General features: G+C 44.5%; 4 protein-coding genes across 5 annotated transcripts in view; 2 read left to right on the forward strand and 2 right to left on the reverse strand.

Annotated features, from left to right (window-relative positions):
• The window catches only part of LOC138950973 (kinesin-like protein KIF23), a 59,390-nt gene extending 48,755 nt beyond the window's left edge, over positions 1-10,635 (reverse strand). The window contains exons 1-5 of the mRNA XM_070322686.1: positions 10,552-10,635; positions 3,139-3,199; positions 2,044-2,136; positions 1,196-1,228; positions 382-487 (exon numbers count right to left, since the gene is read on the reverse strand). Of these exons, the coding sequence (XP_070178787.1) occupies positions 382-487; positions 1,196-1,228; positions 2,044-2,136; positions 3,139-3,199; positions 10,552-10,562 (304 nt within the window). The 5' untranslated portion in view covers positions 10,563-10,635. The remainder of the gene's footprint in view (positions 1-381; positions 488-1,195; positions 1,229-2,043; positions 2,137-3,138; positions 3,200-10,551) is intronic.
• Positions 10,636-11,133: 498 nt separating this feature from the next.
• LOC138950976 (signal peptidase complex catalytic subunit SEC11A) lies at positions 11,134-20,556 on the forward strand. 2 transcript variants are annotated; one of them, XR_011450899.1, is made up of 7 exons: positions 11,134-11,233; positions 14,161-14,270; positions 14,874-15,023; positions 16,925-17,044; positions 17,860-17,917; positions 18,516-18,677; positions 18,936-20,556. XR_011450899.1 is itself a non-coding variant. In XM_070322690.1 (6 exons), the coding sequence occupies exons 1-6, from the start codon at positions 11,174-11,176 to the stop codon at positions 18,564-18,566; spliced, it is 549 nt and encodes a 182-aa protein (XP_070178791.1). In that variant the 5' UTR covers positions 11,134-11,173; the 3' UTR covers positions 18,567-20,556. The 2 variants fall into 2 exon arrangements, 1 of the variants encoding a protein (XP_070178791.1); XM_070322690.1 differs by having other exon boundaries at positions 18,516-20,556.
• A 6,028-nt stretch (positions 20,557-26,584) lies between these two features.
• Positions 26,585-41,917, forward strand: LOC138949976 (zinc finger protein 845-like). Its single transcript, XM_070321758.1, has 8 exons — positions 26,585-26,684; positions 28,578-30,267; positions 30,687-31,016; positions 33,372-33,449; positions 35,585-36,054; positions 38,002-38,127; positions 38,890-39,013; positions 40,770-41,917. Exons 2-8 carry the CDS (start codon positions 29,014-29,016, stop codon positions 41,724-41,726), a joined length of 3,339 nt encoding a protein of 1,112 aa, XP_070177859.1. The 5' UTR covers positions 26,585-26,684; positions 28,578-29,013; the 3' UTR covers positions 41,727-41,917.
• Positions 41,918-42,449: 532 nt separating this feature from the next.
• On the reverse strand, positions 42,450-45,937 carry LOC138950979 (transmembrane protein 267-like). Its single transcript, XM_070322692.1, has 2 exons — positions 44,867-45,937; positions 42,450-44,315 (listed from the first exon to the last, which is right to left on the reverse strand). The coding sequence occupies exons 1-2, from the start codon at positions 45,170-45,172 to the stop codon at positions 43,965-43,967; spliced, it is 657 nt and encodes a 218-aa protein (XP_070178793.1). The 5' UTR covers positions 45,173-45,937; the 3' UTR covers positions 42,450-43,964.
• Positions 45,938-71,686: the final 25,749 nt, after the last annotated feature.

Below are 71,686 nucleotides of genomic sequence, written 5' to 3' on the forward strand. Positions count from 1 at the left end.
ATAATGACCGAGACTTTCAGTACTTCCTTCGCGTGACGTCTAACCCTCTTACGTCATAATGTGACGTCAATGTAATGTGACGTCTTCAAATGTTAGAGTTTCTACCACAGACATACACACACACGCACGCACAAACACACACACACAAACAGACAAAGTTATGATCGCATAGGCTACACTTACGTGAGCCAAAAACGAAATGTCCTAAACCTTTCTGACAGTTTCGGATAAATGTCCCAACATGAAAATGTCTAGCAGCACCCCTGTTGTATGCATTTAAAAAACAAACAAAACAAGAACCCAATCAAAACTGAAGGTGTTATATGCAGGCATGCATCTATCATGATACATAACTGTGTGGAAATGAAGCCAGTCACTCACTATTTCTGCCGAAAATGAGGTCCTCAACCAGCGGCAGAGCGACGCGTTCAAACAGGGCCTTCTGGGATGAAAACTCGTCAAACACATGCTCGAACTTGTACTGGTACTGTGGAAAACACAAAGCACTCAGTCAGAAAAAAAGCATGTCAATACGTAAACTGTTTTAGCGTACTGGGTATGTTTGGTTGACAGACTGACACCATCACAGCAATCTAACATGCAGAGCAGACAGTGCAGGAACAAAATGCTGACTCATCTGATGACTCTATCTCAGGAAATGAAGACTGCAGTGCATACCATTACTACCAATTGCCTTACTAATACTACGACATGCCAATGCAACAATATTACCTTGTTGTTATGTATGTATTACTAACTAACTTCAGAAACATAATAATAGTAATAATAATGAGGATAGTTATTTGGAGCAAATCCTAAAATAGTTTGAAGCACCTCACAAAAAATGTATACACAAAGAAAACATGCATCCAATAACATCACAACTGAACAATTGAACTAACACTAACACTAACAGGCAACTGACACAGCATTGACTGACATACAACAAGGGAACCTGAGCAGTATTATATAAGAACACATGCATAGACCACAAATTTTAAAAAAATTCAAGTACCGGTAATCCTAACTTGTGCAATGCACTTAATGCAACTTCTTGCAATATGAATTAATACCAATCAGTAACTCATTCGGGAGAGCACTTGTGTTACGATTGAGACTGTAAACATTGTGAGGAAAGCAGAGTCACTAACATCACACAGTAAAAGTACCTAGCCACACAGCACAACCACATTACCTCTTTCACTTGTCCGTTTCTATAGACAGCAACCTAAAAGGAAACGAGGAGAAAAACATGCGCGAGATTGAGAACAATGTTTACTGTGGAAAGTATTTCACACCATCCCCAGGTGTCCCCCCCCCCCCCCCCCCAGTACTGTAATGTTACACAGAAAAGTACACAGATGCCACTCCTTTCACAGAATGTCAGTTTTAAACCAGATATTTCCTACATGTTCTCATGCTATCTAATCAGCTTACTATAATATGAAGCAAACTAAAGAGTAAATTGAAACTCAAAGTTTAACACCAGCAGCACTAAACAAAACTGTATGGTCAATCCCTACTACAGCACATCTCACTTAAAAAGCATTGTACCAGAGGCAGCGTATATTATGTCAGTGTCACCCAGTATCATGCACATTATTTTTATACACACATGTATTTCCATTTGATGCATTGTAACCAAATATACCGACAGAAACACTCAGTGAACCAGAAAAAAATGTTGTGTTTCTTCATTTCAAACAATCACTGCCAAAATGTCCCACGCAACAACTAACTACGCATGATGATTGATAAGTCATTGTAAAAACATGCATGAAAAGACAAACTATTAAAAAGAAAAAAATGCATCAAATTAATATTGTAGACAGATTCTTTACACTTACAGTACACATACAAAATATTAACTCAGGAGTATGTGAGACTCATCAGATGCCAATTACCATTAATTTACATAATTATAATGACCAAATCACCACTTGTATAGACTTTGGAGAAGTGAGAAGAAACTAGTGCAAAACAGAATCCATTTTATTATGATAAATAGCATTCCATGTTTACCAAAGCCATGCGTCCACTAACCTCTGGTGCAACCAGCTGCACTGTGGTGGGGTTCAAGGCACGCACGCACACCGCATCGTTAGGACTGTCCAGAGGCCGCAAACGACAGTAAACCTGCATTGTAACAGGAATAAACAAACAGCAAGATCAGTAAATTAATCTTTCTTCGTATCATCCTCATCAAGGGCATGGGAATAGGTTCACCAGCAGCACTGGTCAGACACCAAACACCTCCACTGGCTCCACTTCCAAGTTTGTTTGTTTGTTTGCTTAACGCCCAGCCGACCACGAAGGGCCATATCAGGGCGGTGCTGCTTTGACATTTAACGTGCGCCACACACAAGACAGAAGTCGCAGCACAGGCTTCATTTCTCACCCAGTCACATTATTGTGACACCGGACCAACCAGTCCTAGCACTAACCCCATAATGCCAGACACCAGGCGGAGCAGCCACTAGATTGCCAATTTTAAAGTCTTAGGTATGACCCGGCCGGGGTTCGAACCCACGACCTCCCGATCACGGGGCGGACGCCTTACCACTAGGCCAACCGTGCCAGTCCCACTTCCAAGTTCCAAGTGTGCAATCAGTGTAATTACATACTACAAGCCTGTGTCAAAACACATCAAAGCTGTAGACAATAACTTCTAGTTCCAAAAAACAAGAACAATTGTAAATCATACCAATTATATCCAATACACCAAACATGATGAACACATCTAAATAAAAACAACTATTTATTAGATTAGTACACATATAACAATAACACACAGTCTAACAGTGACAGTATCATCACATATACTGTATAGTATTTTCATTGTACTGATACACGAATCACACATGTATACAAATGTCTGCAAGATGTGTGACAGTAAATGTTTGATGCTTCTCATAAATTGATAAAGGGCTGCTACTGCTAAAAGGCATTGGCATCATACTACTATTGAATAGAACGTGTAGAAGACATTGTCATTGTGGTGCCATTGAATGACCACAGACTACAACTACAAGGCACCATCATCATCCACTAAGCAGACTGCACAGTTAGTTCTTGGCCTTACCTCCACTGGTTCATATTCTAGGCCTTACCTCCACTGGTTCATATTCTAGGCCTTACCTCCACTGGTTCATATTCTCGGCTGATGGTAGTAGTCCTCTTCCGAGGCGTCTTTCCCCTTCTGCCAGACACACACAAAACATTAAGTAACAGTGTTCAAACATTTGCTCACGGAGAACAAGCAATGAGGAAGCAATGGCAGGATTATTATAGTGTTAATTGTTAGGCCAAAAAAAAAAAAATGTCTGTTTAGGGTAACATGACCAAAAAAAGTAGGGTCGGTAGGTAGGTAAATTTTTTTTTTTGTTTTTGTTTTTTTTGTTTTTTGTGGGTGTAAATGCTATGTTGGCTGAACATTCACTTCTTATATTTGATGAATACATGTTTCAAAACTAACGTATAAATAAAACAGAGAGAAAGGGAGAGAAAGAAACGCCAAATGTCTCTTTTTAGCATTTTTACCTCTTTTTTTTTTTTTTTTTTTTTTGAAATCAAAAAAAAGTTTTTGGGTCGGCGCCAAATCGATAGGGTCGGTCGGGTTACCCTAAACAGACAATTTTTTTTTTTTGGCCTTATAATCCTCTGCCTAAATGGCGGGGTAAAAACGGTCATACACGTAAAATTCCACTCGTGCAAAAACACGAGTGTACGTGGGAGTTTCAGCCCACGAACGCAGAAGAAGAAGAAGTTATAATCCTTGTTGCACTAGCAGAAATGATATTCATCTTCTGAAATTCTAAATTAATAAATCTTTTTTTATTTGGTGTTTAACATCGTTTTATGAACTGTAAAAAGTGTAATGAAGACATAAAACCTTGAAAGGCAATTATAAATTAATAAAACTTACATGATTATTTTTTGGGTGTTTTTTTCTGGTTTTCGCAGAAAATGGGTACCCCAACTTCTTAGACGAGCAGCCAAAAACCAAAACACAGAACATTACATTTATGATTTACAGTACCGCTAAAGTATACACTCAACAAAACACACAACAACAAAACTAAGATTAAGAAAGACACCATGCGTGATGCACATTTATCAATCTTATGTTTTGTTAAAAAAATGTGATCAAATGAAAAAAAAATTTTTTTTGAGAATGTCTAAATGGAAAATTTCCTAAATAAATTATCATTTAATTAATATACTTACCCGAATCACATTAGCATTGAGTCACCTGAGATGCTTATCACTGAAAAACGCTTACCCGGCTAAAGAATTTAAAGGGAAGCAACCCCATCACCAAAACGAAAGTGAAAGTAGCTTTGGTAATGGGCCAGTACACCGGGAGTTACCTCCCATACGGGTGTATGCCACGTCACTTCCTCTAGGAACACGTGCCTATTATCATACGGCTTTAAAAAATCTTAAAACCATAAGCGGGGCAGGTGGGAGGGAATACAGTATGTGATTCGGGTAAGTATATTAATTAAATGATAATTTATTTAGGAAATTTTCCATTTAATATCATATTCTTACTCCGAATCACATTAGCAGATAACATCAACAAGGCGGTGGGCTAGAAATGAATCAAAACTCACCATCAAGTTCTGGACAGGAACTGGCCTGCTGCTATGAGCGCTGGAAGGCCTCTGGAGCCATCCTGTCGAAGAGCTGTGACGTCCCGAAGATAAAAGTTTATGAAAACATCTTCGGAACGCCAATACGCAGTTGTCAGCACCTCCTCTAGACGTCTGGAGCGCAGAACTGCCAGAGAGGATGCCCACGCCCTCGTCTCATGGGCTCGGGCCGAGTCAAGTGGCAAGGAGGGCATAACCCCCCCCCTCTTTGTGCGCCTCCACTCATAAGCCTGCTTGATGAGCGAGGACACCCACCGGGCCAACGTTACCTTCGACAAATCTTTCTCGCGCCTAGTAAGGAGAGAGATAAACAACAACTTCTGAGAACTAGACCGAATCGGCTGAGTCCGGGCTAAGTACAGACGAAGTGCCCTCACAGGGCAATTGACCGAATCGGGGTCACCCGGGGCCAACGCGCTGGTCAGAGCCTTAACTCTAACCAGCGGAGAGGCCTGCCCCGGAGACTGATTCTTGGCCAGGAAATCAGGCCGGAAACGCAAAGATGCGGAACCGTCCGGCTCAAAGGAGATATCTCCAGGCTGACCCGACAGGGCGTGGACCTCGCTACCCCGTCGGGCCGTAGCCAACAAAAGGAGAAACAGCGCTTTGCGAGTGACATTGAACAGACTGGCCTCGCTTAAAGGCTCAAAATCCGCAGAACGAAGGAATTCCAGGATTAAAAACAAGTCCCACTTGGGAGCGGGCAAACGAGCTTTAGCTTCCTTAAGAGCAGCCCCTTTAATGACTGCAGCTATAACGCCCCCGACTCGAACAGAACGACCAATCTGCTGAAGAGTCGCCGAGATAGCGGAGCGCCGGACCCTCAACGAGGAGACTGAGGCGCCCTGTGAAGACATGAAAGAGAGGTGGTTAGCGACCTGAATAGAGCGCGGAGCCACCGAACTCACCCCTCTAGCTGAACACCAGGCAGTCCATGCCTTCCAGTGGGAAGCATAAACTGAAGAGGTGGACGCTCTATGCGAGCGAGCCACCAAGTCCAGAGTCAAAGACGACGCCCCAGAGCGCTTCAGCGAGTCCCGAACAACTTCCACACGTGAAGCTTCAGAAGACTGGGCTCCTCGTGTGGAATGCCTGTTCGGGGCTGCACTAGTTCCCCTCGCACGAGTGCGAGAGGAATGGGGGGCCCTTGGGCAAGCCGAAGAAGATCTGGAAACCAGACCTGCGACGGCCACAGAGGAGCGACCAGAAGAAGAAGGGCCGGCTCCTCCATCTCCGCTTTCCGGATTACTCGGCTGAGTAACGGAAAGGGAGGAGTCTGAAGATCTGTATGTGCCCCCCAACCCTCCCTGGACGCATCTGTAAAGAGGTCCAGGTCGGGGAGGGGCACGACGATCGGAACACCTCTGCAGACCCACTCCGTGTGCAACCACGGAAGGGTCGCAGACTGGAACCATCCCTGCAAAGGGATGAGGGCGTCCCAGTCCACCAGAGGAGAGTCCACAAACGGCTTCAGCGCGAACTGAAGCGGACATTTGTGGACCCGGCCCAGTGAAACCAGAAGAGCCATAGACTCCATCTGCCCCAAGATGGAGGCGAGCGAGCGGATGGAAGCCATCAGGAGAGGTAAAGTGGAGCGAATCTGAGCTTGGAGCTTGTCCACCCTTCTCTGAGAAGGCTGGACAGTCCAAGCGACCGTGTCGAAAGACATCCCCAGATAAGTGAATGTCTGTGACGGGGTCAGCTCCGACTTTACCCGGTTGATCGAGAACCCCAACCAGTTGGATTCTCGAAGAACCGTCAGGGTATCCTGCGAACAGCCGCTCTGGGACTGGTTCATGATGAGCCAGTCGTCCAGATAAGCCCGCAGACGGATACCCTGGGACCTCACCAGTGCACAGACCTGTCTCACCACCATGGTAAAAATCCACAGTGCGAGAGACAGCCCGAAAGGGAGTGCGCGAAACTGGTAGATCTGATCTCCCCACCGGAAATGAAGCCATTTCTGGTCGGTCGGATGCATAAGAATGTGAAAGTATGCGTCCGTGAGATCGATCGAGGTCACCCAGTCTCCTGGGCGGAGAGAGTCTCGGACAGAGGCTGGCGTCTCCATCTTGAATTTTATCTCCCTCAAGAAAGTATTGAGGAGAGATAAATCCAACACGGGACGCCATCCTCCTGATGCTTTGGGAACAGCGACCAGACGCCCGTAAAATCCCAGGGAGCTGTGGACCCGAACTCTCTCCACCGCGCCCTTCTGCTCCAGGGAGGCAATTTCCGACTGCAAGACGGAACGTGCTTCCTGCGAGAAGGGGGGCTTGAACCGCGGAGGCACTCGGGTAAGAGGCGCCTTTTCCTCCCGCCAGAGTAGACGGAAGCCCGAACTCACCACTCCCACAATCCATTGGCTGTCTACTACCGACATCCAACGAGAAAGTGCCCGGGAGGGGCCTCCCGCCATCACCAAGGTGGAGGGCGGGAGGGAGGTGAGATCGGGAGCGCTTCATTGGGGGTGTGGCTTACTTCCAGAGCCGCCACGCCCCCTCCCCGATGCCGTCCTCTTCCTCCCACCACGAGCGGCCGGCGAAGCCTGCCGCTTCTGAGCTGGCTTGGGGTTAGACGATGTCTGAGCCTGCTTCTGTTTAGAAGGCTGAGACTGTTTCACCCCCTTCAGAGTGTAGTCAAGGAACTGACTGTCCTTGTTTGACTGAATCTCCTTCTGTCTGGCATCCAGTGCCAGCGGACAGAAGAGAGACTCCTCTGAGACCGGGGAGACTCTCAAGGTCTCCCTAGTAGCCAGCTCCGTGAATTGGGACTGCGAGAGGAAGAGATCCCTCCTGCAGAGTACCGCTTGGGTGTACTGCAGGGAGGAAAGACGCAATTGTTCCTCATTGACCTTGGCCAATGCGGTCAAAAGCGCAGAGACATCGTCCGCATTCTGTTCTTCACTGAGAGTGAAAGGAACTAGCGAATCGGTCAATGCCCGAGACAGAGCCCGAACGAGAGTCTCCGCAATGGAGGACAGTTCGATCTGCCGACGTCCAACCTCCTCAGCAGAGAGGAGGGAAGCCTCGGAAACCGGCAAAACCGAATCACGCTTGATCGGTTTAGTCAGAAGAGGCAGCAATTCCCGGGAAACCGGAAGGGTAGCCCTAGGGAGTGCAAAAGACGCCAGCCAATTCTGGCTCTGATTGGGCATGCCAAGCTTCCTATTGGCCGTAGGCACGAAGGAAGAGGCTTGGGCAGCTGAAGCCACCCACTGCTGAGCTGATTCCGGAACTGGACCAAAAGGAAGCAGTAACGGAACAGGCACTGGCCGAATACCACTCCCCGCATGTGCTGGACGAACCAGTGAATGCGAAAGTTGGTAAGCCACTGACGGAGACTCGGCGAACCGGAAGGAAGAAACATCCTCCTGTGCCGGCCGGAAGTCCGCCATGGCAGAAGGAACGAATGATGCGGAAGAGTCCGCAGCCACCACCCCTTCAGGAAAATAACGAGACGTTACTTCCGCCGCGACGTCAAGAACAGACTTGAGCTTCGACGGAAACACGCCCCGCGACTCCTCGCTGACCACTGATGGAGCATCAGAATAGTCACACGTGGAACCATGACCGAAGTCACCAGTTCCGGAAGCAGAAGCATGCCCTGGCAAACCGGAAACCGGAAAAGCCTGAGCACTAACGTCATCCTGCCGCCCAAAACCCTGTGAAGGTAAAGGGTAAGCAGGACGACCATCCGCAAAAACCGGAGCTGGATGAGCTGACGTCACTCCCCCGACTGAGTGGAGTGATGCCTGCTCAAGCCTAGGCGCTTGAAAGCCGGAAGGCGCACGCTGTAATCCACTATCTGGTATCCGGAAGGAACCACCAGAAGAGGAAGAAGCGTTTCCGGCCGAAACCGGAAGTGTAGTCAACGGAACCGCAAAATGCGGAAGTGAAGACTGCACTGGTTGACTTCGCGATCCGGAAGGACCGGAAGTCAGTGAATACTCCATCCTGCCGCGACCGCCGTAGCGTGCCGGAGCGGACGGATCATCACTTCCGGCAAGTGCCGGAAATGCGGCAGTCGAAACCGACTGCCGCCGCTGTTCGAACAAGTCCGGGGCCTCGTAGGTTATCGCCGGAAATGAAAGATCAGCAAGGTATCGGTCGTGACCCGATGCGAAAGAGCTGTCCCCCGAAGGAGAACGTCCAGGCGCCTCACGAGGGCTATCGGACCAGCTCTGCTTACCAACCGACGCTGAAGAGGGAGGACGCTGCTCCAAGCCGGAAGTGGAGGACAAAGACACGGAAGCCAATGCCCGGACGTCACTGCCAGATGCCGGAAACGCCGAACTGCTGGCGACGGAACGCTGAAATTCTGCCTGCACCAAGCTGCGGATTTCTGGAACCAGTGACTTTAACAGAGAGGAAACCAACGCACCTTGTCCAGGTGCTAACAAAGAAGACGAAGTCTCCGATGTAGAGACAGGTGCAGAAGTAACAGTAGCGCTAGGCGCCGCAAAAGAAGCAGAAGTAGTAACAGCGCTAGGCGCCGAAATTGGTACAGCCAACAAAGTGTTACGCTCTTGGTCTGTAACAAGTAACGTTGCTTTGGAAGAGGAAGACTTAGCCTTAATTTTCCCCTTGGGGTCCGACTTGCCACGGCGCTTGTCTGAATCAGACATGTTGACAACAACACGTGGCAACGCGAAAAAATTTACTGAAACATAAGTCTAAACGACTGGAAAATTCAGTAAACACACGCACTAATGCGTTAACAAAATACTATAGCTAAACTTGCCCCACAAGCAGAGGCACGGAGAGCTACAAACAAAGTCACACGAGCTAGAAAACTAACTCACACAACAAAATGGCGACACGCAAGACACTGACACAAACGTCAACAACACGTGGCAAAGTAAAAAGATTTACTGAAACGTAAGTCAAAACGACTGAAAACACAGTAAACACACACGCTTACGCGTCAACAAAATACTAAAGCTACACTTGCCCAAACAGAAAGAGGGCACGCAGAGCTACTAGCAAAGTCACACGAGTTAGCTAACTAACTCACACAACAAAATGGCGAAACACGCAAGTCACTGACACACAAGTCCGTAAAAAACGGACAACGTACAGTAACGAAACAGCGCAAACAACCAACAACAAACGGGAACGAGCTCACCAAACTGTAGGCAAGGCGAGCAGACAAGCTGGGTAACGTGGCCGGCGGGTGTCACTCAAACACACAAGGTCAGCCACAGAGCGTCAAAAAGTGAACCGTCCTCTCCGAGGTGAAAAAGACGTATGATAATAGGCACGTGTTCCTAGAGGAAGTGACGTGGCATACACCCGTATGGGAGGTAACTCCCGGTGTACTGGCCCATTACCAAAGCTACTTTCACTTTCGTTTTGGTGATGGGGTTGCTTCCCTTTAAATTCTTTAGCCGGGTAAGCGTTTTTCAGTGATAAGCATCTCAGGTGACTCAATGCTAATGTGATTCGGAGTAAGAATATGATATTAAATTTCAAATCTGGCATAATAGTTTACACTGGACTTAAAGAAATCTACTCTATTTTCTAAAGTTCTACGCTACATTCATAACGTTCAGTTCTCATTCATTTTCACCATCTTGAAGTTGAACTGATCTTGCCATACATTTGCACAAACAATGTTCACTGCAATTTAACACCTAAAACCTCCAGCGATTGTTCAGCTGACAGGAACTGCAACAGTAACTTTTTAAAAAATACAACGTTCTAAAGGCAAATCAGGGGGTACACAGTGACTGTGATTCACTCAATCAGTGAATCACTGACAGTACACTGTTCAGCGAGTCGAGTGTGCTCCGTGTGGGAGTGAAGTCGAGAATCACAAAGATGAAAAGTACCATTGTAACATACATCCGTTATCAATGTTCATTTTCCAAATTGCAATAACTACAAATACTTACTGTGGCTTCATTTTAAAAATGTTGAAGAATCAAATAAGAAGTAAATCAAACTCTCCACGAACTCAGCACTGTCTCTGTTGAGGCTCGTCGCCAGTGTGTAAGATACTTCCGGTTTTTGAATTTCGAGGGAATAATGACCAATCAGAGAAGCTTGTTATTTCACGATGAAAAAGTTTGTGAAGTGCTACTTTTCTCACTATTATGACAATAACAAATTAGGCAACAAATTAACCCACAGACAGAAGAAAACAAACTTCACACACTATTACAATTTTTGTTGTTGTTTTTTACGTCCACAATCTTTTCATAAGGGAGACAATGTGACCACGAAATATTTTCACGATTAGACTGGTCTAAAGTGTGTGTCCAAAAAAATAATGTCAAACTTTCTAATATGTAACAATTTCAGTGCTTCGTTACATCCATATAATTTAATTTACATCAGAACAAAAAGTTGTTTTGAATCAGGATAAATGTGAAGGGCGACATCAAACTGTTAAAATAAATGTAATGTGTCCACTTTATTCGAACGCACATGGATAAACGCACAGCCAAAAGTTCTCTCGCAATTACTCGCGAGACACGAGAGTTCGAGTCAGCAAAGGAAGCAGAAGACACCAAGATGAGTGGGATGTTGAGTTTCGAGTTTCTCGACGATGTTCGTCGCATGAACAAGCGACAGGTATAATCCAACATAGCTGTTGTGATTTAGACTGTTGGTCTTCAATTTCTCAGTTTTGATCGCATCCTCGTGATCGATCATTTGCATTCTGGATTTTATGCTTTCGGGATTTTACCGGCATGTCAACATATGTCGCGACCACATGATGATGGAATTGACAATGTGTCCACATGGACAATGTAGCATGTAGTGCACCCTCTCATCCATTTCATGTCATATTGATATTCTGTCTGTCACACACATACACACACACACGCACACAAAACACGCACACACCACTTGGCCTCACAGTTACACTTACAGAGCATGTCGATTACTAGTGCTGATGAGGTCTCGACCAAAAGAGTGGGATTTCCTGTAGGTGGAGTTCCTGTATACAGGGAATCCCACAGGGTGGAGTTTTTCAATAAAACTTGCAAACCATTCTCGAATTTCTAAGAAATATCAAAAAAGATTGAAAAACATCAAATTCTACCGATGTCGCCAAGCATCACGTGACTTTCAGCGATATCAGTGACACGCTACAGGAACTAAATCCTGTGGTATTCCCTGTATACAGGAAATCCCCCTACAGGAACTCCACCTACAGGGAATCCCACTCTTTTGGTCGACATAGACCCCATCAGCGTTATGTACTAGTGCTAGACAAACAAGAGGCGAAGCCTTCAAGGCTCATGTAAGAAATCGACAAACAGTAACACAAACTCAATCACTTCGTCACACATACACACACACACACACACACAGTAAGCGGCATAGGTGACACTGTGCAAGAAAGCGAGACACTAGATCTAGATCTGAATGGCCGATTTCGAAGAAAAAACTAGTCTCGGCCCGCTCGGCAAAATAACAATGACTGAGACTTTCAGTAATTCCTTCGCGTGACGTCTAACCCTCTTACGTCATAATGTGACGTCTTCAAATGTTGTGACGTCTTCAAATGTTAAAGTTTCTACCACAGACATACATACATACATACGCACGCACGCACGCACAGACAGACAAAAGTTAGCATCGCATAGGCTACACTTACGTGAGCCAAAAATCAACTCTGTATTTTTGTTTTTTTGTGAGTAGTTTTGTTTGATGGCGGTTATTGGCCACATATAAAAAGTTTAAAATCTTCCTGTGAAAACAAAAAATAACTTAGTTTCATGCAGCCATACAAAACAAATCTGAACTACAGAAGACTCGTTCAATTACTGGGATTGTCATTGAACGCGCTATTTCCATGCATTTGGAAGTAACTATTGATAAGATTCCTGTGGAGCAAGTCCGGGTATTGCTGCTACTTGTGTTTTTCAAGCAGGATACATCAGCAGCTGGCACGGACCATGTCCCTTTTCCAGAAGTTTTAAACTGAGTTTGAACGATGGTCACCATTTGAGTGCAGTTCAAAGAGCAATTTCCTTGACAAAAAGACACAGTAAGGCTGCTTCTGAATAAAAATACCTGCAAAAATTAAATCCAAACTTCGACTCGATCACATCATTTCCTGTCAGTGTCACCAAAAAGCAAGCATAGCAGACGACAGTAATCTCAAAGCATAAACTTATGACTCCTCTGGGGTTTTTTGTGCCATGGAATCTCTCTGGAAAATTGCGTTAGTGAGTGAAGAAAAAGAAATTCATTGTTTTTGATTCCCTGACCGACTCCCTTCCGACCCAAACACTTTTTTTTTACCCTTCAAACAAAAAAATTCAACTCCATTGTGCAGACTTTACAAGGAACATTTATTTATAAAAACATTTCAATCAGAAAAATAAGTAACCTATTTTTTTGGCTGTGTCTTCATGTTTATCAAAAGCAAGGCAATCAAAGAAAGTGCGACTAGTAGTAGCACGGAATTTGGGGAATCAAGATAAATGCAGGCAGTAACAGGTACAAGAGAGCAAGAAGAGATATTTTAAAGTCCAGGGTGAAACCTCACATCTGGAAAGCAGGCCTGAAACAGTGAAAGTCCACAAAATGGGGCACTCGCCTTTGGCTAGTACCGTTCTTCTCATAATTTACTCGCCTGAGAGCAATTTTTGAGTCACTTGAGAAAAAGTGACTCTATGTAATCGGTCAGTGTTAGTCTGTCCGGCCGGCCGTCCGTAGACACCACCTTAACGTTGGACTTTTCTCGGAAACTATCAAAGCGATCGGGCTCATATTTTGTTTAGTCGTGACCTCCAATGACCTCTACACTTTAACGATGGTTTCGTTGACCTTTGACCTTTTTCAAGGTCACAGGTCAGCGTCAAAGGAAAAATTAGACATTTTATATCTTTGACAAAGTTCATCGGATGTGATTGAAACTTTGTAGGATTATTCTTTACATCAAAGTATTTACATCTGTAGCCTTTTACGAACGTTATCAGAAAAACAAGGGAGATAACTAGCCTTTTCTGTTCGGCAACACACAACTTAACGTTGGGCTTTTCTCGGAAACTATAAAAGTGACCGGGCTCAAATTTTATGTGAACGTGACTCATTGTGTTGTGAATAGCAATTTCTTCCTGTCCATCTGATGCCTCATATAATATTCAGAACTGCGAAAGTGACTCGATCGAGCGTTTGCTCTTCTTGTTACTCGCCAAACCAACCATTTGTTTCAGCAACTTTACTCGCCTTTGGCGAGTAGATTAACATTTCTACTCACCATTTACAGATTTCTTCTCGCCATGGCGAATAAAACACTCACCACTTTCAGGCCTGAAAAGGCAGGATTCTGGAAAATGGCAGGGTCCTGAGTCGCTTTCTGGGGATTCAGAAAGTCTTAAACATCAAAAAACATTTAGATATATTTTGACTATGCGAAAGCCAGTGGTCTTGTTACTGAAGCTCCATCGTGAGTAAATATTGTTAAACTGTTGTACTGCAAGCTTTGTGTCATGAATATTTATGCTAATTCCTCAATGCTTCCTTTGCTTTGTCCCCTCCAGCTGTATTACCAAGTCCTGAACTTTGGGATGATCGTGTCATCAGCGCTGATGATCTGGAAAGGTCTGATGGTGATGACGGGCAGCGAGTCGCCCATCGTTGTGGTTCTCAGGTAAGCCCATCATCATTATGCTCAGGTAATGTCACACCCTGCCTCTGATCACAGTCATTGTAGCTACGTCGCCGCTTATAACTCAGACAGGGATTTTGCTGGGATTTATGTTCTTCTGCAACTTTGCCCATATGGCCATGGAGAATGTATGGCGATGTTCAGTTTACAGCATTTCTTGATGTCGCCTTTTCCCCAGCTGTGAAAAATATTTGGCAGCTCTGCCGAAATTAAGGCAGCATTTTGCCCGCCAGGCGACATCCCTGCTAGTGCCACAGTTTACCTAGGGATGGGGCCTGAATTACTGTTTCTTGTGCTGGAAGAGAAACATGTGCAGAAGGAAACAGTAGCTGGGATTTAAAAAATTGATGCAGTTTGAACAGATTATGACAGGACTAACATTTGATTAAAATGACCTTTAGAAGAAAGAAAAAGAAACAGGGGTCACGCTGACTTTTGACTCTGAGTGATTTGTGTGCAAAAAACCCATCTATATTGTGCAGCAATATTGCTAAAATATGTACTGCACATGAGAAAATGGCCAAACATTTGAGTGAGTGCAACCCATGACAAAGTGTGTGTGTGTGTGTGTGTGTGTGTGTGCAGTGGGAGCATGGAGCCGGCGTTTCACAGAGGGGACCTGCTGTTCCTCACCAACTATCGCCAGGAGCCCATCCGTGTCGGAGAGATTGTCGTCTTCAAGGTTGAAGGTCGCGACATTCCAATTGTACACAGAGTTCTCAAAGTGCATGAAAAGTAAGTCTTTGAGCTAACTGGCTTTTATTTATATTCTATTAGTTTGTTCTCCTTCACGACAAGGCAGATGGAAGTTAAACAAAGAAACACTCTGACACTGCTGCAAGTTGGTTCTTTCAAGGACACGATGTAGAATGAGCATCTCTATCCTATAATTTGTTGTTGTTAACATTACACTAGCACCTTTCCCCATAAGCATTCTAGAAGGTGTCTTCCGCTTGTACAGTGGAACCCCTCACAAAGACCCCCCTCTCTAACGAATACCCCACCACAACGACCCTTTTTTTTAACCGATGTGTTTCCTTATATAGTTGTCACCAGTGTAGCGACCACCCCGCTCTAACGTCTAAGGACCGACCTAACAGCTTGTGTAACGACTTTGTCAGACAAAGCCAAGACTCTCAGTCAGCCTAACGCATCACTGACAATCCGGTTATCAGCAGTTATAACCGTCTCGTGTAAGCAAAGGCACTAAATGCGATCAAAGCAGCATGCCGCGAGATCAAAGGCAGGTCCATTGTGATAGCTGGGTGGCCTTGTTTATAGACACTGACCTTCTTCCGAGGGGTCATTGACCCAGTTTTAGCTATGAGAGGTGGTTCCCCTTTCATATCTGGGAGAGGAAACACTTCCTGCACCCGGGTCATTGACTGAGTTTAACCTATGGGGCGGTCTCTTTGATGTCTTGAGAGGAAACTTGGCCAGGGTAGTACATGCACCAGAACTGGTGGACACCATTGACAATGTCAAACGTGAAATCGAAGCAGTTTGCTTGAGGAAACGGTCGTCAGCAACTCAAACTTCTCTGTTTTCTTTTTTTTATGAAAATCTGAGGTGACTTTCTTTGTGGCCCCCTGACCCCGCCCCCTCCCTCTGTAAGGACCCCCCTTCATAAGGACCGATTTTTGTCAACATTTCAAGGTCGCTAGAGAGGGGTTCCACTGTATCTGGGATAAAAGCATCCTTCCACTTAGACACATAAGAAAAAGTTTGGGAGTATTTCGTTGAATTAATATTGCAGATTGACACTGATGGCAGTTACAAAACTTATCCAGGAAAAGTTCCCATGGAAAAGAGGCTTTCCTTCTTTGCCCTTATACTTTTATACTAACTCCAGTGTGAAAGATATTGTATGTACAACGCTTGTGGAGCTTGACACTTGCCATGGTCCCTCCATTGGCTAGATAAATGCACACTTTGCTATAATTTCGCCGCTGTTACATGTTTGTTCCGTTTACAAATGTATTGACATTGAGGATATAATTATTGCGAATGGCATGCAGGAGACTGTTTCCTACTGAAGTTTAGCTGCCACTGGAAGGGTGCTGTGCTCTCTCCTGAGACCTGTGGGTCTGAAATAGCAGGACAGAGTTGTGTACAGACAAGACAAAGAGTTGAAAGACAGCACGAAGAACAAACTATTCACCCATGCAGACACGAAAAGCTGTTACGAAGAATTCAATGCTTCAAGATATACAGACAGTGTTGTCATTCACACAAACTGTGGCGTCATTCACTTACGTTAAAATAAAGTAGATATCTCCATAACCATGACTGTTGTGGTTATATCAAAGCATGAGCGAGGAAAACGTTTTTGTTCTCTCCTCTATGGAAGCTGTGGGACATAATTACCATTCAGACTTTGTCGTGGGACAGAGTTTTCTTCCACCATTGTTTAGTTGATGTCCAACAGCGTCATTTGACAATCAACATATTTTTGTGTGGAAGAAAACTGTCCCAGGACAAAATCTGAATAGCAGGTATTGTGAGTTGCGTTTGTCTGTATGTTTGACGATCAGAGTGCACCAACCAGCAGTGCGGTATAACATGTTCTACATAGCTAAGTGAGTAAGGTAAATCGATCCCCACAGTCCAACAGTTTTGGCTTCTGGTGTGTGCAGAGACGACGGGTCAGTCAAGTTCTTGACTAAGGGAGACAACAACTCTGTGGATGACCGCGGCCTGTACGCTCCGGGACAGCTGTGGCTGGACAAAAAAGACGTTGTGGGGAGAGCCAGGGGGTCTGTATTGTCATGACACTCACTGCTTCTTTCTCTGCTGTCTGTAACGTTTTGTTTTGTCAATTATTAAACGTTCCAATAACCTAAAGTTCTTGTTTTTTATTCTGAATTTTGGAACGTTAGCAGTCTATCTGTTTTTGAATTTCTGCTGACTTCACTGTTTTCACCTCATACAGTTTAGCTAGACAAGAACTTGAGACTTGGTGGGGAGAGCCAGGGGCTCTGTATTGTCATGACATTCATGGCTTCTTTATTTGCTGTAGTGTACTATCTTCACTCTGTCTTCATTACTGATGTAGTTTAATTCTTATTTCTCTGCAATCTTCACTCTGTCTTTATTACTGATGTAGTTTAATTCTTATTTCTCTGCAATCTTCACTCTGTCTTTATTACTGATGTAGTTTAATTCTTATTTCTCTGCAATCTTCACTCTGTCTTTATTACTGATGTAGTTTAATTCTTATTTCTCTGCAATCTTCACTCTTTTCTTCATCACATTGTACTGATACAGTGTAGCTAGACAAGTTTGATTTGGGGAGAGCCAGGGGGTCTGTATTATTTTGTCTTCACTTTGTCTGTTACTGATAATGTTTCTCTGCATGAGATTATTCCGCCAATGGACAGATTTCCAGAGATCCCAAGATAGCACAAATTATGCTTTTTTTCAGTTTAAAATCAGAATAGTATTTTGTACAGTTTTTGCAAACTGCCACAATATATGCGTATATTATGTGTACAAGTTTGTGTGCCTGTGTGTGTCTGCGTTTGTGTGTGTGTTGTAGTGGCAATGGAATTAATCTCTTTTTCTGTTACAGGTTTGTGCCTTACGTTGGAATAGTGACAATTCTCATGAACGACTATCCGAAGTTCAAGGTAAGTCAGAGTTGGATTTCTTTTCCTTGCATGTCATGTCAAGTACCGTGACAAGCAATCTTTGTCTTGACCTGACCTGACTGTACAGGTCGGAATTGAGATGTGTAGCACACAAGACAAGTAACACAGGGTCTATCGGCTCATTGCCAGACTCGTGTGTCCCAGTACCAACAGTAAGGAGTGCCAGCGGTCACCAGTAGTGTTTGTGAACTCAAAAGCAATGATGTTCACACTTTTTTGGCATTCGGGCATTGTTATTATGCTATAAGTGGGGAGGGGGGTGTGAGGGTTGGAAGGGTTGTTGTGTTTGAACTAAGCTCGGCTAGGTTAAACTGTATAGCTGTTACTAGTAGCTTTTTTTTTATTCTATGGATTAATCCATTAAAACAAAAACCACTCTGTTCAGAGATCAGTTAGGATGTTGCATTTTGGTATCTGTTCCAGTGAAGTGATTGTTTTATCCTATTTTAGAGCCAAAGCAAGCTGAGATGGCGAGCAGAAGTGTTTTCACGTCAAGGACTGTACATGCCTTTTAGCAAAATTAATGAATGATATCTATGAACGAATTATAATGGTGTTGTGGTGTGCTGTGTTGCAGTATGCTATCCTGGTGTGTCTGGGTATCTTCGTCCTGGTGCACAGAGAATGATGACATCACAGCGCTCAACGCTCGCACCTCCCTGCACTTCACGCATTATCCTGTCATTCTTTCTCCAGTCACGTCAGACTATCAGGACTTTTTTTGTTGTTCTTTTTCTCATTAGGCCAACAAAAAAAATAGGTCTGTTTACGGTAACATAGGCCAAAAAAATAGGGTCGGTAGGTCGGGAATGTTTTTTTTTTTTTTTTTTTTTTTTTTCTCCAAAAAACCATATTGTTATGTTATTTTGCAAAAAAAACAAAAGTTTTTTTGTTTTTTTTCTTTTTTTCCCCAAATGCCAAAAAAAAGTCTAGGGTCGCGCGAAAAAAATAGGGTCGGTCGGGTGACCGTAAACAGACCTATTTTTTTTTTTTTGCCTTACATAGGCTATCCATCACTTTGTTATTTTTTGTCATTACAAAACTGAGACGCTTCTCTGCAGCTGTCGTCAAATCACGCATGTTCCATGATTGTTCTTCACGTTGAGCGGATCACTTGCTGAGTTTTGGTGCATATTGGGAATTTCTCTCTTCAATTCTGATCTTCTGCCGTTTGTTTTATGAATTTGCAGTGTAAATGAGAGTGGAAAAGTGCAGGAGTTTGTTGTGGGTGTTTGTGTTTACGTGTTTGTTACATATGTGAGTGTTGGTGTGTTGGTGTTTGTTTGGATGAAGATCATCAGCATGAATGAGTTAGGATAATGCGACCCAGTCAAAAAGTGGTGTGAAGGAAATATGTGACCCTCCACCACAAAATGAGTCACATGTCACCTCGCGCGGTTCTGCGCTAGGCCTAATATAAGTCCGGGGAGTCTCTGGTAACAGTGTGAGGGTCACCTGAATCACAGGCTTATAACTCGAACAGTTTTTGCTCTTTTCTAAAACGGGTTTCACCACTGGATAGAGCATAAAACACTCTTTAGGAAAATGTAAAAATATGAAAATCATGCAAAGGTGACATGCGGCTCATTACGTGGTGGAGGGTCTCATATATTTGGAATATCAGGGATTTTGAGTGAAGGAATGTAACAGATGTAATTATCTCCAGCTTCTCACAGCGATTCGCATCTTATGGTTTTATCTTCAATTTCAGCAGAACATTTTTTTTTTTAAAGCACATGCTATTGAAAGTTGTATTTCTCTGATTTTATATTGGTTTTGTTTTGATTTGTAGGAATGAAATCTCCACACAGTCATTCTGGTCAGCTTTATCGCTTCTGTTGTTGACATTACGACACTTTATAGGTTTTGCTGCGATGTACACATTTATGTTCCCTGAGCTTTACCAGGAGGATTTTGTGTTGAGATCGCCAACTAACTGTGGAAGCACTGTTCCGTTTTTAATGCAAGAATGTGTCATTTTGTTCATGTCAGAAGGTATCATTTTGTGGAAGTATTTGAAGTCGGTTGCGGTTAAATGTCATTTATCTAAAGGTTTCCTTGGGTTTTTGTTTGGTAACTTACAGAATTTATTAAAGGTTTGAGTTTTTTGAATGTCTCATTTTGTGTGTGTTGATGATGTCAGTCAGTTTACTTCTGTTTTAAGACAAACATTTTTCGGATTTTCGCATGTCTTTTAACAGAGTAATTACTGCAACAATGTATTAGACTGATGGTCCTTCATTGACCACAGAGGCCAGCCTAGAATGATGACACTTTCTGACTTGTTGCCATGCAGAAGACTTGACCAACTGAATGCTTGTGTAATGTGCTCTGTGTCAGTGTTTGACATGTGTGTGTTGGTGTTTACCTGTCCCTACATCTGTATTATTGTTCAGTGAGAGCGAGTGATGGGTGAATGTGTCTGTGTGTACTCTTCAAAGGTGAACGCCTTTATTTATTTGTTGTTGGGTGTGGTGACAATATTGTTATGTGAGAGTTGGGTTCTTGTCCTTTTCAATGACTTTTGGAAGGGTGTATGAGACTTGGTGCCAATGTGCTGTTGCTGAAAAAATATAGACGCAATTAAAAGAGATATTAAATTAAATTTTGTGAAACTTTTTGACGTCCTTGAAATGTGAATATATATGTGTTCCTGAATGCGTTGTGAAAATGGTCACTGCTGTCTAACGCTAGATGGAGGTACACATCTATGTGACCTTGAACTCTGCAACAGAATGTTTTTGCACATCTGGGTCTTCCTCACTATATAATGTTGCACATACTCCAAGTGTTTTGAAGTGTACATACAACCACACACTCAGTATTTAGAGGTATCGGCAGTACAGGGTGACCCCCCCCCGCCAAAATGCAACCCATAAAAATGAATCTATGATTCATTCGCTGGGCTTCCTGACGAGTGGACGTAAACTGATTCAGATAGAACTATCAAGATAAGTCTGTGTCAAATTTCCCCGGGAGCAGGACTCAAGTCTGAAAGATAGCGAGAGTGACGCCCCCTGTTAACTTGAGCATAGTGACATGATTTTGATTGGTCGATATTTATAGTCAAAACCTATGTTCTCTGCACATGGACATAATAATATCGGAAGTGTTACTAACACTTCTCAAAAATAAAAACTTTTATTACATTTTTTTTTCTATACATTTTTTCCCCATAGTTCATTCATCATCTGACATAACTTTTTAGCGACATCTAACCGTACGATTATTGAAAAAACGCAGAAATGTAGACGACCACCTTCCGTGATTTGTAAAAATGAAAAAACATTTTACAAATTACGTCAAACCTAAAACCGCAATTTGTAAAAATGTAAACATGTAAAAATATCGCATTCCACAACTGACAAAGTAATACATGCCTTTTATTATTAATAATATTTGGTTTAAACAATGTTTTATTAAATCAAACATGGTACAACAATACAACGATAAACAATAGGGACACGAACTCAAGCGAACGCTTATATTACGCGCCCTACGTAGTTACAAATTAACAAAAATATGATGTCGGACAAACATTACTTATAAACTATGGAAATATCTAGGTCAACAGCATAGTTGAAGCAAACAAAAAAGAACAAGAAAAAGCTAGCAGGAGGAAGAGGGGGAGGGTGGAGGTGGGACGAAAGAATGGTAGGTACATATGAAAGATGAAGGTGGTTAGCGCATACAAAAAGAATATACATAGTACATTGTAAACTGTAATCCAGTGGCAAATAAGCAGTAGTTCGCTGAATATATAATTGAAAAATGTATATAAAATAAGGGTTGTTGGCATGGATATGCGTACTGAGTCAAATTAACAAAAACTACCAGATTTACAGATAAACGATTGGACACTTTCAAAAATAAGCTTGTTGGTGCGAAGAGAAAGGTTTTCGCTACCATTTAACAATATTTCAACATGTCTGTAATGTACAGGTAGTGCATTTATTGTAGATAGGCGAGCGTCTACGTACAGAGGGCAATGTGTCAAGTAATGGTCAGCTGTTTCGTGCAGGTAGCCGTCAGCGCACTTCGGATTAATAATATTTGTTGTTTAGAGCCTCTATGGATCTCTATGCTGGGTGGTGGTGAGTGGTTTGGGCCGGATAGGTAAAATATTACGATTTTTAGCATTTATACAAAGAAAAAAAAAGAATAATCTAAGGCCAAACAAAAAGAATAGTCTGTTTACGGTAACATAGGCAAAACAAATAGGGTCGGTAGGTCGGGATTTTTATTTTTTTTTAAATTCTCCAAAAAAACATATTAAGTTATTTTGCCAAAAAACAAAGACTTTCATTTTTTGAGTCACTTGAGAAAAAGTGACTCTATGTAATCGGTCAGTGTTAGTCTGTCCGGCCGGCCGTCCGGCCGGCCGTCCGGCCGGCCGGCCGGCCGTCCGTAGACACCACCTTAACGTTGGACTTTTCTCGGAAACTATCAAAGCGATCGGGCTCATATTTTGTTTAGTCGTGACCTCCAATGACCTCTACACTTTAACGATGGTTTCGTTGACCTTTGACCTTTTTCAAGGTCACAGGTCAGCGTCAAAGGAAAAATTAGACATTTTATATCTTTGACAAAGTTCATCGGATGTGATTGAAACTTTGTAGGATTATTCTTTACATCAAAGTATTTACATCTGTAGCCTTTTACGAACGTTATCAGAAAAACAAGGGAGATAACTAGCCTTTTCTGTTCGGCAACACACAACTTAACGTTGGGCTTTTCTCGGAAACTATAAAAGTGACCGGGCTCAAATTTTATGTGAACGTGACTCATTGTGTTGTGAATAGCAATTTCTTCCTGTCCATCTGATGCCTCATATAATATTCAGAACTGCGAAAGTGACTCGATCGAGCGTTTGCTCTTCTTGTTTTAATTTATTTTTTTTTAATATTTTTTTTTTCTTTCCCAAATGCCAAAAAAAAGTCTAGGGTCGGTCGGGATACCATAAACAGACTATTTTTTTGTTGTTGGCCTAATAGATCGGGGTCAGCCCGCTATTGCGCGGGTCCGCTATTGCGCGAGTCTGCTATTGCGGGGGTTAGGGTTAGGGTTAGACCCGCGCAATAGCGGCCCCGCGCAATAGCGGTCCAGCCCCAATAGATCCCTTGACTTTGGGGTAGCGCGACTCTGTTGCTGCTAGCTTTCGACTGGAAGGAAGCGACCCGAATTTCCCAGCGATTGGACAATAAAGTAATGATTTTTTTTAAAAATCTAATAGATCCCTTGACTTTGGGTTAGCGCGACTCTGTTGCTGCTAGCTTTCTACTGGACGCAAGCGACCCGAATTTCCCAGCGATGGGACAATAAAGTAATGAATTTTTTAAAAAATCTAATAGATCCCTTGACTTTGGGGTAGCGCGACTCTGTTGCTCAGCTAGCTTTCCACTGGGAGGAATCGACCCGAATTTCCCAGCGATTTTAGAGATGACAAGAAAATATCGGGCGCATTTACGTGATTTGTAAAACATTAAAATGTTTTACATTTTTACAAATCACGGGTTAACAGTCACTCGATCAGTGTGTTTGGTAAACCATAAAAAATACATCTCCTTTGGTCTTGATCTTGCACTTTGACTTCAGGCCGAAAAAAACAACAAAATGAAACAACAGACGTACGCACGCACACCGTGCACACACACACACACACACACACACACACACACACACGCACGCACACACACACATGAACAACAACAAACTAATATGTAAAAGATCTGTGTTGAGTTAAACTGATCTAAATCTAAATCTAAAAAAGTTAAAGAGATAAACATGCAGTAAGTGGCTGCTTTTTCAGTGAAAACAAGTAACAAACAAGCCGCAAACAAACAAACATTAAAAAAAAACCAAGCAAACTCCTTACCTTAAAAAAAACCAAAAAAAAACCACATGCAGTATAGTAAGTTACTGCTTTTTGAAACCAAGTAACAAACTAGCTGCAAAAAAAACCAACATCATACGAAACAAAACAAGCAATTACAACTCGATCCTTACCTTAAAAAACCAAAAACAAAACATATGCCGTATGGCAAAAACGATTAGCCTTGGCATAATAACACAACAAAAATAGGCGATAAATTAGTTCTTCGGTGTCCGAACTCCCCCCCCGTGTACACTACATTGGGTGTGCACGTTAAAGATCCCACGATTGACAAAAGGATCTTTCCTGGCAAAAATTGCTTAGGCACAGTTAATAATTGTCTACGTATACCCGTGTGACTTGGAATAATAGGCCGTGAAAGGTAAATATGCGCCGAAATGGCTGCAATTACTGGCCGTATAAAATTTCATCTCACGCGGCATCACTGCAGAGCGCCTAGAACTGTACCCACGGAATATGCGCGATATAAGCCTCATTGATTGATTGATTGATTTGTCCCATGCAAGGATTGATAAAACGGTGTTTAATGAACGAGGAAACAAATGAGCACATGAACAAACACAGGTTGAACGGTACAAAATGATGCAGTGTATATGATCACAACATGAACAAACACAGGTTGAACGGTACAAAATGATGCAGTGTATATGATCACAACATGAACAAACACAGGTTGAACGGTACAAAATGATGCAGTGTATATGATCACAACATGAACAAACACAGGTTGAACGCTACAAAATGATGCAGTGTATATGATCACAACATGAACAAACACAGGTTGAACGGTACAAAATGATGCAGTGTATATGATCACAACATGAACAAACACAGGTTGAACGGTACAAAATGATGCAGTGTATATGATCACAACATGAACAAACACAGGTTGAACGCTACAAAATGATGCAGTGTATATGATCACAACATGAACAAACACAGGTTGAACGCTACAAAATGATGCAGTGTATATGATCACAACATGAACAAACACAGGTTGAACGCTACAAAATGATGCAGTGTATATGATCACAACATGAACAAACACAGGTTGAACGCTACAAAATGATGCAGTGTATATGATCACAACTCGGAATGGATGTTGGTCTCTTTATCACGCGGATGAGAAATATCCTTAGCGGATAATGACTTTATTTGGTTATTCCACAGACAACTGAAATGCTGCGGAAAAACTGGTTTCTCTGTTCAATAACTGAAATTTGTCTTCATCCGCCAAAGCATTATTTTTTCCGAAGCAAAACGGTGTCATGGGGAAATAATTAAATGAAGAATTTTGCTGTAAAACGGACTTGTTGTTTTACTGCGGAAAAGTGCAAATATTTTTTCCCGCTGAATCTTTTATTTGCATAATTGCACTAGTCAATGTGAAGAAGAAAACAAACCCTTCTTTGTCTGAGCTTTTTTTTTCAGGGAAAAACTTACGAAAAATTCCAAAGAAAAACTAAAAGCAAAAAATGCAGCGGAAATTTTAAAGATCCTATAACAATATTCCTCAGAAAAACTGTTTTGCTTTGGAAAAAAACTAAATACTGCGGCGGCGTATGATGATAAACTTTGGTTATATCAATCAATCAATCAATGAGGCTTATATCGCGCATATTCCGTGGGTACAGTTCTAGGCGCTCTGCAGTGATGCCGTGTGAGATGAAATTTTATACGGCCAGTAATTGCAGCCATTTCGGCGCATATTTACCTTTCACGGCCTATTATTCCAAGTCACACAGGTATAGGTAGACAATTATTAACTGTGCCTAAGCAATTTTTGCCAGGAAAGACCCTTTTGTCAATCGTGGGATCTTTAACGTGCACACCCAATGTAGTGTACACGGGGGGGGGGGGGGGGGGGGGGGGGGGGGGAGTTCGGACACCGAAGAGAGTCTGCACACAAATTTGACTCTGAAATAAATTTCCGCCGAACCTGGGATCGAACTCACGCTGACAGCGGCCAACTGAATACAAATCCAGCGCGCTACCAACTGAGCTATATCCCCGCCCCAAAGTAAAAAGATGTTTTTCCATGGCATTTCTGTTTTTTTGTGGAATAACCCAGAGATACTGTAGCAATTCGCCAAAATAGTGTCATCATTGGCGGAGGATAGAGATACATGTACTTAAAGGCTTTATTGTGAAGGGTTTTAGTTGCTGATTTTTGTGTGTGCAATAATAAAATAGTTGTACTGTTGGTCAAGCTGACCATGGTCAGTAGCATATCTGCCTGTGTTGACTGAGGAGTCAGTGGGTAAGGTGAGGGTGAAGTTATTGAAAAGTTTGCCTTTTGAGATCGTGACAGCTCTGAAACGAGATTACCTTTATTTTCACGTGGTTAAAAAAAACCACAAAAAAACCAATAACACACGTACAGACCAGTTAGAGTGAAACAACACGCTGATTAAAAAAATAAACAATAAACAATAAACAAACAATCACACTCACAAAAACAAAGCTGTAATTTGTTTCTCGAGAAAATTGTGATTGAAAACAATTGAACTCGCACACAAAAAAATGGAATTGAAATAATTATAATTGGTCTGTTAGAATTGTGATTGACATAATATTTTCTAGCATTTTATTACAGGAATGTATGTGAGGTGGCATCATGCCCTGCTGATGCTTGATAGCTGCCATAGATACTCATACATGTTGTGGGTTCAGCTATATTATTCGCGGTTGGTTTATTTCCATTTAGCAGATATTTATCCCCACTTGGTGCGATTCGCATTCGGTACCGTTGAAGCAGAACCAATCCTATCAACAATGGCTCCACGACTGTGTTGCAAACTGTGGACCTGCTTGTAAGGAAATAAAGTCGGCTTGGTCACTCAAACTTTGCAGGTTGAGTATTTGCAAGTAGTTTTTTTTAAATGGTCTTTTGATGGCTTATTGCCTTCGTTCAATGTGGAAAGACTATGCTTGTTGTTGTTCCAGCTTCCATTCAATGTCGATGATCTTGATGATCTCTTGGGGGTGTTGGGAATATATTTATAATTTGCTTCGGTTTAAAACTGCCAAACGTGTGCTTAGCCTTCAGACTGAGGTTTTATGAGGCGTGAAATTCAAATTTGCTTGCGCAGATATTTCTTACGGAAAGCAAAACCAACATTGGGATTGTTGAATTTGACTTGGGTCAGACTACTCAGATTGCTTATAACTATAAGTTATATTGTGTTATAAAATGAATAGGGAGAAAAACTCTCAACACTTGTTGCTAAACATAGTTCAACCAAAGTGTTTTTAGTAAAACTACTAAATGAATTTAATGTAGAGACCCCCAGATTATGTTGAACTTCAGCATTACAAATTCAGGGACTTTTGCTCTGCTGCAATCTGAGCCTATGATTTTACAGAACTTGCTCTTGTAAGCATAACTCAAAGTCATTTTACTTCATTCAAGTTAAGGAATGAGCTTTACACAATTACATATGGGTTTAGAAAGAAATCATTGGCACAACCAGGAAGCCTTTGAAGGGAGACTACGTATGTATACATGTAGATCTTGCATATCACTTTCTGCAAAGGATGGCAGCTATTTGTATTTTCCTTGATCTAATGACCAAATTATTTAATTATGCTTAATTTTAGGGCTCAGTTTGTCAATTATTTTACAAGAATTATTCTCAGCTTCAATCAAAATGAGATGTATAAAAAAATAAGTCAATAGTGAATCAAGTGATGCCATATGATCCAACCCAGCTGTGTTCTTTCCCCATAGTTCTTCTTCGTCTTCATTCATGGGCTGAAACCCCTACGTTCACTCATGTTTTTGCACGAGTGGATTTTTACATGCATGACCGGTTTTTACCCGCCATTCAGGCAGCATACGCCAATTTCGGGGGAAGCATGATGGGTATTTTCGTGTTTCTTCTTCTTCTGCGTTCATGGGCTGAAACACCCACGTTCACTTAGTGTTTTTTGCACGAGTGGATTTTTTCGTGTATGACCGTTTTTACCCCGCCATTTAGGCAGCCATAGGCCGCTTTCGGAGGAAGCATGCTGGGTATTTTCGTGTTTCTATAACCCACCGAACTCTGACATGGATTACAGGATCTTTTCCGTCCGCACTTGGTCTTGTGCTTGCGTGTACACACGAAGGGGGATAAGGCACCAGGAGGTCTGCACATAAGTTGACCTGGGTGATCGGAAAAATTTTCACCCTTAACCCACCAGGCAGCAGCAGCTGGGATTCGAACCCACGACCTCCCGCTTGGGAGGCCGGTGTCTTACCACTAGGTCTACTGCGCCCATCTTCGTGTTGCCATAATGGGTTATAGAAACACGAAAATACCCAATATGCTTCCAAAATCCAAACTCTGACATGGATTGCAGGATGTTTTCTGTGCGGACTTGGTCTTGTGCTCGCATGTACACACAAAGGGGAATAAGGCACCGGCAGGTTGGTCTGCACTTAAGTTGACCTGGAAGATCGGAAAAATCTCCACCCGTAACCCACCAGGCGGCAGCAGCCAGGATTCGAACCCACGACCTTCCGATTATTAGGCCAATGTCTTCTCCACTGCGCCCATCCTTTCCCCATACATTTTCCTTTACTTATTTTTTTTTAAAATTTAAGCGTTCCATAACCTGAAGCATAGACTAAGTTCTGTGGGTTTCTGTTTATAAATATGTTTTTGAAAATGATGGTTTCATTTTAACATGTGATAATGGTGGACTTTTTTCATGAGTGTGGCACTGTGTGCAGTTTCAAGAGATATTCTGTTGTTCTCACAGGTAACGTGGTTGCAGTAGTGTGAAAAGGACTCCGAGCAAACATCTGACCTAGTGATCTGATGCCTAGAAGCTGAACACAGAGTGTACGTCTTGTTGGTACGAACCAACCAAAATCTGACCTAGTGATGCCTAGAAGCTGAACGCAGACTGTATTCATGGTACAAACCAAGCAAACATCTGACCTAGTGATGCCTTGAAGCTGAACGCAGACTGTATTCATGGTACGAACCAAGCAAACATCTGACCTAGTGATGCCTTGAAGCTGAACGCAGACTGTATTCATGGTACGAACCAAGCAAACCAAGAGGAGTCCACCAACATGATACAGAAGGTTGACATGGTGATGGCTCGGCAAACCTGACATGGCTGAAGGTACTGGACACACAACTGTTTAACTGTGCCAGTGTTTAAACGGTTATAGAACAACACAAACAACATGGACAAGGAAGAGAGCCTAGAAATACAGATCACAACCATTGACGTAGAAGAAAAAACCCTTATGCCAGTGAAAAGCATGGGCAGTGAAGAGGATCTACTGGAGGTGAAGAACATCGGTAGCCATGATGAAGACATGGCAGAGTCTGCTGGCTTGGTCAAGGTGGAAGCGGAATGCGGGCCGGTGGAAATTCCGGCCACCTCCGTGTCCCGCAAACAGTACCAGTGCAGCCTGTGCCTGCTGACTTTCTCCAAGCGGTGGAACTGTGTGTCTCACATGCGGGCGCACAGCAGAGAGCGGCGCGTGTTGCACTGCCCCATGTGCGGCAAGCCGTGCAGCAAGCAGAGCGAGCTGGACACGCACCTCAGGATACACACCGGAGAGAAACCCTACGTGTGCCAAGATTGTCAGCGCTGCTTCGTGCGTCGCGGTCAGCTCAACGCCCACGCTCGCGTGCACACCGGGGACAAGCCGCACATGTGTGATGACTGCGGCGCTTTCTTCGCTTCCGGCAGCAACCTGAAGCGCCACCAGCAGTGCCACACCGAGTCACTCGGGGAGAGGACCAAGGGGAGATCAGTCAGGCGGGTGAAGAAAGAGAACGTGGACGAGAGAGCGGCGAGGAGAGCCAGCCGGGTGAAGGAAGAGAGTATGGAGGACGGAGGGACCGAACGGAAGAGCGGCGAGAGGGGACCCTTTCCCACCAGGGTGGTCATCAGCAGACACAACTCGCCCGCACTGCACAACATCATCCACTTCACCAACACTCAGCCAAGTGTATCGGGTCAACAGGCAGACAGGTCTCGGTCTCATTCCAGCGTGGCCACCAACACAGACTATGATATCACCACCACCCCTGCTGCAGGGAAGACCCCAAAACCTGCGGAGAAGCACAACGCTGTGCCGACCCCGTCCTCTACGTCACAGCTGACACCTGAGCCAATCACAAGGGTGCCTGCCATGTCGACCCACAATTCCTTTTTCATCCTGGACCCGGTGGTGGAAAACATTCTGAAGGAAAAGAGGATTGAGGTGACGGAGGGGGCGGTGGTGACTGCAGACACTGATGGACACCACATACACGTGTTGCCTGGCAACGACGCTGGAAGTGCTGAGATGGAGGCGTCGCATGGGTCTGCTTTTGCAGGGGAGACAAGTGAGGGGGGAGGGGGGGTAACTCTTGTTGCAGAGACGGAAGCGTCGAATGGAGCCTTGTCCAGCGTGATGCAGATGGACTGGTCCTTCCTGCTGGAGGCAAGTCATCACACTATTTTATAGTTGTACATTAATATAAATAAATGATAACTTTAGTTACGTTTAAAAAATTCATCATCAAAATACAAATACTACTACTAATAATAAAAATAATATTAATAATATAAATAATGATAAGAATAATAATGATTTTAAAGATAATAACAAGGATTTGAGTCAACTCTATTCTTTTTTTGTTTGAGCTTTTATCTTCTTTAATTATGTAGTGTTCTTTTATCACAGGTTTCTCACAAAAATCTCCAGTTAAAGCTGGTGTATTTGTTTTCATAGCCTGGTGTTGATGTACATTGTGAGTTAATAAAATACATTTTGTGGGTTGCATATTTTTGGGGGGTCACATTGTAGAACAAAGCCCATGTTGTGAGATGGTTTGAACACTTGTTCTCGTTCACTGGCAGGGCCCGGGTCTGAATACACAACCCCAGTCACCAGAACCGCTGCCACACTCACTGATACCCGTCACAACCTCAGCGATACGCCTCACTGACCCCAGCGCAGTCGCCAGCAACCCGTCAGTGTCACAGATGAGTGATACCACAGTGTTAGTCAATGACGCCACTTTCCGGCTGAGCGACCCCACTGTGCTTGCAGACTCCACAGCGGTGCAGCTGAGCGGGCCGTTGACCCAGATGAGCGGCTCAGCAGCGTTCCAGTTGAGTGAATCCGGGCTGCCCGTCATGGTGCCCATCCCTCACATTCCTGCCATCGATCTCAACCAGTTCCAACAGGTAGCCTGTCTGTCTTGTGCTGATTGTCAGCTTTATGCCAAATAATAAGGATATAAAACATCAGAAATTGTGAAAGAAACAATTGAAAGTCAGCAGAGACTTTCTTCCGAGATTTGTTAAAATCTCTTAGCAGAGAGAGAAAAAAGTATCCCTTCACAGACAGCCTATTGGGAGCATCAGACCCTCCTCAAGGGGGACTGAGTTTTACAATGCAAAGTCCCTTTGTGGGGGACGTATCACAAGGATATCTAGTCCTGAGGAGGACCATTGTTTTTGTACCTAGACCAGACACGTGTTTCGACACTATTGTGTCTCATCAGTGGTCAGGTGGTTCTGATATATTATACGTTAATTGGATCTGTGATCCAAACATGGCTTTTGGTCAATCGAGATGGAAGTTTATTCCACAAGCCCGTAGGGCGAGTGGAATAAACTGCCATCGAGATTGACCAAAAGGCATGTTTGGATCACAGATCCAATTAACATATATATCTCGACATTCACTGGTCTTAGGGTTTTTGTTTTCAAAGAAGAAAGAAACTTGCTTGAACACGGACCACTTCTCCGAGCAAAATCCTAATCACTCGCATTCCACCTCAAGGTCTCGGCCAACCAAGACTATGGCATACTCGTAGCAAAGCCGCCGAATGGTACCGTAAGCCAAGAATAGTGACGTAAGAGAATAGAATGTCGTCTTTTGATTTGGAACGTGATGTGTTTCAGAACTTCTTCTGGACAACTCGGATGGTCTTCTGCGTAGTGGTTGGCACGAGATTCTTTTTCTTCTTCGACAGTTCATCCTCCGATACTGTAGCAAAACGTTTTATCTTTTTTTCACTTTCGAGTATGCGGACGACTGAACTGGACCGCTAAAAAGTAGTCCTTTCGGAATCATTACGCCGAGTCTGAACATGAGGTCTGAACATTGTTTTTAGGCAGGATCTAGGTGAAAGCGAGGCTGTTCTTATCTCTGTATACAGTCGAGAGAGAGAGAAATACATGTCGAGACATATATTATATATATTCCTTTTTGGTGCTACAATGGTTTCTAAACCAATTGTCTTACCAGGATCCTGCAATCATATTTTCTTTCAGCTTTTCCAAGCAAGAATGTTTAACTTTAACCACAAATATTTGTCTATGTTAAACTTAAAGACACAGTAAGCCTCCCGTAAACCATCACAGATACTGTCAGGCTTTTACACACAGTACAAACACCCTTTCATTTACACACTCGCCGCTAGGTGCCCTCCGTAAAGAGCGAGCAATTTTCAAAGAATTTATTTTTGCGTGGTTTATCTTACCCCTGAGCCATCGCGAACCCGTGTGATCCAGTTTCCTTTTTTCACAATGTAGTCGTCAGTTTGTGATTTCAATGGGACTCACTGTAAGCTCATCTGCAATAGCACGTTATTGTGTACCTCTGAATCGAAACGCAACAAACATCTGCGATTCACACGAACTAGAGCGATGACAGTTGACTGTTCAGAGGAACGGGCGCTAGGCAGAACCGTAGTCTGCCACGAGAAAGACAGTTTGCGTGACAAGCTTCCGGGCTTTTTTTTTTTCAAACTTTCAAAACTTCGAATTGTACTGATCTTGTCTTGATGAAAAAAGAATTCTTTATATGATTTAAGAATGTTTGTGTAACAAGCTGTCAATTTATTATCTAGATTTTAAAAGTTAGTTCAAGCTCCAAAACGAGGCGCCTGATTTGCTGATCAGAGCGTCCACGAAAGTAAATTCTTTGAAAATTGCTCGCTCTTTAGGTAGGGCACCTAGGATGTTCTCAAGGGGTGAGTGTTTAAATGGAAGGGTGTTTGTACTGTGTGTAAAAGCCCGATAGTATCTGTGATGGTTTACGGGAGGCTTACTGTGCCTTTAACACAGGATATTCCATCTTTCTTGCACATGTTGTTTTGCTGCTTCTTGTTCTAACGTCTTGTTGCACTATCATGTGTTCAGACATTGTTGGAAGGGTCTTTACTCTTTCTGTTCAAATGTATATTCACAACTTATGTTTACTTTCACGTTTTTCTTTTACAGAATTTATCCAGGAAATATGTAATTAGTTCTTCAGACATTTTTTTCCAAAATGCACTAGCTAGTTCATTGAATTAGGATGGGACGGGGGCGGGAGGGTGATGTAACAATGGCTCTGCACATATAGGTCTCACACTAAGTATGAGCCATCAATGAACAAAAGTTGCGTGCAGTTGAAGCCAGCGTATGGTTGAGACAAGTTGGGTTGTGAAACACTGAAGATTAAGAAGATGACAAGTTGTGAATAAATGGTAGTTTGTTGCCATGGTGTTGGAAAGGAGGTTGACCCAGTTTGTTATTCACTGCTGACAGGACGTGGCACAGGTTGCACCCCCTTCCTCAGGGCCCATAACTCTACTGGTGGAGCAACTCAACGCAGACGGCTATCAGGTTAGTGATGTGGAATGAACTCTAACAACAGTGCAGACTTGAAGCTTGTATTGCCCGAGGTATTGTTTATGATGATGTTCTGGTGAATCTGAGCTGATGAAGACATCGTCAACTTGATTCAGAGCAACGTAGTCCAGATGTACATGCAATCATTTGCTCCAAAAATGTTATTTGATTATGGTGATTAGTTAACTGAATGACAGCAGTGGTTCTTTTACAGCTGAAAGAGAATTCTAGACGCTTTGTTCTAGACGCACAAGTTATTCCTTTTATCTGATGTCATTATTACATTAGTCCAGATGTAAAACCAAATGATTTCAGTTTGTTCGCAGCGTTTGTTGGCCAAGGAAGTGTTTTTGTGAGCATTCTGCCATACATAATAAACCTTATTATTTACCAGCTCTGGTATATTTTATTACTTTTGACGTGGTGAATTTTGCAACACTTTCTTTTGTTAAGAGCACCACAACAACAAAAATCAAAAGAAATTCAGAAACTTGTCAGCATTGAATGTGTTTTTCTGTGTGTTTGACAGTAGCACTAAATGTGATCTCTATTGTTTACTGGTGAATCTAGCAGGGTGAGATGAAGACACTGTCCTCCCTGTGTCAAGCATTGTGCACACAACCACATGGCTGTCCTGCCTTTTACACAGGATGAAACCATCCTTCCACTTATTAAACACACACCAAAATAAAATAAAGTTGCTGCTTCCTCTGTGGAGTTGGATTTTTTGGGTGAATTAATTTCATAACAGACACCAGTGTCATTCTGAGTAAGTGGGCGGGGATGTAGCTCTCTATCGGTAGCGCGCTGGATTTGTTGGCCGCTGTCAGCGTGAGTTCGTCCCCATGTTCGGCGAGAGATTTATTTCTCAGAGTCAACTTTGTGTGCAGACTCTTCTCGGTGTCCAAACACCCCCGTGTGTACACGCAAGCACAAGACCAAGTGCGCACGAAAAAGATCCTGTAATCCATGTCAGAGTTCGGTGGGTTATAGAAACACGAAAATACCCAGCATGCTTCCGCCGAAAGCGGCGTATGGCTGCCTAAATGGCGGGGTAAAAACGGTCATACACGTAAAAGCCGTGGGAGTTTTCAGCCCATGAACGAACAAACAAACAAAATTCTGAGTAAGTAATTCAGCCAAAATGTCCGTCTCTGCACAGAGCCTGGCTGGTGTGTTATGTGATGTGTCCAAATTGAAGGAGGGCCTTGGTACATGTAAAAGCCTGGACACACATGTGATCATTTACATGATTGTTAACACAGGAAGAAAGATAGCTTGAAGTGCTATAATGCTATGGACCCCAACAACCACTGATAGAGTGCTGGAAATCCACTGTATCTTGAAGTGGTGTGACTAGTTGTGTGCCGGGAACAGACTACTTCCAATTCAGTAGGGGGGGCGACTATCCTCAACCCGGCGGGTCCCCAGGTGGCGGATAGGGGAACGGCCCCCAGATATGGGGGCCAGCTGCGAATATAGAATAAGCAGTCCCGGACCAACTAGCGGTGTCTCTACCAGGACGGGGTGGGTTGGCAGATGGCACTGACTACCCTATAAATGCCCTACGTGTCCGATGACGGTTACACCATGCGGGTAAGAGCCGCATTAAAAGCTCTAGCCCCGGGGTGGGACCCCCGGTAAGAAATCCCCCATGTGTTCCCAGGGTTAGGTTTTTGAGCCAGGAACTAAGGGCGGGGTAACCCCGAAAGAAACCTAAGGGCTGAAGTCGGAGGATCTGGGCCAACAGGCGCACCTTAACCAACCACAGATCCACGCAAAAACGCAAAATGAAATGTCGACAGTCCAAAATGCACTCGATGGTGCTCGCCCTGTGAAGTCCCGCCAGGCAGGTGCAGCGCCGGGCTCCATGCCTCAAAGGAGCCCAACCTCAGCTACTGCCAGAGGAGACAGCGCTACAAAAGAAGCTATACGGCACCAAAGAGGACTTGGAGAGGACAGCACGTTTCGCCCTGCAGTCCGGACTGACGATCTAACAGCGAACGACAAGAAGAAGACTAGTTGTGTGGATTGCAGGTTGTACATGTAATAATGTACATGATCATGATGATAGTTTACACAGGAGGGAAGGTAACTTGAAGTGGTGTGATCAGTGCTGTGCATTGCAGGTTCTACAGAACATCACAGTCGACTCAGTCAGCGACGGCACCCAGCTTCTGCTGAACGGACAGTCGTTACCACGGCAACACACCATCACCTTCCTCCCCCACAACACACAGGGCCTGCTTGGCATCACCGACACTGTCAACAGCAACAACAACAACAACAACAGCAGCGACAACAAAGGGATACCAGAGCCAGAGAAGGTGCAGGTGAAGCCGTATGTGTGTGACCTCTGCAAGCAGGCGTTCTCACGCAAGTGGTACCTGACAGTCCACCGCGCAGCTCACCTTCGTCAGACGACCCACCCCTGTGACCAGTGCTCCGCCCGCTTCAGTCGTGTGGGCAACCTCAACCGGCACAAGGCCACGCACACCGGCGCCAAGCCCTTCCAGTGCAGTCAGTGCCCATCCCGGTTTGGGTCCCGGTACCGGTTGGTGGAACACGAGCGACGTCACGAGGGGGTCAAGCCGTACAGGTAGAGATGGTGGAATTACAGGACAGTGGAACCCCCCTTTAAGAGTCCCTCCCTTTTAAGACCCTCCTTTCTCAGACTTTCTGTTCATAGGCTTTGTAAATTTACCCCCCCATTTTAAGACTTTCACTTTGAAAGATCTGATTTTCTCCGTTTTCTTTTAGGTCTTAAAAGGGTGGTTCCCCTGTAACACAAGGCGCGTCTGTTGGACTGTGTTGATATCTCATCTGCAGGAGAGAAAAAAACTTGGTTGAATACATTATAAGGAAAGTTTTAGCCATTCAGTGTGTGTCCATGCTGTGAACTGTGGCAACTTCACCAGTGTCAAAGTTAGGGTTTTACCGACACCCTCTTCTTTTTTCTCTTCTGTAGATTCTTCTGTTCTTATTTAGTTCCCCATCCCCATTCCTTCAATTTGTTCTTCTGGTTTATTTTTGTTATGTCCACCAGTATGAAAATGTGTGTAATTTAGTATTGTTCTGGCCACGTAATATCAGCATTTGCTTGAGTGCGTGTCCTAGTTGTATGTTTTGAATTGTTTCATGCGAAGAATTTTGAATAACATTTTGTTTAATCCAAAGTTAGGGTCATGTGTTTTCAGGCTAAATAGGCAGCTCATGGAGGGAGAGGACCAAGTGAAATAGACGTTTTTCAGAAATAACTTAGGATTTTCAAGCGCTGTTCCAAAGTTGCACCCCAGACAGTGAGCAACTTGAGGTGAACAATTAACTCTGATGCGTTAGTAATTCAATGTGCGCTCAGTGTAATACACTTTTCTTTAGAAAAGTTCACAATTCGTTGCGGTGGTATGAGATGTTTGGTGGCTTGTTATCAGACCAGCTTTTGTCATCGTTTTTGTCATCATTTTGGTAGTGCAAAAGTGTCCACAATCACCGACAGGGAGCCAATGTTGTGAACATAATTTTTAGAATGCAACTCAGGGCCTCCATGCGCGTCAGAAGTTCAAGCGAATGCCTCATACTTGTATGTGATGACAAATGTAAACTTTGCATCGCTTTTCTTCAAATCTAAAAATTCACAGAGCTGCCATCAGATTTGCGAGTTCAGTAAGTTTTAAAATGTGCCTTTTCTTTCAAGTGCTTCAAGATTTTTTGTTGTGCAATTCGCGATTGCACAGCCAGTTGCAAATTGACCATGAGTCGTCAAAGAAATTATCAAAATTGATGGGGTCTTTGAGAGCGAATGTTTACAATCGTCCGCAGAAACATTAATCCAAAGCCAAGATGGTACCATGTATCGAACAAACAGCCTGATTGGCCTTTAATTTGACAATCCACGTAACACCTGAAGCTCAAACCTATACACTACTGGGATTTGTCACACATGAACATTGTTCTTTGTTACCCAGCTTGTTATGAATGAAAACTTGTGAAAATGATGACCCACCGTGATTGCTAACAATGTGTTTTGACTGAGGTCATATTGGTTTGCCTTGAGGTTTTGTGAGTTTAGGGGCGTATTTCTGGGGCGTAACTCTGTCAGAGCGCTAGACAATCTTAACAGTCATATCCGAACATCACCAAGCCTCATGAGTATTTTTGATAACTCATAAGTGGTTCTTGGTTTTCAGTGGTGATCTTTGACCGCGACCGACAGATTGACGTAATGTTTCAGGGATGTGAATTATGCACTTTTCGGCATTAATTGGACAAACCTACGTCCAGAATACACCAAACTTGCTTTCCAGTGCGCCAAACGCACTTTAGCACTCAAACAAATATAAAAAAAGAAAGATAAGAAAATTTGAAAAATAAAAGAAGCTGCGTAAAAACTGTTTTGATATCACTTCTCGCGCCTTCTTTTATTTTATTTGTCAAATGTTCTTAATTGTCTGCATATCAAGCCTCATTTTCCTGCAATATTCTGGGACTACCGTATTATTAACTGTCATGGTAGGTGTCATGTGCAATTGTTACTGGTTTGTTACAGGTGTGAGACGTGTGGCAGTTATTTCAGCGACTGTTCCAGTCTCAAGCGCCACCAAGCGGCCCACAGGGGAGACAATCTGCAACACACCTGTGACTTCTGTGGTGCTCAGTTCAGGACTCTGCACAGGTAGAGAGAGAGATGAGAGGGACTTGTGTGGTTGTCGTTCACATCTAGCGTGCTCCCACATTCCCTGAACTCTGCTAGCACGGTCGCCAGTTTTATTAACCGAGAGGGAATTTCAGTTTGCTGTGTGGGTGTGTTGATAAAGTGTGTGTGTTGTGTGTGTGTGTGTGTGTATGCAAGCTTTGCTAAATGTTGTGACACTTTCTGAAAGTGACAACACACAAAAAAGAATTGTCTGCCAGCAAAACATGAGTTTTGTTGATTTTTGTTCCAACGTGTTGTTGCAGTGTATATGTTGATGTGTGAGGCGTACTGTTGTTGCAGTGTATGTGTAGAAGTGTGTTGCAGTGTATTGTTGCAGTGTTTGTGTTGTTGCAGTGTATGTGTCGATGTGTGTATCATTATGTTGTTGCAGTGTATGTGTTGATGTGTGTATCATTGTGTTGTTGCAGTGTATGTGTTGATGTGTGTATCATTGTGTTGTTGCAGTGTATGTGTCGATGTGTGTATCATTGTGTTGTTGCAGTGTATGTGTTGATGTGTGTATCATTATTATGTTGCAGTGTATGTGTTGATGTGTGTATCATTGTGTTGTTGCAGTGTATGTGTCGATGTGTGTATCATTGTGTTGTTGCAGTGTATGTGTTGATGTGTGTATCATTGTGTTGTTGCAGTGTATGTGTTGATGTGTGTATCATTATGTTGTTGCAGTGTATGTGTTACATTGTGGAGTTGCAGTGTAAGTGTTGCATTGTGTTGTTGCAGCCTGACGTTCCACCTGAAGCAGCACAGTGCGGAAGAGACAGGGTGTGTGGAGAAAGGCGTCATGCTCGATGAAAACGAATCCACGCCACGAGACATTCCCATGGTCACAGTTGACCAGTCACAGGTAGGTCACAGTACCGTACTTTCCGGGTCATAAGGCGCGACTTTTTTCCTCGAGTTCGACCCCTGCGTCTTGTATAACGAAGCGTCTAATCCGTGTATGAAATACGAAAAAAAAAGAGACCACCTGAGTACCAGTCAAACAACTTGTGATAATGCATGTTTCAGCTACTAGGTACTGCCCTGCCTTTGATCTGGCCGCACACACAGAGCACACAGATTTCCACTCTGTTAAACTCGGTCACTGACCCCGGTGCAGGAAGTGTTTCCTCTCTCAGATATGACAGGGGAACCACCTCTCATGGCTAAAACTGGGTCATTGACCCCTGGGAAGAAGGTCGTGTCTATAAACAAGGCCACCCAGCTATCACAATGCCTTTGATCTCGCCGCACACACAGAGCACACATATTTTCACTCAGTTAAAGTCGGTCACTGACCCCGGTGCAGGAAGTGTTTCCTCTCTCAGATATGACAGGGGAACCACCTCTCATGGCAAAAACTGGGTCATTGACCCCTGGGAAGAAGGTCGTGTCTATAAACAATGGACCTGTCTTTGATCTCGCCGGCTTATTTTCATTCTTCCACCGTTTGTTACCGGTATACTTTTTCAATTTTGGTGCGCCCTATCGGCCCCCTGCGTCCAATGGGTGACTGGATTACAATTTTTTTTAAAAAGAAGGGGGTGCGTCTTGTATAACGAAGCGCCTTGTCACCCGGAAAGTACGGTACATTGTTCGTGCACTTGGGACACACCTTGTGTTCTTCGTACTTGGCCATCCCTTTTCTTGCTGTCTGCAGTAGTCATTTTTCAAGTTTTGATTTAACTTTAAGAGTCCCCTTCCTGCTCAGAGCAAGTTTATAAATCAATTTCCCCTTTGGTCTGTAAGTCCAAATAACCTGCGCGCAGTGCAAGACCAGTGTCTGCTTGATCCAGTCTCCCGTCGGTTTGACGGATGAGTGGCAAACAATTCCATTTATGTAATGCATCCACATATATGCGATTGGAGGCCAAATCTTGCGGCACAGTGTCTTCAGCGTTATGCTGCAAGGGTATGTCTCATCAGAGGCTGTGCTCTGCTTGCCTTGTTCTTTTTTTTTCCAGGTCTTAAGTCCTTTCTTGCAGAGACGTTTCCAAAGGGGTCTGTCCTGGGACTGAGCTTCCCATTTTGTGGTGTCAAGCTCACAGGCTTTTAGTTTTTCCTTCAAACTGTCTTTGAATCGTTTGCAGGGTTTTCCTGTCACCCGGTGGCCTTCTTTCAACTGACCGTAGTACAGTGTTTAGAGCAGTTGAAGGGATGGGTGTGTCAGATAAATGTTGGGTATGAGATGTGCACAGCTAAAGACCAGTGTGTGCAGTGTTTAGAGCAGTTAATGGGATAGGTGGGATCACAGTATGATCAAAGTATGATTACAGAAATATCACAGTAATATCACAGTATGATCACAGTATCATTATACTTTATGAGTGTGTATTACTTTTAGTTTGTATGCCTGTGCCCTCGACATCATCCAACCACTTCTCTCCCCTTTCATTCATTTCTGTTCCTAGAGTTCCTTCCCCTTTTTGCGTGTTTCCCCTCCATTTTCTTTCAAACCCTGTTCGTTCCGTGTTGCGTCTGCTTTTTGTTGTCTTTTGTGTTCTTTTCCTGACGAAGCTTCCAGAAGCGAAAATTCGTTATCGTCTTGTGTCGTCTTTGTATCGGTGAGTACAGTAATCCTTTGTTTTTTTACATTATACAGTGTGTTTATATTTCTACAGGTGGAGGAGGCAGGCCAGGAGAGGCCGTGTGTGCTGCGGTGCGTGACGGCGGGGGAGGGGGTGAGGTTTGCGTGCAGCGTGTGCGGGCGGGGCTTCGCGGTGTCTGCGGCCTGTCGCCAACACTTGCTGAGTCACACGGGCAGCCGGCCCTACCGCTGCACCGACTGCGGGGCCAAGTTCTCCCGCAAGGCGGACGCCAAGCGTCACACCACCACGCACACACGCCACAAGCGCCACCTGTGTGCCCACTGCGGGGAGCGCTTCCAGACCAGGTCCAGACTCGTCCTGCATGGAGACGCCCACCTGCCAGCCGAGTCTCTCGTCGTGCCTTGCGGGGAGTGCCGCCAGGTGTTCTCCAAGGAGGGCGTGGTTCGAATCCACAGGCAGATCTTCCACCGTCGTCAGCTCAAGCTGTACAGACCCACGCCTGGAGACGGATGTGGGATGGAGGGAGAGGAAGGGGAGGAGGTGGGAGAGGGAGGTGCAGGGAGTGGCAAAGAAGGAAAGGGTGTAGACAGACAGAGTGAGAGTGAGGAGAAGACAGGCAATGTGAGCAATGACGATCTAGGGGCAGACAACACAGAGGGGGCAGAGGAAAATGGCCAAACTGTTGTGAAGGACATGAAAAGTGAGAAGAAGACGAACGTTGCCTGTAGTAGTCAGAGTAACTACAGCAGCACTGGAAAGCAGGTGGCTAGTTCACATCATTCCCCTCACTTGAACTCCTCATCAGCCCAGTGTGAAAACACTACAGCGCAGTCTGTTACGGTGACACACAAACCACCCACCACACCTGACGCCAACACCTTGCAGGAGGAAGGTGAGGTGCCCGCCGTGCCGTCCACTCTGAGAGACGTCACCATACCACAACGAGCCGCCGCCAGGAGACAGCGAGACCTCATTGCCTCCCTTACCTCCAAGAAGCACAGCAGGAAACCAGTCAGACTCTCAACGTAGCATCACACACAGACTGATTGCCTCCCCTACCGCCAAGAAACACTCTGTGGTCAGACTACAGGCACAGGTGGATGTAAGGCGGCAGAATGTTTGTTGTGCTCCTTCAGTCAAGGTGGATGATTTTTTATTCCACAGTGGATTGAAACTGGGTAGAATGTGCAGTGTGAGTTCGTTTAACCTTCACGGGAGGGGAGGGGGGGGGGGAGAGTATTTATGTGTGTGAATGAACTGTGTATTCAGCAGGGTGCCGGTCGCTGTATTGTCCCTTCTCAGGAGTGGTGACAATAATTGTTATATATAATATACTGTTTACAGAAATTGAAATTGTGATGGTTGGTTGAACATAGTGTGCATTGAGAGGAAGAAAAATACATACGTGCAGACAAATGAGTGTTGGTGATGTGTTGTGAGACAGACATGTGAGTGTTGGTGATGTGTTGTGAGACAGACATGTGAGTGTTGGTGATGTGTTGTGAGACAGACATGTGAGTGTTGGTGATGTGTTGTGAGACAGACATGTGAGTGTTGGTGATGTGTTGTGAGACAGACATGTGAGTGTTGGTGATGTGTTGTGAGACAGACATGTGAAGGGTGTGAGTTAGGGTTCTGAATGTCGTGTCATCTCTAGTGTCACTTACACACATATGTATACATTGCTTCACACACACCTTGCTACACATACACACAGAATAAACACACTGTGAAGCTCATTTGATGTTAATTTAATGGTATAACCTTTTGCCTTTCTCCTTTGGTGTCGTCACCACCCCCCCTATAACAGTTCGGGTGTGTGGAAACTAGTGAGGTACAGACACATGAGGGATGGCAAGATACTGATGTGATGATATCAATAACATGTGATGAGAGTGAAGATCAAATCCAACCTGACCTCTGTGGCACTTGCCTGATCAACAACAACAAATTCACAGGATAAGGGAAGAGAGGTTGTTGTCAAGCACAGGATTAAGTTAGAAATCATAGTAACACAGAGCAGAGAAAGCAATAAAATCTGTTACAGTGTTAGGCTTGGAAAGAACTGTCTGACAGAGGTCAGTAACCCAGTGGGCACAGTACATCACAGCATGCAGTAAAGATTGTAGTACAAGTTATAGACCCCACTCTGATCCCATGAAAGGAAAGGCTCTGGCTGGTAGTAAAGTACAGGTACAGGTAAAGGTAGTCCCACAACCATGTTTGGTTGTAGGGGAGCGAGATGTTAGAGATCTCAACTACTCTCGGACCAGCTTTATGAGGGCGGTGCCCATCTCCTCTCCCTCGCTGCCTTTGCCTTTCCCGGCCCTGAATAGGATCAGGTACCCATTTCCAGCTGGGTGGACTGGAGAGCGCTCGAAAAAATAAAACATAAATTGTATTCCCGGGGTGGGGATTGAACCCATTACCTCTAGCGTGAGAGGCAAGCGCTCTAAGTAACCACTGTGCCACTCCAGCTCTCTACAACATGCGCACCATGCATCAAAGATGGCACGTGGCAGGGATCATGAAAATTGTCACACACTCATCACTCAATTTTCAACATTCACACATTATTTACACCGATAGGGCGAATACTGATGAAGATGATACAGCTGTGGCTAAATTAACATGGCGGCACGACTGCATTCATCAGCGATAGCAAGTCTTCACCTAGTGGATCAGTACAGCACCACGCACAGAAGAAACCGACACATTTTAAACACACTTTTTGGGGGAATAGGTACATAATTATACCCTGAGAAGAGAGTGACTGAACACTGCATACCCCAACCACTGCAGCCCAACAGAGGGAAACCGTGAAACATGGCAACAGGGCAGTGCACACTTCAGACACTTGATCACTGCAGCATCACAGCACACAGTAACACATTTCAATATTTATACACTGACAGAAAACAAACAGTCATTAAGAAAAGAGTGGCGCAACAACAGAGAACAAAGAAATATCACAAACTATGGTAGTACATACTTCTGGCATGTCAACAGTTAGGGTCACTGCACCGCCATGGCAGGCGATGACATCATGGCCGATATGACTGTGCAATCCAGGCGTGTCTACATGCGCAAGTCACTGCAATAATTGATGAATGTCCACAATGCGGGTCACTGCAACAGTTGATGAATGTCCACAATGCGTGTCACTGCAACAGTTGATGAATGTCCACAATGCGGGTCACTGCAACAATTGATGAATGTCCACAATGCGGGTCACTGCAACAGTTGATGAATGTCCACAATGCGGGGTCACTGCACCAGGACAGCAGACAATGACTTGGGGTCGGACACCGCTGTGTGGACAGAGGGCACGGCGACACACCAGACGTACACACACCGTGCCGCCACCGCCACAGCCACCGTGGACACCACGTACACAGCGTAGGGCAAGGGGGGACTACTCCCTAAGGGAGGGAACCAGAGACCTCGGCGCGATGCGTCTCGCAGGTGGTGGGTTAGCCAGGCCACGCAGCACAGCAGCGCCACCTTCCTCAGCTGTGTGACGTGCATAACAAGGGAGACGACCCACAGTACGCCAGTCACCAGCAGCACCAGGGTGGTGGAATGGAAGGGAGGGCGCTGCTGTAGTGTCACTGCATCCTGCAAAACACAACGACAACAGTCTTAGTGTGATAGCAACCCGCAAAACATCAGTCTCATAGTGTCACCACATCCTGTACACCATGAAAACAATCCTTAAATTACTGCAATACTGGTAATGAAACAGGCAGTACATATAAGGCCAAATCATTCCCTCTCAAACCGTGTCCAGCATCAAGAACAAATTGTATCTGAATTTCAACCTGTGCATGGGATACTTCTTGACATAATGAAAACAAAGACTAAGGCCTAAAAAAAAATAGGTGTGGTTACGTTAACCCGACCTACCCTATTTTTAGGGGCCGACCCTATAACTTTTTATTACATTTGTAAAAAAACACCACAAAAAACAAGAAAACGAGTGCAGAAAACGCAATGAAAGCGAAAGCGCCCGAGTCGCACACTTATTTCCCTGTCAAGTATGCTTAATTTGTACACATTAGAAAAAAAAGTAAAACAAAAAAAAAGTGATTGCCTACCTTCCTACCCTATTTGTTTTGGCTATGTTACCGTAACCACACCTATTTTTTTTGTGCCTAATTATAAATAACCTTGAGCTGTAGAGAGCCGGCTTGCACAAAGTGATCCAGGTCAATGAGACTGGCGGCCAGTCCACACAGCAAGCACTGCGTCCACTCCGCCACTGACCGCCCCGGCAGCACCACCACCGCCCATGACACCGCCCCCACTGCCCCGTGAGTCCCGCTGTCCGCCAGCGCTCGCCACAACAGGTCCCTCCCTGACACCGCCTGGCACAGCCAGTCTCCCAGGCAACAGGTGAACACCACTATAACGTTCCACATGGCTGTTTGGCTTGCTGAGGGCTGGGTGACAAAGACTTCCATGAGTGTCGCCATTGTGTGTAGGGGACGGTTCTTGTTATCACAGTCGAGTCCCTACAGCTAAAACCTTGTGTTGTGTTCACAGTGAGGTTTGAAGCTTCTTATTGTGACTGTATCATTCACTTGCTACAGTATTTCATTGCTGACCTAGCTCTTGATCTGAGCATGCTTGGTTTGTCCCGATTCATTTAGGTTGGCTGTGTGTCTGGTAGACATCATTATATCAGCATGAGGATTAACAGCGAGACGTCATGAAGAGGGACAAATATTGGGGGCAAATAAATGGGGGAGGGGGGGGGGGGGGATGGGTTAGTGACAGAAACAGAAGAGGGGGTGATGTTTTCTTGCTCTACAAAAATGAGAATAAGCTGGACGTAAATACAAAACAACTCGCGTTTAAACACAGCGCTCTGCGTGGGATCCCAGTGTCGAATCATTCCTTGTTATCGCCAGTCTCGCGGTTAACTGAAAAACGAAGCCTCATGTTTATTAAGTTGTTTCCCAGCTGCGATGGACATCAGATGATCAGTGTGTGAGCAGTGTGACTGTGAGCGAGATGACGCGCGGCTTCAGAACAAACATGGCGCCCCATAGTTATGATGACGGCCACACTCTAAACTCCACACAGAAGGAAGAGAGGGCGAAGCAGAAAGCAAAGCGCGATCTATAACATGTCAGCACCATTTCTTTTCATCCGCAGACGGCAACACGCGTACGCCACAACAGCGTCCTCCGTTGACAACCGGAAGTTGATGTGTCTAATTTCGATTTGCGCGAAGCGTCTTTTTGACGGAATTCTCACGATGACTACGAAAATGAAACAAATGATACTTGTAAAAAACAACGGGTCGTACCTTTAAAACAATGTTTCCATACAGCGTCGCGACGGCGGCAAAAAGGTGGCGGCAGCGGCAAAATTGATCGCAACGGTAGAAAGAAGTACGCGTGTTCTCACTGATACTTTTAAGACTCTTTTAGATGCGCACACCCAATAAACGTCACGTTGATAGTCGTCGTCGGCTCCGGTGGCGCACCCGCCAACCACCAACCCAGGCGGGTTATCCAGATCCAGATCCAGATATGCACGAAGCGACGAGGGTCGATGGCCTCTGTCACCTCAGTTTCCGCCGACTCGATAATATTATACTCGAGACTGAAATGTTGTTTCCTGGTCAAATTAAAGAAGTGAACTTATATTAGGACGAAAAGCATGTCAGTTTCTTTCACTGTGAAGGAAATGGGTGGTGAAATTTAATAGATTTCACCCCAAATTTTGATTTCTTCGAAAACGTGTACCGAGTGGTTACGTCCCTTGAATGAGAACGAAAACACTGATTTTAGGTTGAATCAAATTTCTAAGTTTAAATAAAAACAAGTCACGTAAGGCGAAATTACTACATTTAGTCAAGCTGTCGAACTCACAGAATGAAACTGAACGCACTGCATATTTAGTCACCAAGACCTTATAGCATCGTCAGTCCCCCGCTCGTGGCCCACTGAAAAGGCAGTGAAATTGACGGGGTTATGGACCCGCTATCTTCTTTTCTAAAAGCCTCTGGGTAAAAATGTACAGGAGGATAGGTTATCACAACTTGGGATGGGGATGGGCCAATAAAGGAATAATATATTTATTTCATAATAGGATAAAATTGATAAAACTTAGGACCACCTTTTGTTAAAAGATAAGAGTCCGGTTCGCTAGATGATATGTACACTGACTATGTTCAGGGTGATGATGATAATAATAATAATATGGGAGATTTATAGAGCGCTTGACGTTTTACAATTATTATATGAAGTCTTATATCGCGCGCGTATCTCCGACTCGGACCGTCAAGGCGCAGGGATCTATTTATGCCGTGTGAGATGGAATTTTTTACACTTTTCAACACGCATTCACATCGACCAGCAGATCGCAGCCATTTCGGCGCATATCCTACTTTTCACGGCCTATTATTCCAAGTCACACGGGTACAATGAAAAACATACATATATGTCACAGGACAAACGAGTATGTATTTAACTATAGTTTCTAAGCAAAGTCTATTAATTTTTTTAGAAAAACGCTCAAACATTTACTGTTCTTCTTCACTGTAACAGCGATGGTACATGTATATAGTTTCGTCAAAAACCAGGTCAACGACTTCTTCCTCCTCCCCGGACGAAATTGACTCAACATTACACGCTGTTTTATTTTGTCGATTATTAAACCATTGATTTATTGTTCTAGTGTTTTCCCTCTGTAAGATTCCAGTTTGCACTAGGACAATCTTGGTTTGTACCAGATCTCAGTTTCTACTGGCCGCTAGGAAGAATGAGGATCCTCATTTCTCCTAGGAAGAAGAGGGCCCCAAAGGGGGGGGGGGGGGGGTATCATCACGATCACGGGAAGGGAAATTTTAGCTTTCACGATCACAGTTACCTTGATTTTTGTTTTCACGATCACAAACACCTTGACGAATAGAGGATCATAGAGTGATACAGCTGTGAAAAATGTACGTTGAAAATAAAATGCTTTGCAATAATTCCCATCACGATCACGAAAACAAATGACGATCACGAGACTTGATTTTTTTTGTCATCACGGATCACGGGCAAAGTCTCATCACGATCACAGAAATGGAAATTTCGGCAATCACGGTCACAGAAAGGTAAAAAAACTTGACGCCAATCACGATCACGATTTTAAACCCTTTGGGGCCCTCGAAGAACAAGGATCTGCATTTGTACTTGATATTTTCCAGGAAGAACAGGGGTCTGCATTTGTACTTGATATTTTCCAGGAAAAACAAGGATCTGCATTTGTACTTGATATTTTCCAGGAAGAACAAGGATCTGCATTTGTACTTGATATTTTCCAGGAAGAACAGGGATCCTTGTTTCTCCTAGGAAAAACAAGGATCCGCGATTGTCCTAGGACAATTCTGGATTGTCCTGGATGCTCGTTTGTCCTGTGACATATATATATATTTCGTACATTGGAGCGTTCGGAACTTTTCAATCGCAAAAGTAGTTCCCTCAAAGTCTAACTTATCAACCTGTGAGCTATCGAGGATTCAGGCCCGTTGTTGGGTAAGTGATTTTGGTTGTTGGGTAAGTTACCAAAAAATAACTAGCCCTACACGTTTACAGAGAGAAAGAAGCAGAGGGGGGAATAAACTGAGGGAATTGGACAGATTGGGGGGGAAGTGATTTCTCAAAACAGCGGTACCCTAACACATCCAGTTTGTGTTCGATTCTGTACTTCCAAACCGTTTCGGTAAAATAGTGTTTTTTTGTCTAAATGCAGACAGGGCGACAGAAAAATACAGTCTAAAATATCAATTGCCCCTCTTCGGGGGGCCATTTGTGTGTGTGTGTGTGTGTGTGTGTCAATGTGCGAGTGGGTGTGTGTGTGTGTTTGTGTGTGAGTGTGCGTGTGTATGTGTGCATTTCAATAAATTATCAATTGTCCCTCTTCTGGGAGATGTGTGTGTCACTGAGTGTGTGTGCCACGGTGTGCGCTTGTGTGTGTGTGTTCGTTGTGTTTGTGCGCAAAATATCAATTGCCCCTCTTCGGGGAGCCATGTGTGTGCGTGTGTGTGTATGTGCAAGTGTGTGTGAGTGTGCGTGAGTGTGTGTGTGTGTATGTGTGTGTGCATTTAAATTATCAATTGTCCCTCTTCCGCTGGGTGTGTGTGTGTTTGTGTGTGTGTTTGTGTGTGTGTGTGTCTGTATGTGTTTGCGCTTGTGTGTGTGTGTGTGTGTGCGCTTGTGTGTTTGTGTGTGTGTGCGCTTGTGTGTGTGCATTTAAATTATCAATTGTCCCCAGTCTCCTGGGAGACGAGTGTGTGTGTCAGTGTGTGTTTGTGTGAGTGTGTGTGTGTGTGTGTGTGTGTGTGTTTATGTGTGTGTTTATGTGTGTGTGTGTGTGTGTGTGTGTGTGTGTGTGCGTACGTGCATGCGTGTGTGTGCATGCATGAAGCATTACGTATCTAAAATAACACTTGTACATCGCATAGAAGTGTGTGTGTGTGTGTGTGTGTGTGTGTGTGTGTGTGTGTGTGTGTGTGTGTGTGTGTGTCAGTGTGTGTTTGTGTGAGTGTGTGTGTGTGTGTGTGTTTGTGTGTGTGTTTGTGTGTGTGTGTGTGCATGCATGAAGCATTACGTATCTAAAATAACACTTGTACATCGCATAGAAGGCATTAATTTTGTGTGTGTATGTGTGTGCGTGTACGAGTGTGTGTGTGCCAAGGTGTGTGTGTGTGTGTGTCAGTGTGTGTGTGTGTGTGTGTGTGTGAATGCATGTGTGTGTGTGTGTGTGTTTGAGTGTGTGCGTGCGTAAGTGTGTGTGTTCAACTTGAGTTTGTGTGTGTTTGTGTGTGTCTGAGAGCGTGCGTTTAGGAGCGGATGTAGAGTGCGTTCTTGCGGCGTGCGTTTATTAGTGTGTGTTTACGTGCGTGCGTGTCAGTATGTGTCTGTGCGTGATTGCGTGCATATACAATGAAACACTTGTGGACTTGTTTCGTTCGTCTCTTGGGATACATTGATATGGCCGGCTATTTGCGTCATCCATACAAAATATTCATTTCACACTTCTTGTTTTGTGGTCCCATCGTGTTTGATTACAGCCACAGAAACTATAACAAATCCCAGCGGGAATGAACAACATAGATTTAGTGAGAAAGAATCGCTAGATTCACGATCCACCACCGCGGGAAGCATCAGCCGCATACATTTCTTTTCTGTGTTAAGTCACCTGTATGATAAACAAGGATCACTCGTAGCAAGAATTTTACCGGTAGAAAGGGTTTTATCGGTACCCTATCAAGGGTTTTACCGAGAGCAGGGGTTTTACCAGTAACAAGGGTTTTTACATGCAGCAAGCGTAGCCTGTCCGGGTGGCAGAAAAAAGACGTTTTAAATTATATTTTAAAAATCAAGGCGGTTTTTTTTATGAAGTAATCAAGAAGAGAAGTTGTTTAGAACCATTAGCACTATCATAGACCTATATTATCTAAATATAGGTCCCTGGCACTATCTTCTTGTACAATAACTTGTTTCCAGCTGTTGCGGTTTGGACCCTGTACATATAACGTTTCGCAAACCAAGAGAAAGAAGCCTCACATTTATACCCGAAAAGAGCCCCACGCTCAATGTCACATTTTGATATATTCGTTTGAACTCTCGTACTTCTTAAAGCCATATGTACTCGATGACTATACACGCTAATTGCTTTACCAACAGCTGGAGACATGCTAAATTAAGTTCCCTGCAAAATATTGTGGTCTAGGACCCCTTCAATGTTGAGATATGTTAATTTTCATTTTGATCTGGATCGTCCTATTTATAGATTTGGCAACACATGCACAGTTGACGCAAGGGAGAGAACTCCGTGTCGTTGTTGACATCCTCACTTTTTCAGAGGCTAGAACAAGCTGAAATGCACGTATATGGTCCGCGCATGACGACATATCGTCATTATATGGTCTTATGGTGCGTTTGACATCGATTGTGGGCAAACTATACTTTGTAAACACGGGAGCGCGTACATATGCCTTTAAACTGTCACGCTCATAGGACAGAACCTGAGCGAGGAATGCAGTGAAACGGAGCTTGACAGGTGTGAATAAATCGTGCACCTGGCACAGTAGAGAGGTCAGTAGGGTGCGTTACAGAGGCTCGCTCAGGGTTGAAATGTACCCATTTTTGGTCGTATCACTCAAACATTTACGAGGGTAGAGCAAAAACGGTCAGGGACAGCATCTAATCCGTTTAACATAAGATAGTACTAATCGTCTTGATCAACTTTTCTTCTTTAGCACTATAGTGATGTAAAAGTTGCTTTGATTTTGTTAAAATAATTAAAAATGTCTTCCCGGGCCTACAGACTACCATCTTCTTCTGCCAGTGCAGCGTTGCTTTCACATTTGAGGCTAGTGATTTAGGTGACCAGAACAGAACACAATCCTACTGGTGTTTTTTGTCTGCCAATACCTAAGTCATTGGTCTCATGATAATAAACAACGCTTCAGGCTTCAGGGTCCAGCATCAAGCATGTGCATCAGTTGGAGCAGCAGTAACACCGCTGCCACCACCACCACCACCACCACTTCCAACATCTTGTTGTGCAGCATCATCACCATTATTATCGTCATCGTTGTCATTGTCATCGTCGTCGTCGCTGTTGAGGAGCGGAACCAGCAGTAACACCGCTGCCACCACCACTACCACTACCAACATATTGTTATGCATCATCATCACCATTATCATCGTCATCGTTGTCATTGTCGAGGGCCCCAAAGGGGGGGGGGGGTATCATCACGATCACGGGAAGGGAAATTTTAGCTTTCACGATCACAGTTACCTTGATTTTTGTTTTCACGATCACAAACACCTTGACGAATAGAGGATCATAGAGTGATACAGCTGTGAAAAATGTACGTTGAAAATAAAATGCTTTGCAATAATGCCCATCACGATCACGAAAACAAGTGACGATCACGATCACGAGACTTGATTTTTTTGTCATCACGGATCACGGGCAAAGTCCCATCACAATCACAGAAATGGAAATTTCGGCAATCACGGTCACAGAAAGGTCAAAAAACGCCAATCACGATCACGATTTTAAACCCTTTGGGGCCCTCATTGTCATCGTCGTCGTCGCTGTTGAGGAGCGGAACCAGCAGTAACACCGCTGCCACATCCACCACCAAAATCATCATCTTCGTCTTATCCTCACCATCGTCATCAATATCATTGTCGCCGTCGACGCTGTTGTGGAGCGTTAGTTTTATCATCGTCATCAGCAGCAGCAGCGGCATCATCATCGTCGTCGTCGTCATTCGGGAAACATAGCAACATTCGTCGGTTAGCGTTAGTCGCCGGTGCTGGCCTCAGAATCGGGTCACGTGTACTCTAATGAACGGGTCAAGTTGCTGACTTAGTCTCTGTCAGCCCAAAGTGTCATGGGAAAGCAGCCAAGACAGAGAGCCCGCAAAACACCGGGCCGAGACGAAAGTTCCGTGCGAAACAGATGACGTCGTCTGGGTGAGGTTCAATGATACGGGAATTCATCCTGGCACGTCCTTCAATTCCAAATATTGCTTTTGAGAGGCACCATTACCACCATCATTATCAGTATCGACGTCGTCGTCATCGTCCTCCTTTTTATCGTTATCGTCTTCATCTGCACGACCATCATCATTGAAGTCGTCGTCGTCATGAAGCGTGTGCGGAAGACCGAATCATTGTGGTTGTGGTTGGCTCGGCTTCCTCTTCGCTACATGAAGGTGGCTTCTTGTTCGAAACGAAACCGAGGAAATAGAAAATTAAAGAAGAAGGAGAAAGTGAAAAAGAAGAACAAGAAGAAAAAGAAAAAGAAATTCAGTGAAGAAGGCAACCACCACCAACACCGCCGACAACGGCAACAACAACGGCAACAACAACAACAACAACAACAACAACAACAACAACAACAACAACAACAACATACGATTCCTGATATGGACCACGTTTTGTTTCATGCTGATAGCTAGCTAGCTTGTTTACTTGCGAAGAAGTTTCATTTTGTGTTTTATAGTTAGTCTGGGAACTCGTGGCAAGAATACACCACAATACTTCAAATCATTGAACAAATTGTAGTTTTCTCAGCAATTGCACATGAAAGTACGAAGAATCGATAAAGAGGATGACAAGTCATCCAGCGAGTATGAAAGGGTAAACAAATTAATTAAGTATAAAACGTTTCGAAGGTAAACAACGCAGCGCAACACGAGTTATCCGCGACCATGGGAATATTAGCCAATCAGATTCTTACACGTATCGCTTTGCGCGGAATACCTGTCGTCTGCTTGAAGAGCAACATGACTGGCGTTTGAGTTTGCAGAATGAAGGCGCCTGCTATATATTTTGCATACACGGCCTTGGAGTAACCGGTAAGATGTTTTACACGTATACATGCCTTTAAAGGTGGGGGGGGGGGGTAAACGGGAGGAGGTGAGGGGGTGCAAAAGTGATTGCAGTGAATGTTTACCTTGCTTTCGTTTCCATGTGGCACTGACAGTCAAAAATCAAATTTGAATTTTGTACATCTTAGATATTTAATTGGTAATTAACTCTTGAATCTTGATAATGTTAATGCATGTACAGAAGTCGGTACGACAGTCTATTATAATATCGGTATCATTAGAAAACACAGACATTTGAAGTACATGCTTCATTCAATCCACGTGCGCTTTGCTTGCGGTCACTGGGTTCTTTCATTCGCTGCACAGAGCCGTAGACGATCAGGTCACATATCTACTCGCCGGAGAATCGCCGGAAACGCCAACGGTGCGTACTCGCTCATCTTGGACACCCGGCCAGTACTGAAACTGGCCTTGGCAGGGAACGATTCAAGGGGGGGCAATCTCAGTCATCTCAAAGAGGGAAATCCAAACGTAATCCGCCTTGTTCGATTGTATGGGCTTGGACGATAGAGAAAAATAAGAAAAGCAAAAGCTGGAGTCAGTCTGGACGAAATTGCTATCAAGAACGCAGAATTGATTTTATCTAATTTTTTTTTTGCCGTAAGCGCCATGTTTATCGGAGCAGGAAACTCTTCCAGAGTGAGGCCCCTTGTTGGTTTCACTGCGGCCGCATTGTGAACAGCAGTTATGAGAAATTCAGTGGTTCCGTACATGGCGCTTACGGCAACAAAAAAAACTCAGATAAAATCAATTCTGCGTTCTTGATAGCAATTTCGTCCAGACTGACTCCAGCTTTTGCTTTGCAGGTGATTTATTGCCCTTGTTTGTTTTGATTAGGTTTTCTCATCCTGGATGCAGAGACTTCCCTGGAGCCCCAAAATCTCCCGGCATCAGTCCAGGAAAAAAAGCTTGGATCCCAGACCACTGCCAACAAAAGAGGAGTCTTCAGAAGAAGCGGTCCACGAAGGCCACACAAAACAGGCCCATCAGCTTTCCTTACTGAAGAATAACTGTGAACTCTTCGATAGGATGTACATATCATGCCAGTCAAGAAACGGTGACTTGAGCGAGTTTTTTGCTCACGAGAACCAGTCAGCCCCACCGTCTCTTTCTGATCGAGGACTCCTGAGACAGACTAAAGAGTCTGACCTCCTCACATGCCTTGAGTCTGTTGTTCCGAAGTGCCACGCGTCACAGCAACAGTATTGGATGGTCCTGCAGTAGTGCACATGTTAGCCCCCAAACAGTGTAAGACGTTTCATCACTACGCGGAAAAGGTGTTCAAGCCACATGTACTGCGTCAACTGGAATCAGTGGATCGTGTTGACATTGTATGGGATAGGTACTTGGCAGGAAATCTGAAGGCTGGTACAAGACACAAAATGGGGAGTGGTGACCTCCTGTGCATAAAAGCGACCACCCCAATCCCAAGCAATTGGAATGCGTTTTTGAGTCACTTGAGAAAAAGTGACTCTATGTAATCGGTCAGTGTTAGTCTGTCCGGCCGGCCGGCCGGCCGTCCGTAGACACCACCTTAACGTTGGACTTTTCTCGGAAACTATCAAAGCGATCGGGCTCATATTTTGTTTAGTCGTGACCTCCAATGACCTCTACACTTTAACGATGGTTTCGTTGACCTTTGACCTTTTTCAAGGTCACAGGTCAGCGTCAAAGGAAAAATTAGACATTTTATATCTTTTCTCGGAAACTATCAAAGCGATCGGGCTCATATTTTGTTTAGTCGTGACCTCCAATGACCTCTACACTTTAACGATGGTTTCGTTGACCTTTGACCTTTTTCAAGGTCACAGGTCAGCGTCAAAGGAAAAATTAGACATTTTATATCTTTGACAAAGTTCATCGGATGTGATTGAAACTTTGTAGGATTATTCTTTACATCAAAGTATTTACATCTGTAGCCTTTTACGAACGTTATCAGAAAAACAAGGGAGATAACTAGCCTTTTCTGTTCGGCAACACACAACTTAACGTTGGGCTTTTCTCGGAAACTATAAAAGTGACCGGGCTAAAATTTTATGTGAACGTGACTCATTGTGTTGTGAATAGCAATTTCTTCCTGTCCATCTGATGCCTCATATAATATTCAGAACTGCGAAAGTGACTCGATCGAGCGTTTGCTCTTCTTGTTGAGAGTTGACGTTGACAAAGAGGCCCTCTTCGAAAATAATGATTGCAGAATGCATCCCAGGCATCACTGCTGAGAAGACTGTGGTAAGCGCAAGAAGAACGGGAGTCCAGACTTCAAAAGAGATGGACACAGGGAACCTGTCACCGTGTAACCACGAAGAAGCAGACACAAGGATACTTCTCCACGTGAAAGACTAAGCACAAAGTTGTCATCCGTACTGTTGACACTGATGTTGTCGTCATAGCAATCGCTGTGTTCAGGAAGATGTCACTAACGGAAATTTGGATCGCTTTTGGTGTGGGAAGCAAGCTGCGCTCCATTCCAGTCCACTCCATAGCCGCACAGCTGGGTGACGTTAAATCTGGTTGCCTACCAGTGTTCCTTCCACAGCTTTACCGGCTGTGATACAGTCTCCAGATTCGCAAGCATTGGGAAGAAGACAGCATGGGAGGCGTGGAAAGCGTTCCCCCTGTCACATATGCTTTCTTGGAACTCTCAGCAGCACTCAGCAGTGTAAACGATGAGACCTACAGAACACTTGTGAGATTTGTGATGCTCCTTTACGACAAAACCTGTGGATTCACTGATGTGACAGTTGGACCGGATACCAGCGACCCAAGGAGCACTCATGAAACACACCAAGAGAGCAACACTGCAAGGGTGTCACATCTGGGGCCAAGATTTATGTGCTACCCAAGACTTCCCGGACCCTGCTCACTGGGGATGGCGTTTAGCGTCGGACAACAGCTGGACACCACACTGGACTGACCTCCCTGACGCTGCAGCTGCCTGCAAGGAGTTTGGTAAGTGTGGCTGCAAAACGTCGTGCAGGCTACCTTGCAAATGCTGCCGAACTCGCCTCCCGTGTACAGACCTGTGCTCCTGTGGCGGCTCATGCTACAGGAGTGACATCCAGGCCTGATAAACATCGAGATAGACCGCAGTTACAGGTGAGTTTACTTAATCAAGCGTGAAGTTCTGTATAGTTGTTTGCGGGAAAGTAAGGTAAGTGATTTCAAGCTCAGGATCACTCAAAACACGTGTCGAGCGATTTAGTGACCTTGTTACCTTTCCAATGGATACATTGTTTACTCTGATAAGCAGATATGGATCCATCAAACATTGCCGTTTTGCGAAAGTTTGAGAAGATGTCGCGTAGACATTGTTTTCCTTTTCGCGAGTAAAACGAACAACATGCGACCCGAAACCGAGTTTACAATTCGGTGAAAGGTGTAGTTCTTTTACTGTGAACTTGAGACTGCGTGCTTTTGTGTTTTATTTTTATTTTTAGCAGGGGATAGGCTACTAAAAAGGATGTGTTCTTGCTCTGTTTTGCACTTTACTAACTTGCTAATTTTGTGCGCGAGTTTTGGGAATGATACGTTATTTTTCATGACGAGTATAATCGTGATGATTTAATCAAATTGTCATCTTCTTATTCCATCAGGAATACTAAAGGGCTTTCTTGTTCTCATTTTGCAGACCTGGTTCTGACAGAAACTGGCAGTATAGAGACTTTAAGAATTAATGCGTTTCTTTTTTTTAATGAAGAGTATAGGTTTGAAGGTCATGACCTTGTCCGATCAGTTGTGTCATCCTCTTATTCGATAGAGAATGTAAAAAGGTATATTTGTGCAAATGTTGTTGCTTTGTTCAATGATATGAAGTATCCTGCCACGAGTTCCCAGACTAAGTTAACCGCTAGGCCTAATTAGATCTAATTAGCTTTGATAGACATTCAGCAAACATTAGATATAGAAACATTCAAAACTGGTCCATATTAGGAGCCTAGACGCCTAATATGGACCAGTTAAGAGGTCTTCACGAATCACTGTAACAAGCCCCCTATCGTTAAAAATAACACGAAACAACTTAGTGTGCAAGTCAGACTAATTCAAATATGCTTCAGATTTATCAGTTTCGGTTCGCGCATTCGACGAGGACATTATTTGAAGCACAACAGGAAACTAAAGAGACTCAAAAACAGAGAGAAAATATGATCAACTTTCACGCAAAGGAGACAGGTACATTTTTTTGAAAACTCGAGGGCTGGTCATAGGTTATTTTCAGTAAACCCTTTTATCTTTTCTGTTCTTCTATTTGGTGAAGGTGGTCCATATTAGGGGACACACACATACTTTGACATTTTGCCATTATTTTTATTATTGCGCTAGAAACTCGGGGCACAAACTGCTAAATGTTATAAATACAGTCTTAGCTGTCATATAGCATTGTTTGTGTGTTAACAGCTTTGTCTGTGGACAGAAAATAGTCCGTTTTAAGCGTCAAATTTAGAGTGAACGCTGCCAAGAGTGTAAAATAGGGAGAAACAGTCTTACGGTTGTGTGGTTTGAGCGTCTGCGTTTTCACATGTGCAAGTTATCCAGAGAGGGTAAATGCAGGAAATGTTTTGAGCGCTCTAGCAGCGTTAGTTTGTCAAACCAGGAGGTGGTCCATATCAGGAGCCGGTCCATATTAGGGGCATTTCCCCTATACCATCAACGTAAACTCGACATCGACTACCGTCTCTCTATGTCTGTCTATCAATCACTCATTCTCTTCCTCTTTCCATCTCTCTATGACTCCCGTTCTGTCCATCTCTCTATGACTCCCGTTCTGTCCATCTCTCTATGACTCCCGTTCTGTCCATCTCTCTATGACTCCCGTTCTGTCCATCTCTCTATGACTCCCGTTCTGCCCATCTCTCTATGACTCCCGTTCTGTCCATCTCTCTATGTCTCCCGTTCTGTCCATCTCTCTATGGCTCCCGTTCTGCCCATCTCTCTATGACTCCCTTTCTGTCCATCTCTCTGTGACTCCCTTTCTGTCCATCTCTCTATGACTCCCGTTCTGCCCATCTCTCTATGACTCCCTTTCTGCCCATCTCTCTATGACTCCCTTTCTGTCCATCTCTCCATAACTCTCTTTCTGTCCATCTCTCTATGACTCCCTTTCTGTCCATCTCTCTGTGACTCCCTTTCTGTCCATCTCTCTATGACTCCCGTTCTGCCCATCTCTCTGACTCCCTTTCTGTCCATCTCTCTATGACTCCCTTTCTGTCCATCTCTCTATGGCTCCCGTTCTGCCCATCTCTCTATGACTCCCGTTCTGCCCATCTCTCTATGACTCCCTTTCTGTCCATCTCTCTATGACTCCCTTTCTGTCCATCTCTCTATGACTCCCTTTCTGTCCATCTCTCTATAACTCTCTTTCTGTCCATCTCTCTATGACTCCCGTTCTGTCCATCTCTCTGTGACTCCCTTTCTGTCCATCTCTCTGTGACTCCCTTTCTGTCCATCTCTCTATGACTCCCTTTCTGTCCATCTCTCTGTGACTCCCTTTCTGTCCATCTCTCTATGACTCCCGTTCTGCCCATCTCTCTATGACTCCCTTTCTGTCCATCTCTCTGACTCCCTTTCTGTCCATCTCTCTATGACTCCCTTTCTGTCCATCTCTCTATGACTCCCTTTCTGTCCATCTCTCTATGGCTCCCGTTCTGCCCATCTCTCTATGACTCCCGTTCTGCCCATCTCTCTATGACTCCCTTTCTGTCCATCTCTCTATGACTCCCGTTCTGTCCATCTCTCTATGACTCCCGTTCTGTCCATCTCTCTATGACTCCCGTTCTGTCCATCTCTCTATGACTCCCGTTCTGCCCATCTCTCGCACTTCAACTCCTTCATCCCACCAAAACTCTCCGTCCTGCAGTAATACAGATCGTTCGTTCTACAAGTATATCGTTCTCTCCCTCCCTTTCCCTTTTACCCCCTTTGTACCTGTCTCTCCCTCTATCCCACTGGTGTGTGTGTGTGTGTGTGTGTGTGTGTGTGTGTGTGTGTGTGTGTGTGTGTGTGTGTGTGTGTGTGTGTGTGTGTGTGTTCTCTGCCTCAAATGATGTACTCTTCTATCTTAGGCCCATAGTGTTGTCTAAGAATAAAACAGGCCTTGCCTTTAAGCGGGGCTCACACACGGGCGGAGCAAGCGGAGCAAGAGCGGAGCGGAGCAAGGAAATTGTCTCCGCTCTCCACCTGCCCTCTCACACACACGCTCCGATCCTGCTCCGGTAGGGGATTCCCCTATGATATGACATACATGTAGTTTCTCTACTCGCGCTGCCCGTTATTTGACACAGACATCAACACGGTGATCGCTGCACTAAATTCACGTGCAAACTGTAGTGACTCCAATGTGTTGGCAAGTGGTGACCCATTTTGTGGTTATTCGGCAAACTTGCACGCAAAAGAGCACGGTTTTAAAACACAGTCTAGTTGAATCGCCGCGCAAGATGCCGAACGATTGTAAAAAAAATTGTACAGCCTGATTCCACAGACATTCATGGTACTCCAGTTGCTCGATGAAATCGAACGTCTCTTCATCGGTCATCGGAGGCGCCATGTTTTCGATCAGTTACCTTGGGGGAACAAGGGAAGCAACTCACATATTATTTCCGGAGAAAGTGATGAGTGCGCTGATTGGCTGCACCGCTGCACCGGAGCCAAAAAAATAGAAACGTGTCCTATTCCTTGCTCCGCACCGCACACACCACTTTCTCCACTCCTGCAACGGAAGTAGCGTCATCTCTCCGCCTGGTGCAGCATACTCCACCCTTGCTCCGCCTGTGTGTGAGCCCCCCTTTACATGCACGTTAACCTTCACCCGACCGGGTTATCGACTACACACGGAAGATATCGTGGGGCCGTGCGGACCAATGCTTCTCAAAGAAGGAAAAATATGCATACCCTTCGTAGACCCATGCTTTCCAAAGAAGCAAAAACGTGCATCCGTAGACGCCGTGGTTAAATTTCCGCGAGAAGTAATTAAATTAGATTATTACCGTGCGGACTAAAGCTTCTCAAAAAAAGAAAAACGTCAATACCCTTCTGTAGACGTCATGGGGCCGTGTGGACCCACATTGTTATGTATTAATTTCGCTCCACTCGACTTGCTTATAAACTCCAAAATTAAACAGATCGTAGAAAATGATGTTTAGAGACAATACCAGCAGGTTTGTGACTTCTCTCCCTAGTTTTTATGTAAGTTCCTTCAGTTTGAGAAATATGGGTCCGCACAGCCCCACGATGTCTTCCGTGTGTAGTCTAAATCTGACCTTTGTTTTTTCAATTACTTCTTGCTGAAATTTAATGATCTTTTAGGACATAAGAGCTTTTTTAGGTGTCATTCTTAAAAGCTCATTAAAAAAATGTACAACTAGTTTAAGAGATATTTGCAATTAAACACCCTTCTGGGTCCACACGGACCCACGACGACCGGCGAAGTATTTCAGTTTGCTGCATCACAGGCAACTTGACATTGGCGAACAGTCATTGAGTGCAATCTCCAGATCAAAAGCTATGCCTTCCACTTCCGCCGCATTGCTTGCGATACAAACTGCAAGCATCTCCTCCCTGTTCTTTTTGCCGTCGGCTGGATTCGTTACGCCACAACAATGGCCAGAAACAAAACATCACACACCATCACCACTGGAAGAATCGGATGTTGAGAACCCTGTGAACATATCAATGGCCAGCAACCACACACCATCACCATTGGAAGCATCGCGCGTTGAGAGCTCCGTGAACATATCCACGACCATCAACCACACACCGTCGCCACTGGAAGCATCGGGCGTTGAGAACTCTGTGTACATATCCACGGCCATCAACCACACACCATCACCATTGGAAGCATCGCGCGTTGAGAGCTCCGTGAACATATCCACGACCATCAACCACACACCGTCGCCACTGGAAGCATCGGGCGTTGAGAACTCTGTGTACATATCCACGGCCATCAACCACACACCGTCGCCACTGGAAGTATCGGGTGTTGAGAACTCTGTGTACATATCCACGGCCATCAACCACACACCATCCCCACTGGAAGCATCGGATGTGGAGAACTCTGTGTACATATCCACGGCCAGCAACCACACGCCATCACCACTGGAAGCATCGGGTGTTGAGAACTCTGTGTACATATCCACGGCCAGCAACCACACACCATCACCACTGGAAGCATTTAGTGTTGAGAACATATACACGGCCACTGCCAGCAAGTCGGCAAGGAAGAACGGTGCTCCTTTGTTCACGGGTTCATCGAGAAAAGGATCTTTCAAAAACTTGTTATTGTCCCCCAGAAGCATGTCTACAAGCACTAGAGTGGAGATTGTTTCCCACACAGAAACTAATAATGTAGAGCCAACGAGTTACCCTACAGTCACTGAAGACAAGAAAATCAACCTTTATCACACAGACAACGATGTCATTGACTCACAGCTTTATCACACTAACAGTGATCTTGACGATTCCAAGATAAACCCCACGAACAGCGTCCAGAAACAGTTCGGAACTGATCGTATAGACAGCGATAACGAACTACCAAACCTTAACTTCACAGACAACGATCACGACGAACTCAAGCGTAACCAAACAGACAGCAATCACGATCTTTATTTCACCAAAGGCTATTCCGAAGAGTGGAAGAACGTCACGACCACAACACGCAGCCCGCTAAAGAATGTCCACGATACCTCCAGCGAAAGCCCTCGAGATTTTGAGTCATTACACTTAACCACAGACGATTTGATCCATTGCTTTAACGTAACTGGACAACTTGACCCCACGGAAAATGACAGTCATTTTCGGTATCCAAGGTGCCATCTCAATGATCCCAGGCAACGCGTGTACAGGGAACTGTTTGCTAGGGAAGGAGAGATGTCAGCAACTCTCAATTTAAGAAGTGACAATCTATCCGACTGGCTTATTACGGACGGTTTGCCTGATGAACCCCGCTACCACTGTGTCATCAAACTAAGGGCCCCCCAGGGACAGGTAAAACTGTTACTTATGCCACTTGACTGACCGCTACCACTGTGTGGTCACTGAAAACAGACGAATTTGCCGTTTGACAAAATGGCAGCATGAAGTCAGTCAGTCAGGTGAACACCACACTCTCGATCCTTTGACCCAGAAACTTATTGATTGATGTGTTGGGACATATGTCTGTTAACGGGTTTTAAATGTAAACGCTTTGGTGATGTCACAGTGTGGAAAAAACGACTTCAAATAGCACTACCTTCAACGGTACCTCTTTTCAAATAATAGACTCGTTAAGTATACAGTGTTAGTGTTAGTGGTTATCGGTACTTTTTGAGTCACTTGAGAAAAAGTGACTCTATGTAATCGGTCAGTGTTAGTCTGTCCGGCCGGCCGTCCGGCCGGCCGGCCGTCCGGCCGGCCGTCCGTCCGTAGACACCACCTTAACGTTGGACTTTTCTCGGAAACTATCAAAGCGATCGGGCTCATATTTTGTTTAGTCGTGACCTCCAATGACCTCTACACTTTAACGATGGTTTCGTTGACCTTTGACCTTTTTCAAGGTCACAGGTCAGCGTCAAAGGAAAAATTAGACATTTTATATCTTTGACAAAGTTCATCGGATGTGATTGAAACTTTGTAGGATTATTCTTTACATCAAAGTATTTACATCTGTAGCCTTTTACGAACGTTATCAGAAAAACAAGGGAGATAACTAGCCTTTTCTGTTCGGCAACACACAACTTAACGTTGGGCTTTTCTCGGAAACTATAAAAGTGACCGGGCTCAAATTTTATGTGAACGTGACTCATTGTGTTGTGAATAGCAATTTCTTCCTGTCCATCTGATGCCTCATATAATATTCAGAACTGCGAAAGTGACTCGATCGAGCGTTTGCTCTTCTTGTTATGTTGTGACGTCAGCGTTTTGTGCGCAGTTCAAAGATTAGGGGTCAAAGTTTACGTTTGCTTCCTTAGATCTGCTAACGAGCGGTGGTTAAATCGACAGAAATAACGAGCCCTGAGTTTTATGTGAAAACTCTGCGAACGCTTGTTTATTCACACAATTCTTTATAACTAGTATAACTGTCTTCCCTCCCATTACGTTAACGAAAGTGAAACGGAACGCACGGGCTAATACCACAGTCACACAGAGACGCCACTTCTACTCCGTTGTAAACTTGTCCGAGAGCGTGGCCAATCGTGGGCCAAACGTGGGAGGATCTCCATGAGCGTGGTTTGGTCGGGGTGGGATCTGCTAGGTCGCGAAGCTGCACGCTCTCCCAACAATTATTTTGAACTGCACAAAACAAGCGTAGCCGGGTCTGGGCGCAGTACACTCGTGATGTAGTACCCAATATTGACGGATTGTGTGATGATATCTTCTGCTATGGTCTGTTGAGACTCCGGTCTCGATTTTGATATCACTGTCGAAACAGACCAATAGCAGAAGATATCATCACACAGTCAGTCAATGTTAGATATATTGCTAATTCTCTGGACATTTTGTATTTACTGTAAAGAAATTACAAAGGTATTTGTCTCAGTTTTGACTGTTCCATATCCCTCCCTCTGATTATTATTTCTTTTTGTTCACACTTTTCTTGTATTTTTCAGTATTTCAAAATGTCTTTTCTTTCAAAAAGTCTTTAGTCACTTGCTCAACTAAATTCTGGGATCATTACATTTTCATATATATTTGTTTGTTTTTAAATTTAGGTGTTTTTGTTTTTGAAGTGGGGAAGCAATAAAGAGGTCGTCGATATCAAAACTGATATCGACGGAAATGTCATCGATATCACTTTTGCACTGAGCTCAGTTTTGCCCAATTGACCAATGGAAATCCACGTAACATATGAAATAGCAATATTTTTTTCATGGCCCCGGTCACACAGCTCTACGTTTTTACGACGGCATTCGTACTAGACCATACAAATACCACCAAACGTCACGTATGAATAAATCTTAACAGGATCTTGTGTAACTAACCTAACTATCCATACACCAAAACAGACTTTATAACTTATTTTCTTTAATTATCCTTTCATAAATAATGAAGGTTATTCTGTATAAAAGTTAAATGTTCCTCACAACACAGTTCTTTGTACATATACAGAGCTTTTTAACTGTGTTCAATGGACGGTCTACTTTGAAGAATAAAAGTCAAAACCCTACCTTACAGTTACATTTTCGTAGGTTCTTGTACAGTCAATTTAATTTCTGAAGAAGAGACGAAAAGATGGTCCTTGGCGACGGATATTCACACATGGAACGTGTAGATGATGAAGACGACACAAGAAACGGCGTGGACTATGACGTAGACTCTAATCGATGAAGGTGTCTTCCCCCCAGGAAGTAGATCCGGAATCCTTGTGTAGGGTTGCTCCTCCGAGTTTTGGAGTTTCGGTTAATGGTTACAGACCGGGTACTGACTGCTTTTCACTCCGCATTCGATGCACCTTTAACATATATTTGCCATACCTGTACTTAGAACACTGTACAGTTTAACACACGTGTCTTTCTTTCTTTCTTTATTTGGTGTTTAACGTCGTTTTCAACCATTCAAGGTTATATCGCGACGGAACACACGTGTCCCGAACGATCAAAAACTGTAAAGTCGAAGACGTAGTTTGTTGTTCGATGTTGATTGACGCTGGCGACGATCTCCGAGTTGCCACGAATATAATTATAACACAACTACCGGCTACATATGTTTAATCATTTCGAATGCAGGTAATCTTGAACTTTAGTGTGTTAAATTCATAGCTCAAGATTCACCGCTAGTTTATTGTTACGGATGGTTTTTCGTGTAAGTGTCTGTGTGTATTTATGCTCCTATCAGAAAAATGCGTGTGCTACTCTGTTTACAAACTCCCGTCTCACACACACACAACACTCAAACAAGGCACAAAGACTGAACACAATTAATGCCCTTTGCCCTCGTACCTATACTGTTCAAAAAAAGAAACGCATAGTTGCTACTTGCCAAATTTGTTTTATTTTTCAAAAAAATTAACAGAAAATCCAATATTTAGATTATTTGTTTGAAATTTGGTATGGACACAGTTGAATGCACACACAGTTCATTTGCATCTTCGAATCAATCAGTCAATCAATACGATTGGGTGCCGAGGCTGTCAAGTCAGTAGGGGGTGTGACTGCCTTGAGCAGCAACAACTGCCCGGCACCTTCTGGGCATGGACTGGATCAGATGCCGGATATCTTGCTGTGGGATGGTGTCCCACTCCTCCTGAAGTGCCTGCAATAGATCGCGGTGATTTGCCGGCGCTTCTTCTCGCCTGCGCACACGTCTGTCCAATTCATCCCAGAGGTGTTCTATCGGGTTCATGTCTGGCGACATGGATGGCCAGGGAAGCACCTGGACATGGTGGTCGGTGAGGAACTGGGTGGTGAGTCGTGCTGTGTGCGGGCGAGCGTTGTCCTGCTGGAATATGGCATCCTGGTCAGCCAGAAGAGGAAGGGCGTGTGGGCGCAGAATTTCCTCCACGTATCGCTGGGCAGTTATGCGCCCTTGGACGTGCACCAGGGTGCTCCTTCCAGCGGTATTGATCGCCCCCCACACCATGACGCCTCCACCACCATGAACGGGTGCCTCATCCACACAGTTGGGCGCGTAACGTTCGTTTACTCTCCGGTAGACCCTCCTCCGACCATCATGTCGCTGGAGCAGGAAGTAGGACTCGTCGCTGAACCACACGTGTCTCCAGTGATTCCGGACGGTCCAGCGAAGGTGCTGGTTGCCCCACTGCACTCGGTTCTGGCGATGGCGGCGGGTGAGGACAGCTCCTCTGTGAGGTCTGCGAGCTCTCAAACCAGCTTCATGCAGGCGGTCCCGCACGGTCTGGTCCGATAATCGGTGTGGCCCAGGGAGAGCCTGGACAGAAGATGAGGCCGACAGGAAACGATTCCGGAGGTGGCGGAGCCGTATGAAGCGGTCGTGAGCAGCAGTTGTCGCCCTTGGTCTTCCCGCTCGTGGCAAGTCAGCAACGGAGCCAGTGGCTTGAAACCTGACCCACAGTCTACTGATGGTGCTCTGGGACACGTGGAAGTGCCTGGCGATTGCACTTTGACTTTGGCCTGCTTGTAAACGACCCAATGCAATTTGGCGGTCTTCTCTGCTCAATCGGGCCATCTTTCGTCGCTGAATTGTCGTCTGATTTCTTTGTGGCGAACAATCTGCTTTTATGGGTTTTGGAAGACATGGTGAGAGCTCAATATTCCCCGAGTTTCACGAGATTACACTGAAGCATGACGAGTGGTCATGCCAAATGAGCAATTTTGACATTGTAGCCACTGATAACGCATGCGTCACGTGCAGAGCTCACTTGTGGCAATGGACGAAAGGTCGACGACCAGATAAACATTTTCTGCAGTTTGGTGGATATCCTTGTAGCCATATAACTAAATTAACCAAATATTACAAGCTATGCGTTTCTTTTTTTGAACAGTATATATTGTAACATCAACACAAAAATACAAATATGTTATCTCTCATGCAGTCTACAAATCACTTGCATTCATGTATAAGAAGAATAGCTTGAAAACGCGTGGGAGACTAACTGTCTCACGATTGACGAAGTCCTCGTCTCACACAATCCTTCTGACGATTATGTTTCCTGTTTAACACAGTTTCACTTTACGCACATTTCACATGTCACGTAATTCTCAGTTGACGACGTCCTCGTCTCACACAATCCTTCTGACGATTATGTTTCTTCAGTGGTAATTCACACATACAATGACTACTCACTATTCAGCGGGTACATACTCTGGATCCAAATCACCCACGACAGAATACAGCTCGTGGTGAATATGGGGTGGGGTTCCACCGGTTTCCAGAACTCCTGCGCTGATACAACCTTGCGCCCACAATCCACGGATCCGTGGCGCCAAGGAGGGAATGCCCGTCTCTTCTTTCTCTCCCGCCGCCGAGTGGTGCATTCGTCACTCCGACCGGGGTGCTGTATATTCACAGCATAGAATCACACATGATTCTTCCACAACACGAGTCGTACAGCATTCGACCTCAATGTTTGGTGAGCAACATTACAACTAAACGTGGAGACACCCAGAGACACGTCTGCTCTCCCCAAATGTCTGTAATGCTCTGTCTTTCACAATCCAAAATGGCTTCCTCCTGTTAACAATCTTCTCTCTCATTGGTCAATAGCAGCCAATGGAGATATACTTTACAAAAATAGGTCACCTCATCTCAACAGGTGATTTCTGCACTCATGTGAACCACAAGTATGGCAAGCCAATCTGTACACATGTGTTAAACACTTTTCAGACTATATTATGTACAAATCCATTTGTCACATTTATACTTATATTTGTATACAGGTCCCTGCTGTCGCTGCCTCACATTAAGACGTCCATACGGTGTATATGGAATCTTCGTTTATTCTTCATACAGAGCCGTAAAAACTGGAATAAACCACACGAAACAACAATAAGTAAAAACAGTGATAACATGCATTTAGGTACGAGAGTTTATCACATTGTATCACATTATTTGTCATGTATTACACTGTTTATCGGATATCACGCAGTTCGTTGTATATATATTAAATTGACATAATAAAATCAGTTTGTTGACCTGAATAAAAGAAAACACTAAAATGAACCCAAGCCTGAAACACACGCCGCCATGCAAGCTTTACTCTGGTTTAGTTGCACGCATACATTCAGAACAACCCATGCATAATTCGTACCTCGTCTTCTCTCTAGATATGATGACAGCGAAGGTGAGACATGAATAGCCCAGCAAGGTCAGTGCCTCTAGTCTGGCTGGTACGAAAAGTGGAACGACGAAGAAACCGGTCTGCTCAGTAGGACTGTCTAGCACGAACTCACGATTACACAGCCTTCAAAACCGGCGCTACCTGGCGCAATAATTGCTCGATTGATAGAACCAAACAATTTACGTAACAAGTACATACATTTTATAGTTTAGCATAACACTAGTCTTTAAAAACAAAATCTTAACTGAGTTCATGTCCTCAATAATAACAATTAAAACCAAGTTAAAGAATACTAAGGGCGGACTAATTTTCTCAGAGGATGTACACAAGAGAAAACAGTCGAAGTCAAGCAAGGGGGAACTACCCGATAATTTCTTGACCAGAAAAGATACGACGGTTCTTTCCCTTATACCACTGGGCGTTCAGAGCCTAAATTGCGGCAGCAACACTCCCACCCAAAGCACAAAAAAGGTGAGTAGGAAAAACATTAATACGCGATTCTTAAAAAATGCATTTTAAAAACTGAGGTGTCAATCAGAAATCACTTGTCTCCCTTGATGAGGACAACTAGTTTGTGAATGGGTCTATCCAGTAGAGTTCTCTTTTGTACAGACTTGCCTAGTTTGTCAAGAGCTGAAGTTGACATGAGAAGTTTCACCGTTCTGATGATGGTATCCAACAGCAAAGAAGTCATGCAAAACATTTCAGAGTCTAAGCGAGCAAGCCAAAATCAGACTAATGCGCGCATAGAAAATGGAAGTGAGTACACAGAGAGGACTCTAGGCCTTCATTGGAACACGATCGACGACACTCTCCGCTTCAAGCTGCGTCTCGCTAACTTCCCTTGAGTTTGACACCAAATCATATCTTGACTATGAAGTCTGGTCTCATCATGCCACCTCCTCCTGGTCATTTTGTCAAGGAAGATTTCTATCTCAACAAAAGATGGAAGCGGGTTCAGTTTCTCGCTGATCAATTTTGGACACGATGGAAGAAGGAATATTTGCAGTCTCTTCAAAGACGGAGCAAGTGGCAACAACGACAACCAAACATTGTCGTCAACGACATTGTTCTACTTCAAGACGAAGGCGATTGTCGCACTGATTGGAAAATCGCTCGTGTTGTAGAGACTTTCCCAGGCAAAGATGGTCTCATTAGAACGGGGCTCTGGCGAAGCTCAAGCGGCAGGGAGTTCCAGACGGAGGGGCCAGCGGAGGGAAATACACGCTGACCAGCAGATGCGAGTTTCGAGCGAGGGATGTGGAGGCGGAGAGGGTCAGCAGCAGAACGAAGGGGACGGTCGGAGGGCTGGGTGTACAGGTCGAGAGAGGATTGAAGGTACTCGGGAGCAGAGTCGTTGAGACACTTGTAGACCAGAGTGGACAGTTTGTAGGAGATTCGGGTGTTGACAGGGAGCCAGTGCAAGGAGCGAAGTAGGGGGATGCTGTGGTCTCGCTTCGTCTTCCTCAACGTCAGCCTGGCAGCAGCGTTCTGGACTCGTTGTAGGCCATGAATGGATGAGGCGGGGAGGCCAGCCAGAAGGGAGTTGCAGTAGTCCAGACGACTGAAGATGAGGGAGACAACCAGCTTGACACAGGCGTCGTGGGTGAGGTAGCGACGGATGGAGGCGATGCGTCGCAGGTGGAAAAAGCAGGTCTTGATGATGAAGGAGATGTGTGTCTGCATGGAGAGAGTGGAGTCGAGAAAGACGCCAAGGCTCTTGACAGCAGGGGAGAATGGAACAGACGCGTCATCCAGCTGGAGGTCGGTCACAGTGAGGGAAGCAATCTTCTGTCGTGTTCCAACGAGAAGGGCCTCCGTCTTCTCACTGTTCAGCTTCAACTTGTTCTCAGTCATCCAGTTCTTGATGTCAGTGAAACAACTGGAGATGGATCCAAGGAGATGGTCAACGTCCTCCGGCTTGGCGCTGTTCTGGACCTGCGTGTCATCGGCAAAGGAGTTGTAGTTCAAGCCGTGGCGTTCGATGACCAGGGAGAGGGGTTGGGTGTACAAGGTGAAAAGGACAGGGCCGAGGACAGACCCTTGTGGGACGCCGAAGAGGCTGAGAAGAGAACATATAACTTGATAACTACTGCTTGCCTGCGATCGCTCAAGTAATGTTCAAACCAAACAAGCAAGAGACCTCTTATATTTTTTTTTTTTCAAATTATCAAACGTTCCATGAACAAACTTCACCTCGTCTCGACTTATACAGTACTCACAATCTTCTAATGTACATTTCATTTTCCAATATACTATTCAAATCGTATCTATCACCATACTTATATTTACTAATACACATTTTTGCAATCAAAATAATGTGATTAATTACCTTATTATTTTGGCATATATTATTAGGTTGATAACCAAACAAGACATCGTGTTCTGAGAGGTGCACATTTAATCCTGTATTTCTAAAAATATAATGGACAACATTTTCCCAAAAGACCTCTTATACCTATCACCTCAAGCTTGTGGAGCAGACCGCGATGCCAGACTTTATCAACAGCTTTTGATACATCAACAAATATTGCCTGTGACATAATGGGTTACCGTGATTCGCTCATGAAACGCACGTTACGGTAGCCCTGCGGGGTGGCGACAGTTGGGTGACATTGATACGCTCTTGAAACGCACGTTACGGTGGTCCGGTGAGTACCGACAGTTGAGTGACAGTGATTCGCTCATGAAACGCACGTTACGGTCGCCCGGCGAGTAGCGACAGTCGGCTGACAGTGATTCGCTCTTGACACGCACGTTCTGGTGGCCCGGCAAGTAGCGACAGTCGGGTGACAGTGATTCGCTAATGACACGCACGTTACGGTGGTCCGGCGAGTAGCAACAGTCGGGTGACAGTGATTCGCTAACGACGCGCATGTTATGGTGTCCCGGCGAGTAGCGACAGTCGGGAGACTTTGATTCCCTCATGATACGCAGTTTACGGTGGGCCGGTGAATAGCGACAGTCGGGTGACAGTGTTTCGCTCATGAAACGCACGTTACGGTGGCCCGGCGAGTATTGACAGTCGGGTGACAGTGATTCCCTAATGAAACGCACGTTACGGTCGCCCGACGAGTAGCGACAGTCGGGTAACTGTGATTCGCTTATGACACGCACGTTACGGTGGCCCGGCGAGTTGCGACAGTCGGGTGACAGTGATTCGCTCACGACACGCACGTTATGGTGGCCCGGCGGGTAGCGACAGTCGGGTGACAGTGATTCGCTCATGACACGCACTTGACAGTGTTTGACCGGCATGGTTGGCCAAGTGGTAAGACGTCCGCCCCGTGATCGGGAGGTCGTGGGTTCGAACCCCGGCCGGGTCATACCTAAGACTTTAAAATTGGCAATCTAGTGGCTGCTCCGTTTGGCGTCTGGCATTATGGGGTTAGTGCTAGGACTGGTTGGTCCAGTGTCAGAATAATGTGACTGGGTGAGACATGACGCCTGTGCTGCGACTTCTGTCTTCTGTGTGGCGCACGTTATATGTCAAAGCAGCACCGCCCTGATATGGCCCTTCGTGGTCGGCTGGGCGTTAAGCAAACAAACAAACAAACAAACTTGACAGTAGCCCGGCGAGTAGCGACAGTCTGGTGACAGTGATTCTCTTATGACACGCACGTTATGATGGTCCGGCGATTAGCGACAGTCGGGTGACAGTGATTCGCTTATGACACGCACTTGACGGTAGCCCGGCGATTCGCTCATGAAATAATGTTCTGTTTTACAAATAAGTCTACCGCGCAAGGGGTAGTGCCTTCACGTTGTGAAAGAAGTGTTGTAAAAGCTTAAATAAATGTCGTAGAATAGGCACAGAAATAGCGCTCTTTGTAATGGTAAGTTTTGGTT

Source organism: Littorina saxatilis, linkage group LG16 (assembly GCF_037325665.1).
Source record: "Littorina saxatilis isolate snail1 linkage group LG16, US_GU_Lsax_2.0, whole genome shotgun sequence".
Taxonomy (NCBI): Eukaryota; Metazoa; Mollusca; class Gastropoda; order Littorinimorpha; family Littorinidae; genus Littorina; species Littorina saxatilis.

Excerpts from the sequence above, each read along its gene's own strand:
- LOC138950976 (XM_070322690.1), top strand. The coding sequence starts at position 11,174 with ATGAGTGGGATGTTGAGTTTCGAGTTTCTCGACGATGTTCGTCGCATG. Across the intron at positions 17,045-17,859 it reads GTTGTGGGGAGAGCCAGGGG|GTTTGTGCCTTACGTTGGAA; the intron begins GTCTGTATTGTC and ends TTTCTGTTACAG. Across the intron at positions 17,918-18,515 it reads ACGACTATCCGAAGTTCAAG|TATGCTATCCTGGTGTGTCT; the intron begins GTAAGTCAGAGT and ends GCTGTGTTGCAG.
- LOC138950979 (XM_070322692.1), bottom strand. The coding sequence starts at position 45,172 with ATGGCGACACTCATGGAAGTCTTTGTCACCCAGCCCTCAGCAAGCCAA. Across the intron at positions 44,316-44,866 it reads CCGGCTCTCTACAGCTCAAG|GATGCAGTGACACTACAGCA; the intron begins GTTATTTATAAT and ends TGTGTTTTGCAG.
- LOC138949976 (XM_070321758.1), top strand. The coding sequence starts at position 29,014 with ATGGACAAGGAAGAGAGCCTAGAAATACAGATCACAACCATTGACGTA. Across the intron at positions 33,450-35,584 it reads TCAACGCAGACGGCTATCAG|GTTCTACAGAACATCACAGT; the intron begins GTTAGTGATGTG and ends TGTGCATTGCAG. Across the intron at positions 38,128-38,889 it reads CAGTTCAGGACTCTGCACAG|CCTGACGTTCCACCTGAAGC; the intron begins GTAGAGAGAGAG and ends GTGTTGTTGCAG.